Below are 72,089 nucleotides of genomic sequence, written 5' to 3'. Positions count from 1 at the left end.
TGCAATTGTGTCACTGAGATTAAACACAATGCCTAATGTGTTTAATTCACTCAATGTTGGCTCTGATACCAACCTGTCACACCCCGATTTCCACGTGTATCACCGGTGGGCCCGATGGGGGATTACCGTGACGATGTTGGCAACAATATAGTCAAACCACACAATTATATATATGCACAGCGGAAGCTTTAAAGATAAATATATACTTCAACCTCTGGTTGTAATATCAAATGTATTACAGAAGTCGAATATATCCACAGCGGATCAAAATAATAAAATATTGTTCATTCAGATACGGCATCGAGTTTGCGAGACTATTCATGATGCTTAGGAAGCTAATACCAGCCAATTTCGTATAGTACCTGCACTTAATCTTTTTGGGGAAAATACGTCAGTTTACACTGGTAAATACATTCAACTGACACATTTGAAAATGGTTATTAAAATTTGATTTGAATGCACAAGGCACAAATTCTTTTATAACTTGGGAAAATTATTAAAATCTTGTGAACGTATTACATGTTCTTTTATGCGTTCAGTAGCCCGGATCGTGCCGGGTTAAAGATTATTAGACACACCACATTGCGTAAAACCGTAGTATAGAAACCAACGGCTACGTCTTTTAATTAAATGTCGACATTATATACCGGGTGTACGCCTACACCGGGATGTCGATGGTCATGGTCATTTCGTAAAGTGATGCCAAGGATATCCGGGACAACGGTCATTAACCCCCCAAAGGCTTTTAAGAAACCAAAACTGTTTAAATGAGCCGATCACATTATTCAATTAACCACCTCAGCGATGGAAAATATGATGCTCAATCAAGCGGTATTATTATACCGTAACCCAAGCCCGTATAGGGGAAATAAGTTAAAAGTATTTACCTTTGCAAGTATTATTCCTTAATTTGATTAAATCACCGATAGCTTTTACTGGGCTCCTAATCTGGAACGAAGGCTTTAATTAACCTCTTAGAATCATAACGGGTCTTTATATTGGCCGTAGCCTAGACCGGTTGGTTCCGGAATATAAATATGGTTTAATCGCGCGAAAAGGCGAAAACCGAGAATGGAATGTGATTCTGCCCCAAACAAGTTCAGAGACTTGTTTTATATGGGTTCAAGGTTCACACTCTGGATTTTGGGGTCAAAATAATATAGTTTGACCCGTATCGGCTAATTTATGAAAACTAGTTTCACAAGCCGAACCGTGCGCGCAATAGGCGAAACGGTTAACCATGAGAGTCTTACGCTTATTTCCTAAGTCAATATGCCTTAAAGAGGTTGTGGTATCAGTAGGATACCTTCCGTGATGCCCGTAACGAGTTTGAGTCAATATTACGCCCCGTAGGGGCTTTTCGGTCATTTTAAAGACTTTTAAAGAGCTTTTCGAGTTCTACAGGAAATCTGAGTTTCCCGAACAGTTTATAAAGTCTAAAATACTTTATTTATTATTTAAAATCAGTAGCAACTGGAATCGGGTCAAAAGACCTTGTAGAACTCAAGTTTTGGCCGAAAAGGGCATATTCGGTATTTACCGAACCGTAGCCATAACCGCAGGTTATGAGCAAGGTAAAAATTATTAAAAATCCTTTAAATTCCAAAAATATTATTTTATAACAGTGGGTAAAAGTTTTGGTGACGAAATCTTGGTTTAGATGGGCGTTATGATAATTGCGCCGTTTATTACAAAAGTTTACTTTAATCGCGCTATTTAGCATAACTCTCATTCTAAACCTCGGATTGGCGTGAAACTTTAAGGACATGCTTATAATTTAGTAAGCAAGGTTATGGTCCGTTCACGTGTCCGAAATACTCGTTTTATTTTTAAAAGGCCGTTACGGTCAACTTTTAGGCGATTAACGGAAATGCGTAAAAGACTCGGACAAATCATGAACCGGTCACAGAGGCTTATACCACCATGTAACCTGGTCCTAAGAGAGTCCTAAGGCATATCTATACCTCACTAAAACGGGTCAGAACTGAAGTCAAAGCAAAAGTCAAACTTTTGCGACATTCGGCTCCGAACCGGGTTAATATAGCAAATGGTCGATTCAAACGAGCGTAAACAAGTTTATATACTTAATATCATGTTTTATGAGTGCCAAAACAGGTTTCATAGCATATACATTACAGATTATGTATAAAACGGCAAAATAGCTTTCTGTTGACTTTTTAAGTGCACGTTTGACTCGACATTTGACATAGTTAGAGTGGTGATCAGAGGGAACCCTTTTAGGGGTTTATTACCCACATAAATACCAACTCATAACTACTTTTGATCCGACAATTCACTGGACCATTTGTGAATTATCGCTATAACAACCGTTAGTTACGACGGTTGGGTTTATAAGCTAAATCTATGGAAATACAAGACCAAAATGGATTTGAACGACTTACAGAAGTTGGGTCTTGATTAGGGAACAGAGAGGAATGCTTGAGAGCTTTAGAATGATCAGTAGTTGAGTGTTTGAGTTGTGACGAAGTTATGAGCATAACATGTCTATTTATAGTACAACAAGGCACCCAAGATCATCACACAACACCCTACACTGATCATGGATGATGGGCAGGTGTCCCATAGAGCTATGGGTCGAGTATAGGGTGCCCATGCCTCATTTATTGATGTTTGATCGTTCACAAGCTCAAAAGGCAAGAAAATCCAAGTTTTCTGCATCTGGGCGTCCAATGCGGCCCGCATGGAGGATCCATGCATGTTTTAATGCGGGCCGCCTGATATGTAAACATCAGGCGTGTAAAAGAGGTGGCTCGCGGCCCGCCTCCACTTAACCCAAAACACAACGCGGGTCGCGAGAGGCTTGATTTTCAGGTTTTTAAAATCTTTTATAATCATTACGCAATCCTGGTAATTAATAACGAAATCTTTCGTAATTATTAACCTGACCTTTCGGGTTTGAAGGGGTAACTTTGCGGTTTGGCCCTCGGTTAATTACAATTAAGGGCCTTGTGTTATTTACCCGCATTATTAAGTCCCCGGTTAGTTTATTAATTATTCAGAAAGCCTTAACTTTCATTGTTGACGCTTTTAACCCTTCTCATACGAATTCGATCATAACTTTCTCGTTTTAAAACGGAACTTCGCGGAATTTATACAGTATATTCTAGTGAGCTTATAATACTGTTACAAAGCCTCGGGAGCGTTAAAGGGTCACTCAGAGGTATAATTAAACATGTTGACACAGTTAACCCCTGTAGCTTGTAATCTCTCACTTTCTTCCGCGTTTCGCTTCCGTACGATCCATGATTCATTCGTTTTGAAGGTACAAACACCATTTAGGGTTACCATACAGTATATTTACCCTTGCTTGACATCTATAACCCTCGAATTTACATACATTCAAGGTTTGTCAAAATTAGTCCTTTATTTAATATCAATGCCACGTGTAATCAAATGACACGTGTTAACACATCATTGGACACAAAAATTCGAGGTGTTACAATGACCAAGGAAATGCACCTTACTACCTCTGGTACTTATTTTAATGAAATGAAAATAGAAATTAATAAAGCTTAACAAAATGTAATTATTAATACATTTCATACACAAATATTAGAAGTTTATTGTATCAATACATTGACGATAATTTGTCGTGAAAAAAGCTAGCGCTATTCAAAGAGGAAATCATCAAAATCATAGCCTTCTGTAATATCATCAACCTCATAGTCATTTGTCCTACATCCAGTTGAAAACATCCCTGACGATGTCGTGCCCTCATGATCTAATCTAGATTACAACACAAACATAGACGAAGGGGTATGGTCCCAAAAAGCCGCGCATACCTATCAGGTCGCACGCGAGACCATACTCCTAATACATCAAATCTGACAAACCTACAGACCCCGCGCCGACTAAATAGGTAAAACCTAAGACGCGCACGAGGCCCAAGCAAGGTTAAAGGTCAGATCCTACACTTAGCGTCCTAGATGAAAACCCTCACTCCCTAGACCTTGCGCCGGCTGTACGGATATGCTCCAGAGGCCGCGCGAAGATAGAGGCGCAGGTTGATTCCAGATAGCACGAAAGGTACGAGTGGCAGAGGAATGAGCCAATCAGCGTCCAACAGGATGTATCCTATCGTGCTCCACGATCAACAATCGTGCAGGAGACAAGAAGGTACACAAGGATGCCTACGTGGCACCTCAGAGGGCAGCGACACCTGCCCCATGATCTCCACTCACCTGCTGATGTCAGGGAGACAACAAGGACGACAACCCGGACACGTGGCTCCACTCAAGGTGCGCCAGCTCCGATAACCTTCTAGAAACACTAACGGTTGTCATAGAAGAGACAAAAATGATATTCCTTGTTGTCGACTCCAGGCCAAGGCCCATCAGCCCATCTCCTTCTACACTACTCCGGCTATAAATATGGACCTTCATGTACAGGTTAATATGTTCTCTGTCCTCTCACCATTAACACAAACTTATTTCCTCAAAACAAATACTTATTCTCACGCCGGAGAGTGGTTAAGAGGGAAACCCTCATATTCCCCTCTTAACGAGCTTAACGTGGTGTTGATTGTTTTGCAGGAAGATCAATGTGATCGATGTCGTAAGGTCGGTCAAAAATAAAGTAAAGTGTCCTATTCACCTTTTACTAGTAAAGGGCAAGTAGGGTGTCGAATCCACGGGGAATCAGTGGAAAGTATGAAAGTTCGTTGCTTTAATTACCATCTACGTCTAAACTAATTGCTTTTTGCAGTTTTTAGAATGATTGTGAAAACAAAATAAATTAGATTTGTAAACAATTGTGAGAAGAGGGACCAATCTCCGGGTTTTCAGGTTGTGTAGAAACACGGGTAACCTAATTACTACCAATTGGAAATCACATAGACATGATTTGCTAACTACTTGTTTTGATAAATAATTAACAGATAATATATTTGATTGCAATGATCCACGATCGAAACCGAAAGATTGATGCAACTGAATAGTAACCTAGATAATTACCAATCCTAGATTTCATAAACATGAACAAGTTCAATGGTTAAAGGTTGAAGACAATGACAACTTAGAATTTAATCCCAATTGTTGATGACAAAACCAAATAACTGATGAACAAGTATGCAAATGATAATCCAACAATGTTTAATCAAAAACAAATAAACAATAAAGATAAACTAACCGAATGATTAGTCAAATCTCAATCCAAAAGTTTGTAAAACTAAGTCAACCCGGTTCCTAACACAAACCCTAGTCCCGGAGATGATCACGGGTGGTTTAGCCGCTCATGTTCTTGATTTGATCTTCAATCTTGATGAGGAATTGCATGATTGATGATTCGATTGAGGTTTGGAACTCCAAAATTCGTCCTTGGGAAGTGGAAAACGGCTAGGGTTAATGATAATTTCGTTTGGGGAATGTTTGTGCTTAAATATGGTGGAAAAACAAGAAATTCGCAAGTCAGGTCTGGGTTCAGCGCCCAGTGCGCTGAAATCAACACCCAGTGCGCCAAATGGTACTTTGCTTCTGTGGTGCGCTGAAATCAGCACCTAGTGGCGCCGATTGCTACCGAACTTCCCGTTTTTCATATTTTGGCCTTCCGACTTGTGTGTATGCTTCCAATACTCCATAATGCTTCCCGAAAACCTTCCGTCAAGCTCCAAAAGCCATCCGTTATGCTCCGAGTACATGTAAATCAAAATCAACTCAAAGTAACCCGTTTTCATACACATAATCATGTAAAACCTCATAATTAAACACTTTAAAACATGATTAAACACCCTCACATCACATCCCCACACTTACCTTTGATTGTCCTCAAGCAAACCAATACGGAACTACGCACCATAGTAACAACACATCTAAGCCGCTTAACCAGTTCAACAATTTAAGTCCCAAGTCATACCCGTCCCATAGACTAACACAATCGAGATTGACAGTCCGACAAGCAATTGGTGCAATTTCTAAAACTTAAGACTTGTTTACTCAGAACTAACATGCTTAGGATTACAACACATGCTACACGCCCCTCACAATAAACTCTCCTCTCGGTTTAAAAACTGAACTAGCGTGTAATGTGCTAGTATGTATAACACTCAAAACCAATCAGGAAATTCTGTAAATCATAAGCTTGTATGACAATCACACCTCCACTGTATCATATAACACGGCACATATCAAAAGGACTTTCGGTTTTGGGCTTTGGCTACAGGTAGGAGATTTTTTTGCTTATATTTATATTTTTATGTGGCGAACAAACAAACGACCAAACCGTGACAACTTTATTTGCAAACATCATGGGTTGGTTTCTACCCAAGAACATAAACAATAATAAGAAAACTTTCTTTTTTTTTCTCTTTTTTTTTCTTTCTTTTCTTTGTTTTCTCTTTTTTTTTTCTTTTTCAGTTGTTCATAATTTGTCGTTCACGGTCGGTATCAAACAATTCACATTAGGTGGACAAACGAAAAGGTAACTAGGCTCAACAGGGCTACTAAGGGTGATAACTAGGTAAACATAAAACGAACAAACAGGTGTACGGGATATCCTAATGCCTTTATCATTTACGTGCACATGTTAAACCACAGTCTCAGCATGCATCAAATCATACAAGTTCTAACACAGAATAACATGCGGCCTGCTCTCAAAAAATGAATTCAATATGTAAAGCATTCTATCATTCTACAGGCTCAAAATCTCACCAAGAAAGGGTAAAAGGGTTGCCGACATGTAGCATATGCAATCTAAAGCATGTTACCCCTAAATAGACATCTCTTTTCACTTCTTTTATCATTAAAACACCTGTCAGACCTACTCTCATGAAACTTAAAGGAACGACCATGACAAGGGACTATGTTAGTTTACTACCGGCAAGGAACCCATTAGTGATTGAAACGTTCGGTTTTCATATCCATTTAGTTCACTTAAAGCGATGAAATTTTTCAAAATTTTCAATTTTTTCAATTTTCATCATTTATAACCTCTCTCAAATTCTTGTCCCAAACCTTCCTTTCCCGGGTTTCCATATCCCCACACTTGGGCGACATTGTCCCCAATGTATCGTGCTTTTAAAACGAAACCCGGGAATACCAACTAACAAACCTCATGAGCGACCATTCCTAACACAAAGAACATAACACATTCCCTAACACATAAAATAGTTTAACACCACCAAGAACACGAATAAAAAAAAAAAAATAATAAGAGTGGAACAGACTCCCCTGGTTTAACGTGTAGAATCCTCATGCGTCATGTTCCACCACGACCGTATATCATTTCATTCGCGGCCGTGTCCAACAAGTACTCAGGTCAATATCTACAATTAGTGTTCAGATCATCCCCGTCCAAATGGAGATTGAGTATGGACAGTTTTGACTGAACTCTAATCCGTGCATTGCCCGCCACTGCAACTAGAACGTATAGGGATTTCACCAAACATCCCCACACTTGGACCCTTGCATCCTTAGAGATTAATAACCTGATAACCTGTAAAAGTACTCACACGAAAACAAGACAAATATACACTACTATACATCCTCGGGCTGCCTCCCGAGAGCGCTAAGTTTATAGGTCTTCAGCCAGACCGTACCTGATATACCCTTATGGTGGTCGAGTGGGATGTTTGCGTCCCATGGCCTCTACGTATGTACTCCGCCAATGCTCCGGTAAGTCGTCCACTGTCTTCCACATTGGACCGAATAACTTTAACCTCCGCTTTGCATTATCACATTCAGGCGGTTTCTTTTCCTTCTTCCTCTCTCGTGGCTTCCCTTTGTCCGTTTTAAACTCCTCATACGCCACACTTTCCTTTTTCTTTACTGCTTCGCTTCCTGCCACTTCAAACCTGTCAACCAATAAACACTCCTGTTTGGTTTGAATCTCCTTTGCAGGAGAGACATTTTCATCACCATTTTCAAATTTTGAGTGTTCACCTGAAATGGGAGGATTAGTCGCATCTGAAAACACATTTAACCGTAATTCACGGTCACCAAACTTCATACTTACCGTTCCATCAACACAATTGATAATCGCATGAGCAGTCGCTAAGAACGGTCTGCCCAGAATGACTGGAGGGTGCGTGTTCTTTGAACTTGTGGCACAATCAAGCACTAAGAAGTCAACTGGGTAGTAACACTCTTCTACCTTCACAATTACATCTTTTATAATCCCCCTCGGACACATGGGAGTCTGATCAGCCAACACCACGGTGGTGTTGACTTTTTGTAGCGGACCAAAATCATATTGGTCATACAGACTCCCTGGTAGAATACTAACACACGCTCCAAGATCCAACAACGCCCGTTCTATTTTAAATTCACCCACTTGCACGGAAATAATGGGTGCTCCTGGATCTTGGAGTTTTGGGGGAAGGGTACCCAACAAAACAGCATTCACATTTGCAGTCAAATCAAGTTTTTTAGGAAACTTGTGAAGCCGTTTTTGGGTACTTAACTCTTTCAGAAACTCAACTTGATCGGGACTCTCTTTAATCGCATCAAGTAAGGGTAGATTAATTTTAGCTTGTTTAAAGCTTTCCCACCTTTCATCCCTTGGTGGGTCCCGATCATGTTGAGAGTCCGATCTATTACCAACATCCTCCACCACCTCCTCAACTAATTGTGATGGTGGAGTAATTGTGACACTACCAAATTCAGAAGTTGGAAGAATACTTACCACGTTGATGTGCACATTTCTTACATTTTTCAAGCTAGATGACTGATGTGCTGGGTTGACTGTGGTAGTGCTTGGCAACTTACTTGGATCTCTTCTCAGCTGAGCTAGATCTTCTGCTAGCTGCCCCAACTGCTTCTGCATTGCTTCAGACGTTTTGTCCCGAACTTCATTCTCTTTCTGGACGTCCTTCATGAACTTCATAATAGCATCCAATTTGTCATCACTCGTTCCACCACTAGCACTTGAGGAGTTCCCTTGCTGAGTACCCGGATTATATGGGCCCTGATTTTGGTAATTACCTTGCGAGTAATTACCTTGACGACTCTGATACTGCTGGCCTCCTTGCATAGGTACCTGAAAATTAGGGTTCATTTGATTAGCAAAATTACCGTAATTAAAATTGGGGTGGTTTCGCAAACCTGGATGATATGTATTCGATTTCATATCATACTGCTTTCGTTCACCGAATACTTGGTTTACTTCTTCATTCGGACCCATCCTTGCGAGACACTCTCCAACCTGGTGTCCTAACTCACCACAATCTGTACATACGGCGAATGCATTAGCTGCCCTAACTTCAGCTCCCTTTCCCAACTTCATCTGAGCTCCTGTCGCTCTAATAGCAAATTCTGTTGTTTTAATTTCTCAACCCGTTCTTCAGCTTCATAATCAACTGATCTCGCTGATGCTGATCTTGCTCTCCTGCTAGACTGTGCCTGTCTCTTAGAAGTAGCACTCTGTCTCTCCAGATATGCCCAATCTGCAGCTTCTGTATTCGTGAGAAACGTCCCATTACTGATAGCTATGAGATCTCTTACATCATCAGGAAGTAGCCCATCGTAGAACGCTTTAATCAATTCCCATGTCTGAATGCTATGATGGGGGCATTTACTAAGCAACTCCTTAAACCTTGTGAACGCCTCATGGAACGCTTCCCCTGAATGTTGCTGGAATGCTCTGATTGCATCCCGAGCTTCACTGGTTCTATTCATGGTGTAGTATTCCTCCAAAAACACCAGCTGCATCTCTTGCCAAGTGTATATACTACCTGGAGGTAATGTCGCGAACCATTGTCGAGCTTTGTCTTTCAAGGTGAACTGAAACAACATCAACTTAACTTCATCCTTTGTAAACCCCGAAACCCCAATTGTTTGGCAAATTGAATCAAAACTTGCAATGTGCAAGTATGGTTCTTCGGTCCTTTTTCCATGAAACTCGGGCAAATGGCCTAAGTATTGAGGCCTTACCTCAAAAGGTCGGTTATTATTTCCCACTGGTGTAACTATAGCTGACGAGTTCGGTACAACAACTGGTCGACAGTGACCTTCAACGCCTTGAATGGGTGCCCCTTGAACGACTTGTGGGACACCATCCACAAACTGTATCTGATCGCCCCCAACCCGATTAATAGCTCTTTGATTCCCCGCATTGAATCGTGGGACTCCATGTTGAACTAGATTTTGTGGAATCGGGCGCGGGATGTGATTTCTTTGGTTGACTTGTTGTTGTACTGGGTGTCCTTGATTCACGTTGTACCCCTCATCGTATCTGTAATCCGCGTACCTCCCATCATACTGATTCTGATAATCATCTTCTTCCCAACCAGATTCCCAAGTATGCACACTGCCTTCTCTGTGTTGGAAACCCTCGTCATAACCGTGTTGATGCTGTGGTTGGTTGAGACGAATAATTTCCCCATGTCGGAGATTCAGATTTCCTGGTTGGTTTTGTGGGCCTGGGTTGAATTGTGGAAATGGTTGTGGTGGTGGTTGATTCTGGTTTTGGTTATTGGGCTGGTTTTGGTTTTGAGGGATTGGTGGATCTGGAATGGGCGGGATTGGTTCGTTTTGTGGAGCTTGGTTTTGTGGCTCTTGGTCAGCCATCTCGTTAGCTGCTTGTTCAAGGTCTTGAGCAACTGTTGACGTCTGAGCTTTAGCTTTCACTGCTGAACGTAGAAGAACGCGATTCTGTCGAGCAGTCTTTTCTATCTCTGAATCAAACAAAAGCGGTGATGATTTCTTGGAAAACCTGGTATGCATGCAACACGAGAATCATCTGCACACAGATAAACAAGAAACCGAGCGTAATACTGAACGAAACAAATAAAAGACAAACAAAAAGAAATATTTTTGGATTTTTGGGTTTTTTTTTCTAATTTTTTTTTTTCGAAAAACAACTAACTAAACTAAGCGCACCGATTCCCCGGCAACGGCGCCATTTTGATCGATGTCGTAAGGTCGGTCAAAAATAAAGTAAAGTGTCCTATTCACCTTTTACTAGTAAAGGGCAAGTAGGGTGTCGAATCCACGGGGAATCAGTGGAAAGTATGAAAGTTCGTTGCTTTAATTACCATCTACATCTAAACTAATTGCTTTTTGCAGTTTTTAGAATGATTGTGAAAACAAAATAAATTAGATTTGTAAACAATTGTGAGAAGAGGGACCAATCTCCGGGTTTTCAGGTTGTGTAGAAACACGGGTAACCTAATTACTACCAATTGGAAATCACATAGACATGATTTGCTAACTACTTGTTTTGATAAATAATTAACAGATAATATATTTGATTGCAATGATCCACGATCGAAACCGAAAGATTGATGCAACTGAATAGTAACCTAGATAATTACCAATCCTAGATTTCATAAACATGAACAAGTTCAATGGTTAAAGGTTGAAGACAATGACAACTTAGAATTTAATCCCAATTGTTGATGACAAAACCAAATAACTGATGAACAAGTATGCAAATGATAATCCAACAATGTTGAATCAAAAACAAATAAACAATAAAGATAAACTAACCGAATGATTAGTCAAATCTCAATCCAAAAGTTTGTAAAACTAAGTCAACCCGGTTCCTAACACAAACCCTAGTCCCGGAGATGATCACGGGTGGTTTAGCCGCTCATGTTCTTGATTTGATCTTCAATCTTGATGAGGAATTGCATGATTGATGATTCGATTGAGGTTTGGAACTCCAAAATTCGTCCTTGGGAAGTGGAAAACGGCTAGGGTTAATGATAATTTCGTTTGGGGAATGTTTGTGCTTAAATATGGTGGAAAAACAAGAAATTCGCAAGTTAGGTCTGGGTTCAGCGCCCAGTGCGCTGAAATCAACACCCAGTGCGCCAAATGGTACTTTGCTTCTGTGGTGCGCTGAAATCAGCACCTAGTGGCGCCGATTGCTACCGAACTTCCCGTTTTTCATATTTTGGCCTTCCAACTTGTGTGTATGCTTCCAATACTCCATAATGCTTCCCGAAAACCTTCCGTCAAGCTCCAAAAGCCATCCGTTATGCTCCGAGTACATGTAAATCAAAATCAACTCAAAGTAACCCGTTTTCATACACATAATCATGTAAAACCTCATAATTAAACACTTTAAAACATGATTAAACACCCTCACATCACAATGCTTTAGCTCAGGAGGATTAAGAAGATTAACCTCTGTGGTCGAAACATAAACCAAACTAATAAACCTAAAATTAATTCCGTATTTCTTCAATAGATGAAGGAACTTGTGAGAGTCCAACGATGCGATCACATGGAGTATGATAATTAGATGAAGAAACTTCTTCGTTTTCTAGATGACCTAAAGAAGGAAAATCCTCCTTAGGTGCATTTTTCATTGATTGGAAACAATTGTCAAATTTATTCAGTGGCGGAGCTTGAGCAAAAGTTCCAAGGGGACGGAAAGTCATGAGACCCAATTTATATATTGTGTAAATATTTAGGCAAAATAATTGGGGGGACGATCCTATATAATTTTAAAATTTTTGGACGAAAAATAGGAAATTTTACATTTCTAACCGAAACATTAGGGGGCCTATGGTTTAGAGCTTCCATAAGGATCGAACTAGTGCAAGTATGAAGTCCACTATAAGTTATCTTGTACTTTGATGGCTGATCGTCGGTCTTTTGAACTTGTTTGGTTGCTTGGCACCCTTGTTTAAGCTTGTGATCGCACCATAATAGCGCCTACTTCTTATCAATAAAAGTGAAACTTTATAGATTGAATCGAATTGTTACTAAAAAGACTTGGCTGGCCTTTCTAACTACACTTTTGATGCATGGAAACTTTTGACTTGAAACAGAACATATTTAACTAGTAGATGCCTTGCCCGCGTTGCAGGGCGATGGCCGAATAATTCTCAACCAATTAAAAAAAGACTACTATAATTTTGCTAGGAAAAAAAAACAAAAACGATGATAAGACCGTAATTTTGGGCTTAGGGCAAAACTATAATTTTTCAGGACTAATGAGCTAGTGTTAGGCAACTCCTTGACACGAAAAAAATTAAATCGAGTAAGCCAATTAAAACAACAAACCTTTATAGTTTTGGTAAAAAAAAAACTAAAACGATGGGAAAAACGTAATTTTTAACTGATGGCCAAATCATAATTTTAATTCGGGGATAAATTGTAAACTAAATGGACCAACGGGGGAGTGGCAGGAAGTTGCTGGCACGACTGTAATTTTACACTGGGGGCAAATTGTAATGTCACTAAGAAAACAAACAAAAACGATGGGGAAAATGTAAATTTAAGTTGAGGGTAAAATCGTAACTTGGCTGTGAGAAAAAAAAAAACTAATGGCAAAACTATAAATTTATACGGGGCAAAATCGTAATTTTGAACCGAGGGCAAAATTGGAATTTTTAGCTGGGAGCAAAAGCGTAAATTTATTTTTAAATGGGGGTAAAAACATAAGTTTGAACTGATGGGAAAATCGTATTTTTAAGGGAAAAAAACTAATGGCAAAACTGTAAATTGAAACAGGGCAAAATCGTAATTTTTAACCATGGGCAAAATTGAAATATTTAGCTGAGAGCATAAGCGTAAATTTATTTTTAAATGAGGGCAAAAACATAATTTTTAACTGGTAGCAAAATCGTAATTTTAAAGGGGGATAAAATCATAAATTTGTTGGGCCAATAGGGGAGTGGGTTAGGCTGCCTGGCACTATTGAAGTTGCCGCCCATTTAGCCCAATAAAGGGCCTGAACTATTGCCTGATCGGCGCCGACACTTGTGAATGTAGTAGTTGATAATAATAATACAATAAAATTTACAAAAATATTTAAGTCGGTTCCATAAATAATATCTTTGATGTTTCGAGTTGAAATTTTTTTTTGGCCGTATTTTCACCAAACATATCCATCATCAGATAAAATAGAAGTGAATTTTATAATTGTAGAAGTGTGTTTTCTGCATATGTCCAACCAAAGCAATTATTTAGCAACTTGATATATATACACATGCACACATACACACACATGATATATTGTCATTTACATATCTATCATATATGGTTGACATCTATGAAATGTGATGAAGATAAGATACGAAAACACAATCTTGTATGTAACTCAAGTAAGATTTAATAATATCAACCTCACATAGTAGCATCCATATTCCTTAAAAAATAGTATTGTATAAAGCATATCTTCTTTTGTAACACCACCTTTTTGTTTTTATAGTTAAGGATAGCATTATAGATTTATGCTAGCTAAAAAATAGCATTGTATATAGCGTACCTTCTTTTGTAACATTCTTTTTGGATCATGCTAATCACACACGCCAAAATAATTTTCACACCCCTAAGCGCTCCGCTTTGGCCAAAGCGCGGCGCTTAGGGCGACAAAAGGTGATACGAGGTTTCGAATGACTGACTGAGTGACAGACTGACAGACATAAAGTGTGACTAGGTTTCAGTGAGCCCGTGAACCCTAAGCGCCGCGCTATGGCCAAAGCGCGGCGCTTCGATCCCACATTCTGGCTTTAAATCACTGGCCAGACAACGGATTCATCACTCGAATTGTTTTCTGTCGATCTTCTTTGCTCTATTAGTTAAATTTTTTGAAAAAACGATGTCGTGGTTCAGTAACTATCTTTTCGGTGATTATTCTGACGAGTCGGTTGTTCCTGATTCTTACGAGGGGACCGCTATTTCTGACTCGTTTGAGAAACCGGTGTCGTCCAACTTGAGGGAGACAGAGGTTGTCTCTGGCATTCGTTATCGTGATAACACGGTGCAGCTGGATTTGAATACCCCTGTGGAGGACCCTTACGCACAACAAGGTTATTCGAATTTCGGTTACGGTGGCGACTATAGCTTTGTACAGCAGGAGTGTAATCCAAACGACAGTTACGGTTGTCATCAAAGTTATTCAAATTTCGGTTACGGTGGCGAGCAAAGCTTTGTACAGCAGGAGTGTTATCCAACCCAGAGTTACGGTTGTGAACAAAGCTTTGAACATCAAGTCTATTCGAATGTCGGTGACGATGGTGAGCCGGAGGATGTGTCTGTTGACGAGGAAGGTTGTTACCCGGTTACATTTTCGTTTGATACAACGCAGACCTTTTCGTCACGTAAAGAGATGGTGCGTTGGGTACAAGACACGGCAAAAGACAATGGTTACCTCATTGTGACAAAGAGGTCGAATAAAAGAGGAGAGAATTACAAGATTTGGTTTCAATGTACTTTTGGTGGGGAGCATAAGAGTGTAGCTACACAGAGGAAAACGGGTAGCAAGAAAATAGGATGCCCGTTCGAGATGATCGGGTTTTCGGAATCATCCGGAAGTGTTTGGAGGATCGAGGTGACGAGGCGAAGCATAATCACACTCCTATTGAAAACTTCGAGGGTCACGCGTATGCGAGAAGGCTTTCTTCGGAGGACAAAAAACTGGTTAAGGAGTTGGCAGAACAAGATATTCGCAACCAAAGTATTTGGCGAACGCTGACAAAAAACAATCCGGCTAGAAAGCTTATTCCGAAAGATATACACAACGCTGTTCAGAAGATCAACGCCGAAAAAAATGTAGGTAACTCTCCGATGCAAAAACTTGAAAACATTCTTATCGAAAAAAATTACACTTATTACATGCGCACGAATGAGATATCGAACGAAGTTGAAGACGTCTTCTTTGTTCACGAAAAATCATTCACTATGTGGTGTGCCTTCCCGCATGTGCTAATGATTGACGCCACATACAAAACGAACATGTACAACCTGCCATTTGTTCAGGTCATAGGCATGACGTTGACAAACAAATCGTTTACGGCTGCTTGTGCTGTAATTTCCGCCGAGAAGTCAGAGAACTACCTATGGGTGTTGCAGAGGATCAAGTCTATGCTGGCAGGATGTATGGAACCGCGCGTGATTTTAACAGACAGGGATTTTGCGCTAATGAACGCGTGTGAACAAGTTTTTCCAAAAGCGCATAAGTATCTTTGTCGGTTCCATATTCAACAAAATATTAATAAGAACAGCAAGAGGAAATTCTCTGACAAGGAGTGGAAAGAATTCGTACGTACATTTTGGACATTGTGCGAATCTACGACCGAGGAAATTTACATGTATAACTTGGAAAACTTTGAAGCACAGCTGAAAGAGGCTGACCGTGAACGTGAGTATTTCTTACATAATTATGTTCAAATTTTATATAATAACAAAAACTGACTATTTACGTTTTTTAATTTTAGAGGTTTATGATTATATGAAGAAATCCTGGTTGGATCCGTACCGTGAAAAGTTTGTATCTTGCTGGATTAACCAAACTATCAACTTTCGCCAGACTACGACCAACAGGGTTGAGAGCATGCATGCAACATTAAAAAGTCACTTTCCAAGTCATCGCAACACACTGGATAAACTTGTACTGTATGTTGATCATGTTGTTGCTAAACAATACGCCGAGATTAGAAGTACCTTTGAAACAAGCCTCCGAAAAGTCATGACGCACCACAAGAAGCAGCCCATGCTTGCATATATTCTCAGAAAGGTTTCAATATATGCGATTGAGCTTTTGAGTATCGAACTAAAGTGTAAGGAAGACGGGTTGAGAGCCTACGGTGCAAGCTGTGGTTGCCAACTTTTTACCAGCTGTGGTTTGCCATGTGCCTGTCGTTTGGAAAAGTTGGAAAATAAAGGTAATTATTATTTTTGAACTTTCTCGTTATGATTTTGCCACCTAATTTGTTTTCATCCACAGGTCAGCAAATCCGGATCACACACATAGACGTGTTTTGGAAGAAGCTTGACTTCAAGCCTGCAAGGAATAAAATAGAGGATATTGATGTAGACGCGGAATTTGAAAAATTGAAAAAACAGATCGATCCAACACCCCCTCAAGTGAAAAGGAGCTTCTTTGAAAAGTTTCAGCAAATCCTCAATCCAGGGGACAGTAACAAAAAACCTCCTGCTGTTCTGAAGAAAACTCGTGGTCGACCAACATTGAAAAGGCAGGAAGAAAGAAAGGCTGAAGCTGCTAGACAAAGCTCTTACAATCCGTCAGAAGAAACTTGGGTCGATGCCTCAGACGATCTTCCCCGTCACAGCTCGTACGTATCAGCCGAAGATTCTTGCAGAGGAAAGAATACCAAACCGCTCAACCTACACCCTGATTTCCCGAATATCAAGCTCGGTCCTAAGACGGATATAGCGATCCGCAACTACGCATCTCAGATTCCCAACGTGATCCATCCATACATCGTTAAAATAAAGGACGTGAAACCAGATGGTCATTGTGGATTTAGATCGGTGGCTGTTGGGTTAGGATTGAAACAAAATTCATATTTGAAGATCCGGGAACAGCTTTTAAAGGAGTTACGTATGCACGAATCGCTTTGGAGGCAGGTTTTCGATCCGGAAAATGTAGGACATTATGATGAGCTGGTTAAACGGATCGATTTCAAGGGGGTGGGACGAGCAGGTATCGAAAATTACATGACGATGCCTGAGACGGGGTTTCTTATTGCCCAACGATACGGTGTGATTGTTCACACCTTCGACATTCGTGGGAGCGATACAATTTTCCCTATGCTGGGCGGCCCAAACGAAGCTGATGAACCTCACCTGGTAGTTGCGGTTGTGTTTGTCGACAAGGGTCATTTCATACATGTAGAGCTTGGAGGTTCTTATCCAATGCCTCCCCTAAACCTACTATGGACAGCGAACAGAACAGAGCGCGCAGCAGCATGGCATACATTATACAGTGATCAGATCAACACGTACGAAATGCTTACGTATCGTGCCCCCGACCTTAATGCAACCCCATATGTTCACGATGTATCTTAAATGTGTTTAATAATAATCACGTTTGTGTTCGTGTATCCTAAATGTGTTTAATAATAACCACGTTTGTGTTTGTTCAATATACGCGTTACATCACGTTAAAAACCGAATGTCACCGACACGACCCAATCGGATTCAATACGCACTTGTACGACCCGAAATGACAACATACATCATAATACTGCAATTAATGAAAACTTAAGTCATGTTCATGTACGGTAGGCGGCTGTTACACATAACACTTCTCACAGGAGTACTTGTGATTTCAAACCTAAATGACACGAGATAACGGAATAAGACATCACACGTAACCGATTTGATCCGAAACTTGCCGTATAGTCCATATATATTAAAAAATGATGTATAAAAGAAAAAAACGGAAAATTTAGACTATTTATGGACCCGTTTGTTAATTAAGTACAATTTAAAAAAATTTAAAAAAACACCAAAACGCCCCGCTATGGCCATAACGCAGCGTTTTGGCCCCAAAGCGCCGCGCTATGGCCATAGCGGGGCGCTTTGGTCCCTCGTTATACCCTGAAGCGGGGCACCTTCCCCCTCACTTCACCCAAACAACCAAACACACACAAACGGTGCTATTACACACACTCGAGCCATTTTCGTTGATTTTCCGAGCTTTTCAGCGGCTAAAAGGTTAGATCTAAAGCCCTTAGTCTTCGTGTATCATTTAATTCGATTATATTGCATGTTTGTGTTGATTTGAGGTTAGATCTGCTGCTGTGTTCGCTGCTGTTCTTCAAAATGAAGAACCAAAGCGCCGCGCCGAGGCCATAGCGGGGCGCTTTGGTTCATGTTTATTATTTTTTTTTTGCTTTATTTAATAATCTATTTAATTATTATTATTAGTTTATTAATATTAATTATTATTTGTTTAATTATTATTAATATTATTATTAGTTTATTTATTATTATTTAATTATTATTAGTTTATTAATATTTGTTTAATAATTATTATTTGTTTAATAATTATTAATATTATTATTAGTTTATTTATTATTATTTAATTATTATTAGTTTATTAATATTTGTTTAATAATTATTATTTGTTTAATAATTATTATTAGTTTATTAATATTTGTTTAATAATTATTATTTGTTTAATAATTATTATTAGTTTATTTATTATTATTTAATTATTATTTGTTTAATTATTATTAGTTTATTAATATTTGTTTAATAATTATTATTTGTTTAATAATTATTATTTGTTTAATAATTATTATTTGTTTAATTATTAATATTTGTTTAATTGATCAACGTGCAGGGATGGATTTATCCGATGAGGAGATTGAGCATATTGATGAGGGAGTGGAGGGGGGCGAGGAGGAGCCGGAGTGTCCGTATCTTCAGTTTCCGGTGGGGTCACGGGCGAGAGGGAGATGCGCTAGGTTGCGCACTATACCGATTGGGGAGCACGTAGGTATAGACTGGGAGCTGCTAGCTACCGTGGGGGAGATCGAGCGGGCGCGAGAGATAGTTGGGCTAGATACTCCTTGGTCGCGCCTATTTCAGTTGGCGATGGAGGACTCGTACCCGGAGCTTACGTACGAGTTTTGCTCTACGTTTACATACGCGCCGCATCCGGCGGATTACGTGGAGGACCCTTTATTTCCGGTACACGAGGTTACATTCCGTCTGGCCGGTCAGCAGTTTGAGATGAGTGTGCGGGAGTTTGCTGTCCACACAGGTTTGTACACTGAGCCTGAGCTTGATACTGATTTGTATACGCAGGCTGTTACGATGATGGACAGGCAGACGCTTATTAGTTTCTGGAGGGCCATTTCCAGGGTTCCCTTTGGGAAATCCTGGCAAAAGGCCACCACCATTGTAGATCCCTTGTACCGATACCTGCACCAGGTGATTGCGTCGACTATCGTGCCGCGGGGTTCCAGCAAGGAGAAGGTCAACCTTAGTGACCTTTTCTTTCTTTACTGCCTACTACGCCGCCAGCCCTGCGATCTAGCAGCCAGCCTGGCAGAGTACTTTGCTACTGCATACCACCGGCAGCTCCGCGGGTTTCTTCACACTGGCTCGTTTATCACTGCCATTGCACGATCGCTAGGGATCGTGCCCGAGCTAGATCCGCTGCTGTCCGATCCGGTCCCGTCATCTAGGTTGGGCCGCGCGTCAGTATCCGCTATGCAGATCACCCGTACCTTTGATGTCGGTCTGCGGTTCAGGGGTGCTGACGGGCTGATTTTTCAGCCAGTGGAGTTGCCGGAGGTCATCCCGGTTGTTATCGAGGCGAGGCCTGGGATCTTAGCCCCTCCTGATGTTCAGCAGGCCGCTCGGCGGGCTCAGCGACGGGCTCTGGGCATCGATGAGCCTGAGGATCAGCCTGAGGGTCAGGCTCAGGCTCAGGCTCAGGCTCAGGCTCAGGCTCAGCCTCAGCCTCAGCCTCAGGCTCAGGATGATCCGGCGCAGGAGGACCGGGTCGAGGAGGTCCACGTACCACCAGTTGAGCCAGCTCCTGAGCCTCCACAGTACCCGCAGCACGTTTACGCTGACCTACCTCCGGTAGCGCGTGAGGTGGCTCGGGACTTCGACCGGCGCCTCAGACGTCAGGGCGCACTCATTGAGTGGATGGTCGAGACGCTCGTTGAGCTACGAGAGCTCGCTGCGTTGCCTCCACGTCCCCTCCCACCGTCCCCACCGCACGAGGATTAGTACATTTAGTTTGTTTGTTTAGTGTTTTGTTATGTATTATTATTGACTCAGTTGTACCTTTTTGTTGTGTATTGTATGTACAAACTGATATATATATATATATATTGCAGTTAATCTTCTATTTACATCACGTTGGTTCTGGATTGTTTACGTTTAATGCTTTCTGTATATTTTATTTAACGTGTTCGCTTTATTTAACGCTCGTTCAACTTATTATATACACCTTCTGTAAAAATAACGACGTAACGACGTAATTATAAAACAACGTTAATTTAATAAAATAACGACTTTTTAATTCAAAAAAGGCAACATTCAATCATTCAAAAACAAATTCCCATTCATAACGACAAATATCACATAAAAATTTTTTACTTCAAAAATATCTACCATACTAATTCAACCAAAAATCCCTACAAAACTAACCAAAATCAACCCAAATAATCCCCACCCCAAGCCCCAAGCCGTTTGTCTTTTTGCAAACCCAAAGCGCCCCGCTATGGCCAAAGCGGGGCGCTTTGGCTTAGTCAACAGACAAGGACTGACAGAAGTCAGTCCTTGTCTGTTGACCAAAGCCAAAGCGCCCCGCTTTGGCCATAGCGGGGCGCTTTGGGTGTGCAAAAAGACAAACGGCGTGTGCGAATAGACCTAGCCTTCTTTTTTTGTTTTTACAGGTATAACTATCTTGATGCTTTTTTTAGAAACTTCTGACCTCTGATCCTTCAAACTGCTTGGATATCTCACATCATTTGTCGGGTAATGAGGAGCCCCATCGAGATTAGAATAGCTCAACATCAAAAGGGTGTTCTCAAATAATATTTGACCTTTTGTTAGCTCTTCAATGGCTTTGAGCCTATTGCTTGGTAAACTTTCCAACCAAGAGGAAGACTCCATTACTATATTTTGTAATATGAGATCTAATCGCAAGACAACACACCTATCAAATAATATAGCAAGAGGATAGTGTATATTTTATCAATAAATTTAATATAATGTGTTTTTTAATCCAACTAATGGTGAAGAAAATCTAATAAAGTTGAAAAATGAGTTCCACGACCACACGCTAAACTAGTGTATTCCATATAAGTGAAGTTTTAGTGACGTTAAGCTGGTTTTCTTTAACACGGAAGCATATGAGTAAATGACAAAGGTAGCCATTTTATGGTTGTATAAATGCTAGTGTTGAGGGACAAAGTTGTCCATTTGACAAAAAATGAAGATCCAATAAAAGGTTGTTGTGATGTAATAATTAAAAAGTAAAATAAAAGATTTAATACACCTGTCACAAGAAAATTGAATTGTTTTATAAACAAAATGTTTATATGAGTAATGAAGTCTTTTGACTTTTTGTATAAACTATATGATAATTATGGGGTTTTCATGCTATACAGTGGATTTTTGGTGAGTATTAGTTCGGTTTTTTTTGAAAGTCATACGACACAAACACTCGATATAGCAATCAAAAGAAAAAGAAACAAAAAAGAATACATGGGCGAATACAAGTCTGTCTTTGACTAACCTTATACCGGTTATGAATAGTAGAAACCGGCAACGGTTTTACCGGTACCGATATCGAATCGGTTTGTCATGAAACACATAGAAACATTGAGAAAAGCATAAAAAATACCAATACACGGATCTAGAAAATCTTCGTAGCGGTAACGTTATATATAAAAAAAGGGTAACGAAATCGAAAAAACGTCAAATTTTTCGAAAATTTACACTACCGCCGGAGCGCCAAGCGGTAGCGAAGGCTACCCCTTCCCCTAAGGTAGGTCCGCCCCTGATCTATATTGCTCGTATGATGTCGACTTGATTCGTCACGGTAACGAAAAAATGTGTGTACAATGACCAAGTATTTTAGCTCTCTCCATTTCTCAATATATCTATTGTATACTTGTAGTCTCGATGGAGGCCTACCATTGCATTATGATGAATGATAATCATAAACGATTGTTAATAGTTTCTAGAGTAAACTGCAATTTTACCCTCTGAGGTTAGAGGTCATTGGCACCCTTACTCTCCCCCCCCTCCCCCCTCTAAGTAAATAATTGCAATTTTAACCCCCACTGTTAACTGTTATGTCACAATTCTACCCCCCCCCCCCCCCCCCCCGGTTTCAATTTTGTTGACCGGTCTGTTGACTTCGGGGTGAAAAGACTATTTTACCCTTTTGTTTTACCCCCCAACGTTTGCTGTTATGTCGCATGTTTACCCCCTGGAATCAAATATGTTGGCTGATCTGTTGACTTGGGGTAAATTACTAAAATACCCTTTCTTATAACCCTCTATAATTTGTGTTTAGAAACAAAATTACCCCCTGCAACTTCCAAAACCTTTCCCGCCACCATCCATATTCGATTCAACCACCCATATAAACCCCCTGGCATCAAATATGTTGGCTGAATTCTTACTTTTAACCAACCAAAGCATTAAGAATGAAAAGATTGAATTCATGATTGAATGCAAGGTTGTAACAATTTAATATGCAAGGTCTTACTTTCATTTCAATATTCGATTGCAATTTTGGAATGCAAATGCATCAGAACCTCTGCAAATGCAAATGCATCAGAACCATTGCTATATCAGAGCCATTACTTTCAGCCACAGCTTAAAACCATTGCTAAAAGCATTGATAAAGGCCTCAATTGCATCAGCCACAGCTGGCATGTAAAACCTTCTGTAATGCATTTGCATTTGCATTACACACAACAATAGTTTTGATTTAACAGTCAGCAACTTAAGAGCAACGACATTAAATCAGTAGCATTCTGTTCTATGATCAGCAGCAACTTAACAGCAGCAACATTAAATCAGTAGCATCCTGTTCTATGATCAGCAGCAACATTAACCCACAGCAGCAACTTAATAATGGTCAAATATAACCAACATTTTGTTCTATGATCAAACCAAACACCAGAACCTCTGTTCTGTTCTATGATCAAACCAAACACCATTATTACTACACATGTGTTCTATGATCAAACATAAGATCCTACACATAAACTCAAATTAACAGCAGAGTAATATAACCAATTTGATCAAACCAAACACCACTGTTCTATGATCAAACCAAACACCACTAATTTGATCAAACTTAACAGTCAAATATACCATCAACTTAACAGCAGAGTAATATAACCAATCAGTCAATGTGTTCTATGATCAAACATAAGATCCTACACATTAACCCAAAAGATTCTAGAAGATTAGAGTTTAAGTATCCTACACTACATATTAACCCAAAAGAACCTAGAAGATTAGAGTTTAAGTATCCTACACAACCATTTCCTGCTGAGGCGGAAACTGGAAATGCAGGAACAGGCGGCCTCGCATCTTGAGCACCAATGAGACCACAATCGATCGTAGTGAAACATGAATCCTCATGTCCACTGCAAATACACAAACATCCATTACTAGTTGTTTGATTTTGCCCCACAATCAAAATAGTTGTTTGATTATACCTGAAAACTGCGAGAAAAGGGAGGATCTCTGGACCACAGCTGGATCGATGGTGGCCGGTGGTGTGGTCGTCGGCCCTGGCTCAGCCGGTGGAGCTGGATGCATAATGGCATTCTGTTCAGTCATCCTGTGCTCGCGTGGTGAAGAAGAAGGAGTGGTGAAGAAGATGGAGTGGTGAAGAAGATGGAGTGGTGAAGAAGATGGAGTGGAGGTCGCCGGAGGGAAGGAGAATGGAGTGGAGGTCGCCGGTGAAGAAGCCGGAGGGAAGGAGTTCGCCCGAAGAGATGAAGAGGAAACTTAAGGGGTAAGGTTGTGATGTAAGGTTGAGTTTAGGGGTTATTTTAATATATAAGGTACAATTTTTGGTGAAATTACCTTTATACCCTTTGAACCTCCCATGTTAATGTTGACCGGTCAACAAAATTGAAGCTGGGGGGTAGAATTACGACATAACAGTTAACAGTGGGGGGTAAAATTGCAATTATTTCCTTAGGGGGGGTAAGGGTGCCAATGACCCCTAACCTCAGAGGGTAAAATTGCAGTTTACTCTAGTTTCTATAACTATTTTCTAATGAAAACATAAGTATTATAATGTCAATCTACTATATTGTAAAGAGAAAGGAGGGTACATAACCACGAATAAAATCACAAAACTACTAAAGTTTATAATTTGACTAACCAGCCCCTAAACTTTCGAAGTTAACCTTTACACTCTTACACTTTTTAAAAACTTTAAAAAACGTCATTTCCCCCACCCCCGAGTTCTAACTTTTCAAACTTACCCCACGTATTTTCATTATTTAGCTTAAAAGAAAAAAAAACTATTTTCTTACGTTATTTTTATGTATGTGTTGGTATAAATTCACGTTTCGACGTAATTTTTTTAAGAAACGAGTCAGGTAAAATATAATGCGTTTTCATGGTTATTATTATGTACGTTTTTGGTTGTTCTACGTTTTGATATTTTAATGTACATGTCGGTATAAATTCACGTTTCGACGTATTTTTTTTCTAGATGCGAGTCAAGTCAAATACAATGTGTTTTCGTGATTATTATTATTTTGTACGTTTTCAGTTGGTCTACGTTTTGATATTTTAATGTATGTGTCGGTAGAAATTCACGTTTCAACGTAAACGATATAAATTCACGTTTTGATATAATTTTCTTCGGGAAAAAGTCTACTCAAATGTAATATTTTCATGCTAATTTTTGCGTACATTTTCGGGTGGTCTACGTTTTGACGTAAACTATGTTCGGAAACGAGTCGGGTCAAATATAATACATTTTCATTCGGTTGTTTAAATTCGAGTTATTGTACGTCTTGACTCCTCTTGATACAAAGGTAAGGGTGGTGTAGTGGTTAGGTGGAATACTCTGTAAGATTAAATATATTTATTTTATATTTAATCTGGTAGCCATTATAATCATTTACATTATATGGATCAAAATATATAACAATCCTATTAAACAATTAGTTGGTAATTGTTGATGGGCCCAATTACCCTTATTAACTAATTAGGGTTTCCTCCTGGGTGCTTATATAAGGAGAATTATATGGAGGTTAAGGGGTTAGACAGTTACACAATCAGACACCCTATTAGCCATAACATCATAATGTTCGACCTCCCTCTCCTACGGCCGATACCCTTTTCGGTTTTCTTAGCCACCATCATTAGATTGCACCCTAAGGAGGAACCAGACCAAAACTGACAACTATGTCAAACACTATTGCTGCATCTATATCTGGATTCTTTGCTGGCCTGTACTGATGCAATCAAAGGTATGTTTTCATGTTTTCCATTATGTTTAGAACAGAACTGAACCAACATGTGGTATCAGAGCATATGTTGATTAGTCAGTTCTTTTTTCGTATCCATAATTCTGGGATTGAAACTTGGAAAACGGATTTTTGTAACTTTAAAACGGTGACAGCCGGTTTCGAGTCATGAAGATCGACTCAAGATCTCTGTTTTCGGGAAAAAGGATTAATTATATGTTCACTCGATTTCAACTGGGTTATGTTTTGACCGAAATCTGTTTAGAAAAACTATTAAAATTCAGGTTTCGGGTTCCAGAATTTATGTTTTATGTTTTTTAGGGTTCATCATGTTCTTAGGAAAATTTGAAAATTCTATTATGTTTTGGAATGTTTTAAGATTAATGAGTGTTTTTTCCATGTTTGATCCAATTTTATCTTTTAAGTTTATTCGAAAACTGTTATTAGATAAACAGTTATAATTTTCGAAATATGCTGATAAAATTAGATCATCTTAAAACAGTAAATAATATCTCATAATCCCTTAGAATTCGAATTTTCAGTTATGTTTTCACATTAACAGCTGTTAACAGGAAGCTTCGAGATCATCAGATTACGACTCGAGACCATCAGTCTCGACTCGAGACCATAAGGTCTCGACTCGAAATCATCAGGTCCTTAAACCTTCACAACTCGAGACCAACAGATCTCGACTCGAGACCATAAGGTCTCGACTCGAAATCATAAGGGCTCAAAAGTCTATAACTCGAGACATAAGGTCTCGACTCGAGACATAAGGTCTCGACTCGAGACCATAACGTCATTACTCGAGACCATAAGGTTGCGACTCGAGACCGTGGTTGCGACTCGATACCTCATCATGACTCGAGATCTCATAAGATATAGTAGTCGAGACCATGGTTCCGACTCGAGACAACAAGGTTGCGACTCGAGACCTCATAACTGACTTGAGATCTCATAACTCAGTCGAAACCTGACTCGAAACCTCATTATTTTAGGCTGTTTAATGTGAACTAAGATTTAGCGCTAACGGGTGATTTGCTATTAAATGATTGGTTTTTGTAATTACTTAGTTAATTAATGAGGATTAAATAATGTTTTACAAAACCAAAATGGCTTAACTTGAATGAGTTTTTTTGATATATCATTTCTGGCCAAAGCTGACTTGATACATCTACTTATCGTTCAAGTATTACGAAAGCCATGTTAAGTGTGCATCATAAACATGAATGTCTTAATATCTGGCCAAAGCTGATTTAATTCCTTCATAGATGGCATACTTAACAAGTGCATAACTAAAGTGATTGTCTCAATTTCTGGCCAAAGCTGATTTGTTACAACCACTTTGCACATATGCTTAAATGATTACACTTCTGGCCAAAGCTGTTTTGTCTTCGTTTAAGTAGAACTTTAAGTAGTCTATTATTTTGATGTTAGTAATAGACGTATCACAACCTCTTCACATAATGATCCTTATATTAATGATCCTCAATTAATTTTTTTGTGATCATTTTGTCTGCCTTATTCTTAGTACCCATAATTTTTACTCATTATAATTTTCTTCTATAAATCTATATCTCATCCACTCTAATTCCTAAGCCTAAAATGTTTTGCTTTATTTAAAGTTTCTATAAGAATTAACTCTTAAATTAAATCCTTGATTATCTCTTAAGACACGATGATCCTATTGCTCTCTTCTGATAAAGCACTACAGAAGAAAAGTAGAGCATGATGAATAGGACAAATCAAACATGATGTCTCTTATGATGATCAAGAACTCTGTAACATAAGTGCTGTCACTAAAAGGTTATTCCAGATTAGGTCTTTCCTAAGACTAATCTATAATTGTGGAATAATCACTAGAACTCCTAAGATGCATGCCTTCATTTAAAATTATATATTATAAAGCTAAGTGGTAGATGTGAATACATAACAATGTACAATACCATGACCCATAAAGTTAAGGGCTTACACATGGAAATAAGTATATTTTTCCAGTACATTACATACTAAGATTTTCACTTGTACAATTTGATGCCTTATAAATCAACTATAACACTCAAAAATACCAAAGTATAACGAGTGTGTTGATAAGCAACATATGTACATAGAAATAAATGTTTGAAACTGGAAAATAAGATGTTATTCACCTTACAACCACTAAAACCTTAAGAGAGGATTGTTCTAAGGTCCATAGACAAATTACAAGTGCTAATCCCAACGTTAAGTTTCTTCAAGGGAAAATCTCACTGCATAATTATGTCATTAGACTAGGCATAAGCAACGAGACTATCCATTATTGTAAAGAACAGTTGGATAAATTAATTAGATAGTAACTTACTAATGATATTTAAGTCTGATAATTTTTAATATTCCTATTAACACATGATTAGTTGACTCTAGTTTTAAACGTTTCCTTACCAGAAGTCAACAAATAACTAACATGAGAGTTAGTGACAAAATTAATTGTTAAGGCTATAAGAACCATAATAAGCAGTTTTCTAACAACGCCTTTTGATACCTTATATATTCTGAAGATTAATCAGAATATAGTATCATGATTAAGCAATGTTATGAAGGTTGTGAGGTTTACATAGTCAACATAAAGTCACACTTATCTTAAACTCTCCTCTTATTTGTTCTAAATATCTGGATAGAAACATTACTAAGATGAAACTAGATGATACCTTACTTTTTCACACCTTTTATCATCATGCTAATGAGAATTTGACAACAGGTAAATGAGACTTATAAATTTCATCCATTAGAACCAAAATTCATGAGAAATCATGACATAGTTAATGAGGATGATTTTTTCATCTAATCTCATTTTAAGTTATTTTAAATCATGACGTTAAAGCCCTAAAATATGACTTGGCTTAAGGAATAAGCATGGGTCCATCATAAGTCATTCATTGACATTCGTGGAACTTATTCCAAATGGAATATTCAGACATAACTCATTTATCATTTAAAAGACTATCCAACTTGTATCTAAATTTTGTCGCATATGGCACACGGTATTAGAAGAAATCTATTCATATATATACTTAATAAGATTTCTATTAGATATGTCCCTAAAGTTTCTTATGATATCTGGAAATTAAAGAAATCAAATAAAGTCTAACATATATGTGATAGGTTCCCACATCACGTAGCTCATTGAAACTTCTCTTGTAGCATTCTAGAGATATTAAAGATCAGTGGGAGCATTAAGTGTCTTAATAATAACTTGCAATAGTTGCAAGAGGTGGGGGAGTGAAAATTTTAAATTTACACCTCTTGTACAAGACATCGCTCCATCACGACACTGTTCTATCAAACCTTATCTCCTTAAATCTAATGCTACTCTTACAAAAGTTTAATTGTTGCCTAATTGTGGGCGCACTTAGATTTCTTACCTAAACTAACATAATCCTCAACAAGAGAAACTACAACGACTAACGTCATTAACCTGTTTCTCTATTAGAATTTGTTGGTCGTTAAATATTGACCCTAAGCATGCTGAGTTCCTAAAGATTTCTAAGCTCGGTGGGAGCAGTCAAAGTCCTTATCATGACTTGCAAGGAATACAAGAGGCGGGGGGAAGAGTTTCTTTAAATTTCACTCCGAATTTAACTCCGATTACACCTCTTGTATACCATACTGCACCAAGCCTTACAAACTTAGAATAAAAATGATAGCAACCTAACCAAGAGCTAATCCATAAAACTGAAACTTCTAATGAACCCAATAATCAACTCAGGAGGTCATCTAGGTTTAAAAGCCTACTAACTTTGATGATTACATAACCTCCCTAATTGAAGTTGAAATGGATTTTGGAAAAGTTTACTGATCCTATCTCTTCAAATTAAGCCATTAGTGTCAATCAATCCTCTGAATGAAATAAAATTGTTTTCTAGTAAAAATGATTTTATGTGTTCGTGTAACGTTTGGGATTTGATTGAATTACCTAAGAGTGTTCATAACTAAATCAAATCCTAATATAAGCGTTAAGACACAAAGAGGCATGATTGGTTGTCAAAGGTTGTACTCAGGAAGAGATAAATTATTAAAGAATCTTTATTACATATCTAACAAAAGATTTCTTTGAGGATCATCACTGTTCTAGTAGCTTATAATAGTTTTAAGCTACATTAGATGAACATTAAAACGATTTTCCCTAATAAATGGCTGACACATTTACATGTTCATTAGATAACAACCTAAAGTTTCAAACTGAAGGTTAAAGAACACTTTATTTGTAAGCCAATAATATCCATGTATGGGTTAATGCAAACATCATAATGTGATGAAAAGCTAACGTAATTATTTTCATCAAGAATCAAGTGGATTAATGTACCTACCTCAAGATGAGTGGGAGCAACTAAGATAAACTTGTCTATATAGATGATATTCTTTTGACAAGTATATGTTACATAAGTCAAAGCATTGTTAACACAAACTTTGATATAATAGATCTCAGAGATGTCTCTTATGTAATAGATATCATAACGTACCGAGATAGACCCAATGGGACAATAGTTTCGTTCTATAAGTTTAACATTAAATGGGTCCTTACATATGTAACAAACAATACTGCTCTTCTTTAAGAGGATAATAGGATAAATGAGATTATTTTCTTTACGCTTCATTAATTGGAAGCCTTATGTAAGTTTAAGTCTATACTCGTTTAGATATTACTCACATTGCAACACACTAGACATGTCTAGATTAATGTGTAGCATCTAATGGAGTATTACAATATCTTTAAAAGAAACGAGAGACTACAATTTAAAGAAGAAGTGAGAATTAAAACCGGTTTATTACTTTAACTTTGTGATATTCAAAGATTACGAAATGTAATTTCGGGTATATCTTTATGTCAGCAGACAAAACTATCTCATGGAGGAGTCATAATGCACTGATATCAACAACCTAAGTTATAACGACATAATATAGTCACTAAATGTTGTTGGAAATTTATCAGTGGACTCATAAGTTTATTAACTCCATATAATGTTTTGAAGAATTTGTGTGATAAAGTCAGCTACCATGACTCCTTGAACAGTAACAGTTCAAGAGGTGCTGCATTAAATTTCGATACGCAATTAATTATTCGTTTATGAACGAATTGAGGAAACTAAGTTTTGTATCGAATACATTCATGATATGCTTAAGGATCCTATAACTGAAGGGCTATTACCCATAAGTCTTATTAGGAGAGCTCATAGACGGGTATTAATTAATGGCCATGCGCAATTGCATATCGTACTATGAATGACTAAGTATTAGTTAATTTTTCTCATCAGTTTGATTTTGTATGTCTCTAAGAATATGTCAAGCTAGCATAATGGCATATAGACAAATATAGTTACAAATCAAACAAAGGGCTTATGGGTATTTTGATCATAACGATTAGGTTTTAAATTAAGGCTATAGTATGATTAATGGGGGTCCTGAGTCGCATAATGATTCAACGGCTGTATTTTTCTGCTATAGTACTTGTTTAAGGCTAAAATGAGTGTTAACTCCTGATCAGGCTTATCTAACACTCATAGTAAATGATTACTCGGCTAAGTGGGAGAATGTAAGATTAAATATATTTATTTTATATTTAATCTGGTAGCCATTATAATCATTTACATTATATGGATCAAAATATATAACAATCCTATTAAACAATTAGTTGGTAATTGTTGATGGACCCAATTACCCTTATTAACTAATTAGGGTTTCCTCCTGGGTGCTTATATAAGGAGAATTATATGGAGGTTAAGGGGTTAGACAGTTACACAATCAGACACCCTATTAGCCATAACATCATAATGTTCGACCTCCCTCTCCTACGGCCGATACCCTTTTCGGTTTTCTTAGCCACCATCATTAGATTGCACCCTAAGGAGGAACCAGACCAAAACTGACAACTATGTCAAACACTATTGCTGCATCTACATCTGGATTCTCTGCTGGCCTGTACTGATGCAATCAAAGGTATGTTTTCATGTTTTCCATTATGTTTAGAACAGAACTGAACCAACATACTCACTAAATGAACCAACTTGGGTTCGATTTCGCTTCATTTGTAATCACAATGCTTTAGATTGGATACGTCAAAACACACATTATCATATGGTTAACACATCATATAATGTGTCGTCAGCTATAAATAACTAAGGTGTTGCCGTCGTAACGCTTGGCAATGGAAGAACCTGGTTTTTATATAAATTATAATATTATATAATGTTACTCTATCACTATGATTTTTTTATCACTTCTTGTAGTGTAATTTATCAATGTCGGGTCTATATGACAACTTGAAAAACTACAAGGGGGTTGGAAAACTGTAAATGCATATAAGACTCTATGACTCCAGAACAGCCCATACTCTTCCAGCAACGTAAGGGGCACAAAACACATAAACTACAAGTGTAATTTGAGCCATATGTCATGCCCCGCTAAAATTCAGCCCAAAATTCAGCATTCTATAACCTTCCGGGGCCATCTACACGCTTCAAGAGCCGCCCGGAAGACTCCGGAACAGCCCGTACTCTTCCAGCAACGTAAGGGGCACAAAACACATAAACTTCCAGCAAAGAAGACTCTAGAACCCGCTAGAAATGGCTGGACAAAACAGCCATAAAAATCTGCCATGGAAGGATCTAGATTTCAACAAATATCATGATATTTAGTAGGAAATATCTTAGATATTTAAGCTTGATATTTTGTAAGGAGTGTTCTAGATATAGAACACTCTAGATGGTGATCAATGTAGTATAAATAGGGATCATGGGGGCTCATTTCAAGCATCCCCAAACACTTGTAAACATCTAGCACACTTGTAATCTCCCTTTGTTAATATGTCACACCCCGATTTCCACGTGTATCACCGGTGGGCCCGGTGGGGGATTACCGTGACGTAGTTGGCAACAATATAGTCAAACCACAATATTTAAATGCACAGCGGAAGCAATAAAGATAAATATAATTCAACCATTTACTGTAATATCAAATGTATCACAAGTAGTTGAATAGTATCCACAGGATGGATCAAAATAAAATAAAATGTCGTTCAACAGATAAGACATCAAGCTTGCGAGACTTCTTAATGATGCTATGGAGCTAATGCCAGCCAATTACGTGTAGTACCTGCACTTAATCTTTTTGGGAAAATACGTCAGTTTACACTGGTAAATACGATCAACTGACTCATTTTGTAAATGATTGAAAATTGGTTTAGATGCACGAGGCATAAACATGTTTGTTTAACTTGGGAAAATTATTTAATATTATAATCTTGTGAACGAATTACATGTTCCTTCTTTGCGTTCAGTAGCCCGGATCGTGCCGGGTTAAAGATCAATAGACACACCACATTTGCGTAAAACCGAGGTGGGTAAACCATCGGCTACGTCTGTGACACTCTAGGTTTTTTCGAACAAACATCTTGTAATATCATTGTGTATATATATGTTATTAAATGGAAACGTGACTTTTTGCATGATATGTGTTGTATGTATGTATTATATATGTATTTATGCGTATATACTAGTGAGTCGAGACCATGACTCGAGACCACTCGGTCTCGAGTGGGCCGCTCGGTCTCGAGTGGGCCGTAACCGGTTTGGGCCGAAACCCCCTAAGCCTATTTTGAAACCTTGTATAAAATCCCAAACTTTCCCCACTTCCTTCATTTTACACAAACACACAAACACTCCTTTCTCTCTCACTAGAAAACCCTCAACAACACCACTTTCTCTCCCAAAATTCTCGGTTCAAGCTTGGAATCAAACCGACAACAACAAGGAATCTCGGTCAAGCTCATCATCCTTCGGACACTTTACTTTCTCGGTTTCTTCCTTGTTTCGGTGCCTTCTTCATAACCGGTTAGTGTTATTGTATGTGTAAAGGATTTATGTGTGTTGAATGGACTAGAAAGTGCTTGGTTAGAAGTGTTATGCATGATTTTTAGGATGATTTGTGAAGTTTGACAATATGTGTAAACCCTTATGTATGAATGCTTGATAACATGGTTAAAAATGAGTAACAAATGGTATTTTAAGAGTATTCATGACCAACCAAACTATGCTTCATTGTTCTTGCAAAATAATGTTGTTAAATATAAGATTTCAGTTCAAAAATGTATGATTATGTTAAGATGAAAACCCTAAATTGATGAACTTGTGATGAACTTGTTGAAGATGACTTGAAGGTTTAAAAAGGGCAATGTTTGATCCATGTTTACTAATGGTCAGATTAGGAAAATTGTTAGTTGAAACCTTATTGGTTGTTTCCTGATTTGGGCCTGATGCCTTGTACCATTAGCCTGACTAAGTCTGAATCAACACGTGAACAAGAAAAGGACAGCATTGCGACTCGAGATCACACGGTTGCGACTCGCAACCACGGCGTGACAACTCGAGACCACACGGTTGCGACTCGCAACCACAGCGTGACAACTCGAGACCACAACGGTTGCGACTCGAAACCAGCCAGCACAAGCCGAGACCTCCTGGTTGCGGCTCGAGACCACCTGGTTGCGACTGGGCTGTCCACTTAGGTTATTGGGCCATAATGTGTTTAATATGGGCTACCTGTTAACTGGACTATGTGTTGCTGAAGTTCTGTTTGAATGTGTGAATGTTAGGGCCGGCCCAATAACCCACTGTATGTTGTATGCATGCTACGTGTTAGTTAAGTGTAGATTTTACGTGATTGCTTGTACACCAAACCTGACTTACTAGTGACCATGCTAGGACGTGGTGACCAACGTGTTTGACAAAGTAACCTAATCTGCCGAGCAACCCAAGGTGAGTTCACACACTAAAAGCATGCGTCCCGTGGAGGGACACGGACCAACTACCAACTTTGGGAAAACACTTTTGAACCATTACTTCCGGGGGAAAACAGAATGGGTAATTACTATCTCCGGGGGAGATACGTTTGGATATTATTTATGAATCACAACTAGCCATGCTAAACGAAACTCTATCACTTTAAGTCCCTGCTTACAGTACCGATTAATCGCCAGGGGCGAACGGGTTATTAGTTGATAGCGCTATTAGGTTTGACAACCTCACACCGTGACCGGGGGAGATCGGGCGTGAACTAGTAGACCTTGCATCATGGTCAATGACGATAGACATTGACTCGGGGCACAACAACTTTCCGTCAACAGTTTCGGTATCTACAGTTTAGTGAGCTTACAGATGGGGTAGCTCCCCACAACGTGATTATAAATGCTTTATCTAAACAACTTAAGTTTTGGTAAACTAAAACAGGACAACTAGTGAACTCACTCAGCATTATTGTTGACCCCTTACTGCATGCTTTGCAGGTAACCAGTGACTGAGGAGCTGCCGCTTGGGGATGTGTAGTGTTCGTCAAAACCCGTGTGTTGGGTTTACTTATCTTGAACTAAGAACTATCTTTAAAACTATTTGGATTATGCTTCCGCTGTTTTGTTTAAACTAATTATCGAACTTAAACTACGATGTTGCTAACTACTTTGGACAGCAATTATTTCTACTATTAATCAACGCTCAGTATAATTGGTGGCTGGATCCTGGTCGGTCACGCCTCCAAGCGGTGGTGTTCCGCATGTGGTTTTTGGGGGTGTGACAACGTCTTTTAATAGTATAGACATCATACCGGGTGTACGCCTACACCCGGGTGTCGAGGTCGTGCCCATTTCGTAAAATGATGCCAAGGATATCCGGGAAATGGTCATTAACCCCCCAAAGGCTTTTAAGTAACAAGACTGTTTAAATGAGCCGATCAAACTATTCAATTAACCACCTAAGCGATGGAATTATTTGATGCTCAATCAAGCGGTATTTTATATACCGTAACCCAAGCCCGTATAAGGGAAATTAAGTTAAAAGTATTTACCTTTGCAATGTATATTCCTTAATCAGTTAAATCACAGGTATCTTTTACTGGGGCTCCTTATTCTGGAACGAAGGTTTAAATTAACCTATTAGAATCCTAACGGGTCTTTATATTAGCCGTAGCCTGGACCGGTTAGTTTCGAAGGATAGATACGGTTTAATTGCGTGAAAGGCGAAAACCGAGAATGGAGTGTGATTCTGACCCAACAAGTTCGGAGACTTGTTTTATATGGGTTTAATATTCACACTCTGGGTTTTGGGGTCAAAATGATATGGTTTGACCCGTATCGGCTAATTTATGTAAACTAGTTACATAAGCCGAACCGTGCGCGCAATAGGCGCAACGGGTAACCGTAGGAGTCCTACACTGTTTTCCTAAGTCAGTATACTTTAAAGAGGTTGCGGTATCAGTAGGATACCTTTCATAATGCCCGTAACGAGTTTTAGTTCATTATACGCCCCGTAGGGGTTTTCCGGTCATTTTAAAGACTTCGAAAGGGGTTTCTGAGTTCTACAGGAAACTTGAATTTCCCGATCAGTTTAACAAGTCTAAAATATCTTATTTATTATTTAAAATCAGTAGCAACTGGAATCGGGTCAAAAGACCTTGTAGAACTCAAGTTTTGGCCGAAAAGGGCATATTCGGTATTTACCGAACCGTAGCCATAACCGCAGGTTATGAGCAGGTTAAAATTTATGAAAAATCTTTAAAAATCCCAAAATATTATTTTATTACAGTGGGTAAAAGTTTTGGTGACCAAATCTTGGTTTAGGTAGGCGTTATGCTAATTGCACCGTTTATTACTAAAGTTTACTTTAATTGCGCTTTTTAGCATAACTCCTATTCTAGACCTCGGATTGACGTGAAACTTTAAGGACATGCTTAGCATTTGGTAAGCATAGTCATGGTCCTTTCACGTATCCGAAATACTCGTTTTATTTTAAAAAGGGCGTTACGGTCAACTTTTTAAGTAATTAACGGAAACGCGTAAAAGACTCGGACAACATCGAACCGGTCACAGAGGCTTATGCCATCATGTAACCTGGTCCTAAGAGAGTCCTAAGGCATATCTATATTGCACTAAAACGGGTCAGAACTGAAGTCAAAGCAAAAGTCAAACTTTTGCGACATTCGGTTCCGAACCGGGTCTATATAGCAAATGGCCGAATCAAACGAGCGTAAACAAGTTTATATATTTATTATCATGTTTTATGAGTGTCTAAACAGGTTGCATATCGTTTATATTACAGATTATGCATAAATCGCAAAAATAGCTTTCTGTTGACTTTTTAAGTACACGTTTGACTCGACATTTGAACTAGTTAGAGTGGTGATCATGGGGAACCCTTTCAGAGGTTTATTACCCACATAAATACCAACACATAACCACTTTTGATTCGACAAGCGACTGAGCCATTAAGGATTTATCTTGAAGTCAAACCGTAGTTACGACGGTTTGATTTTTAGCTATTAAACTAGGAAAAACTTAACCACAAAGGATTTGAATGACTTACAGAAGCTTGACACGAAATAGGATGCTAAGAGAAAGCTTTGAGAGCTCCAAGTATGATCAGAAGAGTGTGTTTGAGGTGTGGTGAACATATGCACACAATGTGTCTATTTATAGTGTTCAAATGGCTCTTAGATCATTACACAATAGCCTACAAGTGATCATGGATGAATGGCATGTGTCTCTAGGTGTTATGGGTCGAGTAGGGGGCGCCCATGCCTCTGGGAAACCCATCCTTAATTGTTTTACCGCTTTAAACAGCCAACAGCCAACTTTCTGTCGCTGGGCATCGCTTACGGACCGTATGGCTTAGGCCTTGCGGTCCGTAAGCCTGTGGCGGATCTCAGTTAATCATTCACTCCCTTACGGTCCGTAAGGCATGACCTTTACGGTCCGTAAGGGGTTAAGAAACAATCTTTTTACAATGATTACTAAAATCTTTGGTAATTAATACCCTGACCTTTCGGGTTTGAAGGGGTAACTTTGCGATATGGCCCTCGGTTAATTATAATTAAGGACCTTGCGTTATTTACCCGTGTTATTAAGCCCCCGGATAGTTTACTTATTATCCGAAAAGCCTTAATTTATATAGTTGACGCTTTTAACCCCTCTCGTACGAATTTGGTCATAAGTTTCTCGTTTTATAACAGAACTTCGCGGAATTTATATATTATATTCTAGTGAGCGTATTTTACTGTTACAAGGCTTCGGGTATGTCAAAGGGTCACTCAGAGGTATAATTAAACATGTTGACACAGTTAACCCCTCGCAGCTTGTAATCTCTCACTTTCTTCCGCGTTTCGCTTCCGTACGATCCATGATTTGTTTGTTTGAAGGTACGAGCATCTTTTAGGGTTACTATACAGTATACTTACCCTTGTTTGACATTTATAACCCTCGAATTTACATACTTTCAAGGTTTGTCAATATTAGTCCTTTATTAAACATTAAATGCCACGTGTAGACTCAAGACACGTGTCAATACATTATTGGACTCAAAATTTCGAGGTGTTACATCCTCACCCCCTTAGAATAAATCTCGACCCGAGATTTACTCAAATAAATAGGGATATTTTTCCTTCATCGTGGATTCAACTTCCCACGTGAATTCAGGACCTCTTCGAGCATCCCATTTAACTTTAACTATAGGTACGTGTTTTCTTCGGAGCTTTTTCACCTGTCGGTCTTCAATCGACAAGGGCTTCTCCACAAACTTCAAGCTCTCATCTATATGCACATCTGTGTGTGGGATCATTAATGATTCATCAGCGAAGCACTTCTTTAGATTGCAGATGTGGAACACATTATGAATTCCATTGAGCTCTTCTGGTAAGTTCAATTTATAGGCAACCGACCCGACCCGTTCAATAACCTCAAAAGGTCCTATGTATCGCGGGCTCAGTTTACCCTTCTTACCGAAACGCATCACCCCCTTCCAGGGTGATACTTTTAGCAACACTTTTCACCTACCTCGAAGTGAAAATCCTTACGCTTCGGATCAGCGTAACTTTTCTGCCTATCACGGGCAGCTTTGAGATGTTCCCGGATCTGGACAATCTTGTCCGTTGTCTCGAAAACTATCTCTGGTCCCGATAATTGGACCTCTCCCACTTCCGCCCAACAAACAGGCGATCTACACTTCCTACCGTATAATGCCTCGAAGGGCGCAGCCTTTATGCTGGTATGGTAGCTATTGTTGTAGGAGAATTCGATTAGGGGTAAGTTCTTATCCCAACTACCACCTAAATCGATAGCACATGCGCGCAGCATGTCTTCTAATGTTTGAATGGTACGCTCACTCTGACCGTCCGTCTGTGGATGGTAAGCCGTACTGAAGTTCAAACGCGTGCCCAAAGATTGCTGTATTTGCCGAATCAAATACCATGGTCTAATAAACTCTTCCAGAAATGAGACGTGTAGCTAGTATCCCTGTCGGAGATAATAGACACATGTATGCTGTGTAAGGCTACAATTTTATCAACATAAAGTTGGGCTAACATATCGGAGCTATACGTCTCCTTGATGGGTAGGAAATGAGCTGATTTAGTCAGCCTATCGACTATAACCCATATTGTGTCGTTTTGTCACATCCCAACCAATGGCGGAAACATCGGGATGAGACGAAGTGTGAAGATTGCTAGAGACATCATAACGCTATTTGTGACAATATTTAATAAACCGATTTCATTTCATAATTCATTTGTCAACGTTACAAAGAAATCAAATAACGTCAAGTTCAAAGGAATTAGAATACAACATAATCAAAATTGATACAACGATTAAACCTAAACGTCTATATGTCTATCTAGGCATCAACGCTACTTCATTTCATAGCATCATCATCCTCAACCTGTAACATGTTTAAAATAAAGTTCAATGCAAAAGCAAAGGCGAGTATACAAGTTTAAGCATAAGTATAAGTATAAGTATAAAAGTTTAAAACGAATCCACATGGCAACTTAGTTTATACGAGATCAACCTATCGTGGCATGCAATATTTCTAGCCAACCTCTGTTTACACAAGTAAGTTTAATTAATTCAACATGACCCAATTTTAAGGGGGGCGGTGCGTTACTCCTATAGCGCTATACATGTCGAAGGGAGGCTCGTGAGAGCTAATGACTAAAACATATCACATAAGTATGGTCCACGTAAGCATCAAGTATCATAACATAGTATTCATGTATAAGGATTGTTTTGTGCATTGCATAAAGAATAAGTTTAAGTGTAGTTTAATAGTAAAACATGTTACACCCCAAAAAGTGGTAAACATAAAAAAGGGGGTTGTGAGTATACTCACAAATTTGCATATGCTTTCCGATTATCCAATGTGACGAAGTTGATGGGGTTAGAAAGTTGAATGTGTAGGGTTAAAGTTCTAGTATGCTTAGAGTCGAGATTCGGTATTTAAAACAACATAAAAGTAAGATATGAGAATAGCATGTGAAAATAATCATCTTCAACACTTAACCCTTGTATGACACTTGGTAACCACAAGGGTTATGATAATGTTTTCATGAGTTGAACACCCATAAGAATCACAACAAGGTTTAGGTCTTAGGTGATGTTCTACTACTTTAACATATAAACACAAGTTCAACATCAAAGGTTCGAATGAGTGTATATATATACTTAGGTTAGGTACTACATATTATTTAGTCCAATAATTCAAGTAGGAGGTAGAAGATTAGGATCTTCATTTAGGCACCTCGTATTATCATAGATGTCATGTATGGGGTAGGAAGGACATGCTTCTATTTAGGAACCCCTTGAATGTTCACCACTTCACTTGGTGTAACAACAACCAAGGAGGGTCACGAACTAGTATTTGCACAATAACATAAACAACCTAACTATAGAGAAATCATCAAATCATGTGAGGATTGTATGTAGGACAACCCAAGTCGTTCCATAATCACTCATGTATCAAAGGCTATGTTTGACATGATTTGTGGGTTGAAACCCTAAACAAAACACCAAGTTTATGAGGTTTAATCCTCTGATTTTAAATGTCTCAACCTTGTTTTTAAGCTTAACCAACCATGGGATAAGTTGTAAGCATTAGGACATAGGTATGAGATGTGTTGAACACAAGTTACATAGGTTTAAACAAGTTTTTGATGAACATAAAAACAAACAGAAAGTTTATGGACGATTTCGGGGCATTTCCAGGTCTGATTTCTCCAAGGAGAAGTCTAGGAATCGAACCCCATGATTATCCAAGTAAGTAGGAAAAAGAATCAAGTGATTTCGTTAAGAAATGAGTGAGTTATGCTCATTTTCGTGAAGGGGTGTCAATCTGCTCGAACCCTTGCTTTCAGCTACGGTATGGAGGATGTTTTGAGAGTTTTTAGTGTTGCAAAAGTGGTAGGGAGGCTGGTTATAAGTGGTATTTATAGGGGGAAGGATTAGGGTTTCAATGGGTTGGGCTTTGGAAGTGTTTAGAAGGGGTTACACCTTGAAACTAGCCCACAAAGCCCAACTATATGGGGCTGAATTTTGCTGAATTGGGGCTGCCATATTTCTTTATTTTTTTATTCTTTTAAAACATTATAATGAGTAATTTTGTTAATTAAGTTGTGTAATAATATGCAACAATGTTTCCCCTAACTTGTAACAAGGTGAAATATGAAATAAAACATGATTTAACTAGGTAAAAAGTGTAATGTACAAGTATGTAACATGTTTGTAAGTGACAAGTATATGTCACATATTAGATGATTAACCGTTGTATAAATAAGCATATTATTAGGGGTTTTTAGTTTGAGGACAAGCATGGACATGCATCGTGAATAAGTATCGTATAAGTATGAATTACAAATAAGGATTCGATGTACAATGAATTCCAACGTATGAACATGTATGAATATGTAGATGGCGAATTTAAAGAAATACGAATTTTATTTATGATCCAAGTCTCGGATTTTACAACGAAAAGACGACTACAATAATACAAGATTTCCAAAAATAGCATTACAAGGCGAGCTTTCTAATTATGGAAAGTATGAAAAAGCAGGGCGTTACACGTTTCCTTTGCTCGTTTTTGGTAACTTGGTGATAAAGTCCATAGTTACACACTCCCATTTCCATTCAGGAAGTTCAGGCTGTTGTAGCAAGCCAGATGGCTTTTGATGCTCAGCCTTGACTTGGGCACAAGTCAAGCATTTGGCTACATAGGCGGCTACAGACTTTTTCAAGCCTATCCACCAATAATTTGCCTTTAAATCCTGATACATTTTGTCTGCTCCAGGATGGACAGAATATTTGGAACTATGGGCTTCCTGGAGGATGACATCCCGTAGTCCTCCATAAATAGGAACCCATATCCGCCCATTCAATCTCAAAAGTCCATCCTTGTGAAGAGTTAACTGCTCCTCAGTTACTCCTAACTTTTCCTTAGGATAATTAGCTTCCAACACAGCCTCTCGTTGTGCAGCTAATATCCTTTCAATCAAGTTATTCCTTACTTCCATCCTCCTCGCATTGATTCGGATGGGTTTTATCCTTTCTTTCTGGCTCAGGGCGTCAGCGACTACATTCGCCTTGCCGGGATGGTACCTGATTTCACAATCATAATCATTCAAGGTCTCCATCCAACGGCGTTGCCTCATGTTTAGCTCCTTCTGATTGAACAAATGTTGAAGGCTTTTGTGATCTGAATAGATCACAAACTTGATTCCATATAGATAATGCCTCCATAGTTTTAGTGCGAATACAACGGCACCCAGCTCCAAGTCATGGGTGGTGTAATTCTTTTCGTGCACCTTCAACTGTCTTGAAGCATAGGCAATCACCTTGCCTTTCTGCATGAGCACACACCCCATGCCAGTGTGTGACGCGTCGCAGTAGACTACGAACTCTTCAGTACCTTCCGGTAGCGTCAACACAGGAGCGTTGCTCAGCCTTTGTTTCAAAATATCAAAGGATTCTTGCTGCTTAGGGCCCCAAATAAACTTTTCCTTCTTCTTGGTCAGAGAAGTTAAGGGCGCAGCAATCCTTGAGAAATTCTCAATGAATCTCCGGTAGTATCCTGCCAATCCCAGGAAACTACGGATCTCTGTGGGCGTCTTTGGCTCTTGCCAATTCATGACCGCCTCTACCTTAGCGGGATCCACCTGGATACCACTTTCACTTACGACATGTCCAAGAAATTGGACTTCTCGTAGCCAGAATTCACATTTAGAGAATTTGGCATAGAGTTTCTCGCGATGCAGTAATTCGAGAATACATCGTAGGTGTTTCTCATGGTGTAAGACCCAGCTTATAAAACCAGATTTATATACATAAATACCTTGCATTTAATGTCAAAATATTGATTTAACAAAAAGTTTCACCATTTTAATCCAAACTAGACACCACAAACATGTACAATTCTTACATAATCAGTACCAAGACATTAACTACAATAGTTTACATGGTTTTTAAAACATAAGATCATGTGCGGAAGCGTTTGATAGAGTGTTCGGTTCAGTTGCTCCTGCCTGATCATCACCCATCTACTAGAAAACCTGAAAAACTGAGGATTTTAACCCTATGTTAGTATTATGGTCCTTGACCAATGAAATAAATGAAGAGGTGTGTTAAAACCACCTAGAGAAATCGAGGATTACGAAATTACAAGCAAGTAGGAAGAAACGGGAGGTTAAACGGGTAAACGGTTAAAAATTTCGCAAGTTTTAGCGTTTCGGACAACAAATATGATTCAGCAGCAATTTAACATTTTTAGGGGCCGTCGCCGACGCCCCTATGGCCGTCGCCGACGCCCCTTGCTTTTACCCGTTTTGCCCGACGCCTTATCTTCCTGCCTACGCGAAGCTGGCCGACGCACAGTGGTGCACGGTCGTGCACCTAATCGCACGGTCGTGCGTTTCCGAGCAAACCAGTGCACTGGCTGGTGCACTGCCAGTGCCCCCACGTCGTAGGGACTGCACGGTCGTGCCATTGGATGCATGACCGTGCATCAGCTGCCAGTTCAGGATTTCATGTTTTTCAGCTATACAACTTAAACATGCTTACCAAATTCGGATCCTTAACTCCTGTATGAAAAGTTTAATCTTCGCAACAAGTTTAACGCAACCAACATGCAACTCATACATTAATTTTAACCGTGCTTCATATTATGACATCTAACTTCATGCTAGATACCAAAACTTGTTTTGACCCGTTTGGGTACTAAATAAGGCACCTTACGGACGCCCAACTACCATGTTTATTACTTGTTTAAAAGTCTTGGCCGAGTTCATATCATAGGGGTAACTCTCGGGCATCGTGTTTGAATAATGAGATAAACATAATATCAAGTGTAATGTAATGAAACGGTAAATTTCATACCTTTAAAGCGCGCCTTTTCCCCGTGAATTCCCTCCGGCTTGTCCGCTTGATGATCCGGACTCTTTGCCTAATAAATTCAGTTTTTAACTTGTTTAGAATTCTTTTCACGACCATAATCACATCATTTATAAGACATGGTCAAATTCTGCGTTTTCATCAAATTTAGCATAAAAACCCTCACTTAGGCATTTCAACAAACACCTAACGGGTCAGATTTTCCTACCATCATTTCCAAGTTCATGACTTGCAATTAAACCTCAAATTTCACTTTAATTAGTAAACATTGCACACATCTTAGCATCAATATCACAGGAATTACTTCCTATAATGAAATTTAAACTAGAATTATCATTCAAATCCTAGTGTTCATCATCATCTTATAAAACCCATAACCTAGCTTCCATGGATTCATGGAATTTCCTGAATTTGGGCATAAATTCACATGTAGTTGTCTAGGTTTTACTCCTAGACACTATATCATCATTAATCTAACTAATTTACTATCATGCATCAACAAATTTCAAATTTGCTTAGATTCATGAGAATTTCAAGTAGTGAATTCTCACAAAATTTTACATACCTCTTAATCCTCTTGCGATGAGGAACACAATTCTAAGCTTGGATTTCGTTTTGGTTATGATTTGAGCCTCCAATTGCAAGAAATTGTGACTTTAGGGTTTTGGAACAATGGGGGTCGCCCCTTCTCTTGTTTCTGTCGACCAGACACACCAATTTGGTGTGTTTGGTTTAGTTTTGTTACAATTAAAACTAAACTTTTGATTCTTGGCAAGATTAGTCCCTTAACTACCATTTCTTTTTAAATACTAGAGTTTTAACTAAGTGTAAGTTATTTTCAAGACTTGTAAACTTTAACTAGATTAAGGTTTCTACATGTTTATTTCTTGTTTATGAAATCCTTATATTCTTATATAAAGATTTATATTTTCGGGGTGTTACAAGTCCACCCCCCTTAAAAGGGTTTCGTCCCCGAAACCGAATTACGTACCAAATAATGTCGGGTGTAGACGTCGCATTTCCTCTTCGGATTCCCAAGTAATGTCTGACCCTTTTCTGTGCTCCCATTTGACCTTGACTTGAGTTATCATTTTGTTCCTCAAACTTTTCTCCTTACGATCTAAAATCGCAATTGGTTTTACTGCATAGTTGAGGCTGTTATCCACTTCGATATCATCGTAGTGGACATGAGCGGTCTCGTCGGCCAAACATTTTCGGAGATGTGATACGTGGAATGTGTTATGAATCCCACTCAACTCTTCGGGTAATTCGAGTCGATAAGCTACCTTACCAACTTGTTCAATGATTCTAAATGGCCCAATGAATCTCGGGCTTAACTTCCCCCTTTTTCTGAATCTGATAATACCCTTCCATGGGGAAACTTTCAGCATTACCATGTCGCCAACCTGAAATTCAATTGGCCTATTTCTTTTATCTGCGTATGCCTTTTGCCGGTCTTGAGCCGCTTTCAAGTGTGCCCGAACTATGTCGATTTTCGCATTTGTAGCTCGGATTACATCAGTTGGTGCTAGCCCTCGCGGGCCCACCTCTCCCCAACATACCGGAGTTCGACACTTTCTACCATATAATAGCTCATACGGGGCCATTTTAATGCTCGCGTGATAGCTATTATTATACGCGAATTCGACCAAGGGTAAATGGACATCCCAACTACCCCCAAAGTCAATAATGCAAGCCCGTAGCATATCACCCAATGTTTGTATTGTTCTTTCGCTCTGCCCATCCGTTTGTGGATGATAAGCAGTGCTAAGGAACAATTTAGTTCCCATCTGTTCTTGGAATTCATGCCAGAATTTCGAAGTAAACCGAGTATCTCTGTCTGATACAATGGATATCGGTACCCCATGTCTTGCTATGATTTCATTGGTGTATACCTCCGACATTTTCTCAGATGTATAAGTTTCACGAATCGGAATAAAGTGGGCGCTTTTAGTTAACCTATCCACGACCACCCAAATAGCATCAAAACCACGACTTGTTTTAGGTAGTTTAGTCAATAGGTCCATCGTGATTTGCTCCCATTTCCAAACTGGAATTTCTAACGGTTGGAGTTTACCATACGGCTTCTGGTGTTCCGCCTTGACTTGTAGGCATGTCAAGCATTTTTCCACGTATTTCACAGTGTCTCGCTTCATTCCGGGCCACCAATAGTTTTGCTTCAAGTCATGATACATTTTGGTCGCTCCCGGGTGAATGGAATAACGGGATTTATGAGCTTCATCAAGTAGAAGCTTCTTAACACCACATGTGTTAGGAACCCAGATTCTATTAAAACGAGTCTTTAGGCCGTGACTACCCACTTCAAGGTCTTTAACTTGACCAATAATCCTTTCCTTTTTCCAGTTTTCCGCCTTTACAGCTTCGTCTTGTGCTTCTCGAATTCGTTCTAGTAAACTTGAAGTCACAACCAGTTGCATTGATCGTACCCGTATCGGGGTATAATCTGTTTTGCGGCTCAGCGCATCGGCCACTACATTGGCCTTACCGGGGTGGTAATGTATTTCGCAATCGAAGTCCTTGACGGTTTCCAGCCACCGTCTTTGCCGCATGTTTAATTCCTTCTGGTCGAAGAAATATTTCAAACTTTTATGGTCGGTAAAGATGGTAAACTTTACTCCGTACAAGTAATGTCTCCATATCTTTAAGGCAAAAACTACCGCCGCTAATTCTAAGTCGTGAACCGGATATTTATTTTCATGAATCTTCAATTGCCTTGAGGCATAGGCGATGACCTTGCCTCGTTGCATTAATACACACCCGAGCCCCAATTGAGAAGCGTCCGAGTAAACCACCATGTCTTCAGTCCCTTCCGGTAAGGTCAGTACCGGAGCGTGGGTCAACTTTTCCTTGAGTGTTTGGAAAGCTTCCTCTTGCTTAATGCCCCACACGAACTTTTCCTCTTTACGAGTTAATTTGGTCAAGGGTAAGGCAATTTTGGAGAAATCCTGTATGAATCTCCGATAATATCCCGCAAGCCCTAAAAAGCTTCGGATTTCCGAGGGATTTCTTGGAGGGCTCCATTTTGTCACAGCTTCTATCTTTGACGGATCTACTAGTACTCCATCAGCACTAATAAAATGCCCAAGAAACTGTACTTCCCGTAACCAGAAGGCACACTTCGTGAATTTTGCATACAGCTTCTCTCGTCTGAGTGTGTCTAATATTTCCCGCAAATGACACACGTGTTTGGCTTCACTCCTTGAATATACCAAAATGTCGTCGATAAATACAATTACCGACTTATCTAGCATGGGTTTGCAAACCCGGTTCATGAGGTCCATGAAAGCCGCGGGCGCATTGGTCAATCCGAAAGGCATTACGAGGAATTCATAATGCCCGTACCTCGTACGGAAAGCCGTTTTGGGTACGTCCTCCTCCTTGACTTTCAATTGGTGATAACCGGATCGGAGATCAATTTTGGAAAACCAACTTGCTCCTTGCAGTTGGTCGAATAAATCGTCGATTCTTGGAAGTGGGTATCGATTCTTCACCGTGAGTTTGTTTAACTCCCGGTAATCGATACACATGCGCATACTGCCATCTTTCTTTTTCACGAATAAGACTGGTGCGCCCCACGGAGACACACTCGGTCGGATAAATCCCTTGTCAAGAAATTCCTGAATTTGAGACATCAATTCTTGTAACTCCGACGGTGCAAGTCGGTATGGCGCCTTGGCCACGGGTTTCGCGCCCGGAATCAACTCGATTCCGAACTCTACCTCCCGTTCTGGCGGTACCCCCGGTAGTTCTTCCGGAAACACGTCTTCATAATCTCGCACGACTGGTACATCCCCAATTTTGAGGAGTTCCTTTTCCGTTTCGCTCGCATATACCATAAAGGCCTTGCATCCATGTTTCATGAGTTTGCGAGCTTCTAGCATTGAGCATATCACCGGGTTACCTCCCTTTTCTCCATATATTGTAACTTGCTTTCCGCTAGGAGAAGTTAGTTTTATTTCCTTTCGGAAACAAACCACTTTTGCGTGGTAACGGGATAGCCAATCCATTCCCACTACCACTTGGAATTCTCCCATCGACATCGGGATCAAGTCTATTGCATATTCCTCGTCATCAATATTCATCGTGCAGTTTTTACATACATCACAGACAATAAAGCTTTTATTATTACCTATCTCTACCTCTAAAGGCATAGGCAATTTTGTTAGAACAAATGAGGGGTGTCGAATAAACCCATATGAAACAAAGGATTTATTCGCACCAGTATCAAATAACACACGTGCGGGAATTGAATTTATAGTGAATATACCTGAGACCACGTCAGGTTCGACCTTTGCTTCAGCAGCGGTCAATTGAAAGGATCTTGCTTTGGCTTTTGCGGCTTCACCTTTTGAATCTTGCCCTTCATTCTTTCCCGCCAATTCTGGGCACTCTGATCTTTTGTGACCCGTTCGGTAACAGTTATAACAAACGGTCACTTTTTCCGGGCATGATATAGCCATATGTCCCGTTTTTCGACATATAGGACATGGCTTATCCTTGAAGCGACATTCACCTTTGTGATTCTTGCCGCAGATTTTGCAACTTGGCGTACCGCTCTTTGCGTCTGATTTCTTTGTTGTTTCATTCGTTCTTGCTTTCTTGGTAGGGCTTGGATTTACGTCTTGTGCCCTTTGTTCACCCCGCTCAATACTCTTTTTCAGCTCGATCTCCCTTTCCCGAGCGGCATTGACAATCTCGGTAAGGGTCTCGTACTTTGAAGGGGTTATGAACTCCCTATATTCCGCGCTTAGCATGTTATGGTAGTAATAGACCTTTTGCTCTTCATTTGTTATCAAATCATCACAGAACTTCATCTTATCCATAAACATCCCCGTGATCTTGTCTATGGATTCACCTTTGTGTCTGAGTTGCATGAACTCTTCCTTGATCTTGTTTATAACCGCTTTGGGACTGTGGTGTTTAAGAAACGGCGTCTTAAACTCCTCCCACGTCATGGCCTTAGCCGCTTCGTTTCCAATCTCTTTCTTCTTGTTATCCCACCAATCCTTCGCTTGACCTCTTAATTGACCCGTACCATAAGCTACGTAGTCATTTTCATCACAATGTGTTCTCTCGAACACTCCCTCGATATCGCCTATCCATCGCTGACACACGATTGGATCAACTTCCCCATTATAGATAGGCGGTTTACAAGCTATGAATTCCTTGTATGAACAAGGTTTTCGTTCCCCGGATTTTTCCTTTGCTAGATTTGAATTATCTTCCAGCTTCTTGATTCTTTCTTCTACCACTGATAAAACCGTGTTTTGAATTTTATCAATGAAGTTTGACAAACTGTTTTCGATCGCCTTTCCAACTTCTTCGGCAATCATTTCCCTCATTTGCTCGGTGATTCTTGGCACCGCATCGTCATTACCTTTATCTGCCATCTCTGTTTCTGAAATGTTTACATAAGTTGTTAAACATTCCATTTATAACACATGTTTTACTTGTTTGATTCAATCAAGTTCACAACTTGATTTAATCACTCTTGCTTTGATTCGATCAAGTTCACAACTTGATTTAATCACTCTTGCTTTGATTCGATCAAGTTCACAACTTGACTCCATCATTCTTGTTTCATGCCTTTCTTGTGTTTGAGTGTGTTTACACACTCTTGGTTCTATTGTTCTTGTTTCATGCTTTTCTTGTATTTGAGTGTGTTTACACACTCTTTTCATGCATATTTGTTCATGATTTATTTCTATATTCTCTAATTTCTACTTAAACGGTTAACTCTTACCGGATGCTTGATCAAGCTTGAACTGAACACTTATTGGCAACCTTGAGCTCTGATTACCAACTTGTAAGACCCAGCTTATAAAACCAGATTTATATACATAAATACCTTGCATTTAATGTCAAAATATTGATTTAACAAAAAGTTTCACCATTTTAATCCAAACTAGACACCACAAACATGTACAATTCTTACATAATCAGTACCAAGACATTAACTACAATAGTTTACATGGTTTTTAAAACATAAGATCATGTGCGGAAGCGTTTGATAGAGTGTTCGGTTCAGTTGCTCCTGCCTGATCATCACCCATCTACTAGAAAACCTGAAAAACTGAGGATTTTAACCCTATGTTAGTATTATGGTCCTTGACCAATGAAATAAATGAAGAGGTGTGTTAAAACCACCTAGAGAAATCGAGGATTACGAAATTACAAGCAAGTAGGAAGAAACGGGAGGTTAAACGGGTAAACGGTTAAAAATTTCGCAAGTTTTAGCGTTTCGGACAACAAATATGATTCAGCAGCAATTTAACATTTTTAGGGGCCGTCGCCGACGCCCCTATGGCCGTCGCCGACGCCCCTTGCTTTTACCCGTTTTGCCCGACGCCTTATCTTCCTGCCTACGCGAAGCTGGCCGACGCACAGTGGTGCACGGTCGTGCACCTAATCGCACGGTCGTGCGTTTCCGAGCAAACCAGTGCACTGGCTGGTGCACTGCCAGTGCCCCCACGTCGTAGGGACTGCACGGTCGTGCCATTGGATGCATGACCGTGCATCAGCTGCCAGTTCAGGATTTCATGTTTTTCAGCTATACAACTTAAACATGCTTACCAAATTCGGATCCTTAACTCCTGTATGAAAAGTTTAATCTTCGCAACAAGTTTAACGCAACCAACGTGCAACTCATACATTAATTTTAACCGTGCTTCATATTATGACATCTAACTTCATGCTAGATACCAAAACTTGTTTTGACCCGTTTGGGTACTAAATAAGGCACCTTACGGACGCCCAACTACCATGTTTATTACTTGTTTAAAAGTCTTGGCCGAGTTCATATCATAGGGGTAACTCTCGGGCATCGTGTTTGAATAATGAGATAAACATAATATCAAGTGTAATGTAATGAAACGGTAAATTTCATACCTTTAAAGCGCGCCTTTTCCCCGTGAATTCCCTCCGGCTTGTCCGCTTGATGATCCGGACTCTTTGCCTAATAAATTCAGTTTTTAACTTGTTTAGAATTCTTTTCACGACCATAATCACATCATTTATAAGACATGGTCAAATTCTGCGTTTTCATCAAATTTAGCATAAAAACCCTCACTTAGGCATTTCAACAAACACCTAACGGGTCAGATTTTCCTACCATCATTTCCAAGTTCATGACTTGCAATTAAACCTCAAATTTCACTTTAATTAGTAAACATTGCACACATCTTAGCATCAATATCACAGGAATTACTTCCTATAATGAAATTTAAACTAGAATTATCATTCAAATCCTAGTGTTCATCATCATCTTATAAAACCCATAACCTAGCTTCCATGGATTCATGGAATTTCCTGAATTTGGGCATAAATTCACATGTAGTTGTCTAGGTTTTACTCCTAGACACTATATCATCATTAATCTAACTAATTTACTATCATGCATCAACAAATTTCAAATTTGCTTAGATTCATGAGAATTTCAAGTAGTGAATTCTCACAAAATTTTACATACCTCTTAATCCTCTTGCGATGAGGAACACAATTCTAAGCTTGGATTTCGTTTTGGTTATGATTTGAGCCTCCAATTGCAAGAAATTGTGACTTTAGGGTTTTGGAACAATGGGGGTCGCCCCTTCTCTTGTTTCTGTCGACCAGACACACCAATTTGGTGTGTTTGGTTTAGTTTTGTTACAATTAAAACTAAACTTTTGATTCTTGGCAAGATTAGTCCCTTAACTACCATTTCTTTTTAAATACTAGAGTTTTAACTAAGTGTAAGTTATTTTCAAGACTTGTAAACTTTAACTAGATTAAGGTTTCTACATGTTTATTTCTTGTTTATGAAATCCTTATATTCTTATATAAAGATTTATATTTTCGGGGTGTTACACATGGTCGGCTTTATTCCTTGAATAGATAAAGATGTCATCGATGAATACGATGACAAATTTGTCCAAGTACGGCTTACAGACGCGATTCATGAGATCCATGAACGCAGCCGGTGCATTTGTGAGCCCAAAAGGCATCACTAGGAACTCGTAGTGACCGTAACGAGTCCTAAATGCTGTTTTGTGTACGTCTTCATCTCTGACCTTCAACTGATGGTAGCCCGACCTCAAGTCGATCTTTTAGAAATAGCTAGCCCCTTGCAATTGATCAAACAAGTCGTCGATCCTTGGCAATGGGTACCTACTCTTTATCGTGACTTTATTGAGTTCACGATAATCGATGCACAGACGCATCGATCCGTCCTTTTTCTTCACAAACAGGACAGGTGCTCCCCAGGGAGACGAACTAGGCTTGATGAATCCTTTTTCTAACAGTTCATCCAGCTGGGTTCTCAATTCCTTCATTTCAGTCGGTGCTAGCCTGTGGGGTGCTCTAGCAATGGGAGCTGCTCCAGGAATGATATCTATCCTGAATTCCACCTGCCTATCTGGTGGCAACCCAGGTAGGTCTTCAGGGAAAACTTCTGGATACTCCGAAATGACAGGAATGTCTTCTATCCTTGCTTTGGATTCTTCAATAATCACTTGTGCCATGTAGATGACACAACCTCTTTTTAAGCACCTTGAAGCTTTGAGCATAGATACGTTCTCGGGCAACCCATACTGCGTATCCCCTCGAATGGTGAGCGACTCGCCAGTCGGGGTCTTTAGCACAATTTGTTTTCTATTGCAGACTATCTGGGCCTGGTTATGCGCTAACCAGTCCATGCCCAGAACGATGTCAAAACCAGCTAGATTAAAGGGAAGTAGAGATAGCGGAAAAGAATGGTCCTTAATGGATATAATACATCCATCTAATATAGTGGAGACGGTTTCTACAGTGCCGTCTGCTAGCTCTACCTCGTATTTTACATTTAGGGTTTTGACAGGCATATCCAATTGTTTGCAAAATTTTTGGTCTATGAAGGATTTATCAGCACCTGAATCGAACAGTACTCTTGCAAAAATATTATTCACGAGAAAAGTACCTGTTATTACGTTGTCGTCATGCAGGGCTTCCTTCACATCCATTTTGAAGACTCTGGCGTTATTCTTTTTGGTTTCCTCGGTCTTCTTGGCGAGCTTGGGGCAGTTGCTCCTGATGTGCCCCTTCTCACTACAGTTGTAGCAGGTTGCGTCCTTGATCTTCTTACAGTCCACAGTTTTGTGGTCTTTGGACTTGCACAGTCCACAAGCATACGTTTTTTACTGCGACTGTGAGTTCGACCCAAGCCTGCACTTCCCGAAGTGGAATTTCTGGCAGTTCTTGCATTTGGGCTTCTCTCCCGATTGTTGCCCATCTTTTCTCGACTCGCCCCCTCTCTTGCCATCACCGTTTCCACGGTGTTTCTTTCCTGACCTCCGCGAGGTATCATCCTCACGCTTCCTCTTTTCAGCCTCCTTGTTCCTCTGCGATCTCAGTCGGACCGCGTCCATCGTGAGGGACAAAGAGAGGTCAGTCACGGACCTGAAGGTCGTTGGCCGAGAGGCCTTCACACTAGCCTTTATCGCGGGTTCTAACCCCCCGATAAAACGAGCAATCCTCCTTGGTTCCGGGGTGACTAGATAAGGAACCAAGCGAGACATCGTATTGAAGCTCGTCAAGTAGGCCTGGCAGTCCAGATTTGTCATCACCAATGACACAAAATCGGACTCTATCTTCTCTACCTCATGCTGAGGGCAGTAATTCTCCCTGATGAGAGAAACGAATTCCTCCCACGTCATGCTGTAAAGCACAGTTTTTCCTGAGGCCTGAACCAGCGCCCTCCACCAAGCTAGGGCCTCGCCCTTAAATGACTGTGACACAAACTTCACAACATCCCTTTCAGCGCAGCCACTGATGTCCACCACTGTGTCCATCTCGTCCAACCATGTCATACATTCGACAGCACCCTTCTCCCCCGTAAAGTCTCGGGGTTTACAAGATACGAAGTACTTGTATGTGCAGCCCCTGGCCCTGGAAGCATCGGTACACTCCCTCTCGCGACGAACACTATTCTCGTTTGACGAGTGGTTGTCGTCGTCTTTCTTGGGCTTGGATGAATGGTTATCGTCGTCCTTCTTTGGTTTGGATAGTGGTTTACTGTGGGTTTTTGAGTGTGTCTTTGGCTTTGATGGTGGCTTGGAAACTGTTCTGCTTCGGGATTCTGTATATTGCCGATCCAGAGCTGTTTGCACAGCATTGTCGACAAGAGCCTTGAGTTGAGTGCCCGTTAAATTTATTTGGGCATTATCATACTCATCTTCATTTGTATGACTACTTCCTTCATTGGGATTTGCCATAGTAGCTTGTATCTGCTGCAGAAGATAACGAAAATTCTATTTAGGAGTTTATCATTGAATTGTCTTTTATGGCAATTCATTAACCATGGTATTGAAGACCATATCTGGTTAAGTTGTTACTCACTTTACATTTAGGATTTGAACATACTTATCCTAATCACAATTAACATTGCTAGTGGCATAAAAGCCTAGTCACGAGGACGTTATTATAATATTAGCCGAGATTTCAGAGAATCACGGTATGAAGGTTTGAACCATAGTTCTTTTACTCCTTCTGACAGGGAGTCATAGACCACCACTGTCTTTTGTCTTATTATGACAACAATTATGGCCCTTAGGCACTACATCACTAACGGATGTTTGATAATTCGGCCCTTAGGCACTACATCTCTAATGGATGTTTAACAAGTGATCATCTTTATTGATGATTTAACCCATGATTGATTATATCATTTATTTGGGCTTTGGAATCCTTTAAAGGATTCTTGCATAAGAATGACGTGTGTGACTTTAACGAATCACATCTGTCATGATTTGTTAACATGTTTACAGAGGTTAACAGGGAATCAGAATCTTTTCAATTAGGTCTTACCATCTTGGCCGGATCTTAAAAGACACCTGGCTAGGTTTCACTCTGAAGATTCTTTATTTAGGCAGATCAAATTAAAAGGAATGATTTTGATTTATTTCATATATAGTGATAACAAAATGAAAATCGTAATATAACATTCCATAATTTTAATACGATTACATACCGCCCTAAACGGGACTTTTAAATAGTACATACCTACATAGAGGTTTAAAACAAGAGACAAGTCTACGCAGGGACTAATATAAGATAAGTGTCCATGCAAGGACTAAAGGATAAGTCCACGTAGGGACTGAAATACGATAAATGTCCACGCAGGGACTTCTTTTAAAATAAACATTACATTAGTACGTACATAAGGACTAATGGTCACGTTTCTTCTTCTTGCCCTTTAGTAGGTTCGCTAAGCCCTTGAGGAATCCTCGGTGGCTCTTACGTTCTTCCTCGAAGTCTCTTTCCACACGGCTCAAACGGTGGAGTATTTCTTCTTGTTCTGGAGGAGAGAAACGTGGTTGTGGCGCCTGTTGCGGAACTGGAGGTCTGGGAGGTGCTGGATACCCATGAGCTGAGTAGTCCGGTGCTCCCATGTTCCCATGAGCTCCGTCGGGGTATCGTGCATTATACCTAGCCGACACCACATATGGGTCGCGCTCATAATTGTAGTTGTAATGCGCTTGTGATGACGGTTCGAACGGGTTGTAAGCCGTTGGACCCGTGTAAGCAGGTATGGGTTGGTCATACCCAAATGGTGGCGAATTTGGTGCAGCTGGTGCGGAGTTCGCCTCCTGTACAGGACTTGAAGGTCCTTCTTCTTGTAGCGGCGGGTAGTGGCTACTACTAGAGTGTCGAGGGGTGCTGAAGTGGAAATCCCCTCCTCCTCGTGTGGACATACGAGCATTTGTCCTCCTACGCCTTGGCGGATCAGGCATTACTGGTTGTACCGGTGGCGGAGGTGGTGGCGTAACTGCCACGAAGCGTGAATCCTCGGAAGGATCTTGCGAATGTCGCGGTTGTTGTGATGTCTGCTGAGGTGGTGTGTAGTACCACTCATGTCGGTCAAACAACGCCTGAAAGCTATCTGGTCCCTGATAGGGTGTGCCATGGAAGGATGACCCATCAGAGACTTCTATTGGGTGCGTGGGCGTACCACGAGCAGGTTCTGTCGGATCAGTATCCTCATCCATATGATCTTCGGAGAAATGATCTTGGGGCCCTAACGGAACAAAGCCTGAAGGTTCCTGGATGTAGTCAGCTGGATTAAACTGACCTCTGAAGTATGGAGTAGGGTCGTCAAAATTTCGGTGCGATACCGAACGTTGTAGAGGTATGAAGGAGGGTTGCGGGTTGTCGGGATCATTCTCGGAATTTGGCCCGAATGAGTGCCGGTATGATGGCGTCGAGCTGTGCGAGGTGGAATGCCTCGCAGGTTCATAAAGGTCTCTTCGCCTCTGCGGTTCTTCGCTCCTTGTGGTCGAAGGAGCTCGCGTATTTGATGGCCCGGCTTCGTGATCGTGATGAGTAACGATCTCTCCTCTGCCTCTTCTTCCCCTTCCTCTTCCTCGGAAAATCACTGGCGGCATATTTCCTGCTTTATAAAACTTTAAATACCAATAATAGAAGAAAAAGACAAAGTTGGAATAACAATTTGAATTTGTCCTATGTTCTTGTCTAGACTCAAGTATGTGCAATTGTGTCACTGAGATTAAACACATTAGGATAGTGTTTAGTTCACTCAATGTTGGTTGTGATACCAACCTGTCACACCCCGATTTCCACGTGTATCACCGGTGGGCCCGGTGGGGGATTACCGTGACGTAGTTGGCAACAATATAGTCAAACCACAATATTTAAATGCACAGCGGAAGCAATAAAGATAAATATAATTCAACCATTTACTGTAATATCAAATGTATCACAAGTAGTTGAATAGTATCCACAGGATGGATCAAAATAAAATAAAATGTCGTTCAACAGATAAGACATCAAGCTTGCGAGACTTCTTAATGATGCTATGGAGCTAATGCCAGCCAATTACGTGTAGTACCTGCACTTAATCTTTTTGGGAAAATACGTCAGTTTACACTGGTAAATACGATCAACTGACTCATTTTGTAAATGATTGAAAATTGGTTTAGATGCACGAGGCATAAACATGTTTGTTTAACTTGGGAAAATTATTTAATATTATAATCTTGTGAACGAATTACATGTTCCTTCTTTGCGTTCAGTAGCCCGGATCGTGCCGGGTTAAAGATCAATAGACACACCACATTTGCGTAAAACCGAGGTGGGTAAACCATCGGCTACGTCTTTTAATAGTATAGACATCATACCGGGTGTACGCCTACACCCGGGTGTCGAGGTCGTGGCCATTTCGTAAAATGATGCCAAGGATATCCGGGACATGGTCATTAACCCCCCAAAGGCTTTTAAGTAACAAGACTGTTTAAATGAGCCGATCAAACTATTCAATTAACCACCTAAGCGATGGAATTATTTGATGCTCAATCAAGCGGTATTTTATATACCGTAACCCAAGCCCGTATAAGGGAAATTAAGTTAAAAGTATTTACCTTTGCAATGTATATTCCTTAATCAGTTAAATCACAGGTATCTTTTACTGGGGCTCCTTATTCTGGAACGAAGGTTTAAATTAACCTATTAGAATCCTAACAGGTCTTTATATTAGCCGTAGCCTGGACCGGTTAGTTTCGAAGGATAGATACGGTTTAATCGCGTGAAAGGAGAAAACCGAGAATGGAGTGTGATTCTGACCCAACAAGTTCGGAGACTTGTTTTATATGGGTTTAATATTCACACTCTGGGTTTTGGGGTCAAAATGATATGGTTTGACCCGTATCGGCTAATTTATGTAAACTAGTTACATAAGCCGAACCGTGCGCGCAATAGGCGCAACGGGTAACCGTAGGAGTCCTACACTGTTTTCCTAAGTCAATATACTTTAAAGAGGTTGCGGTATCAGTAGGATACCTTCCATAATGCCCGTAACGAGTTTTAGTTCATTATACGCCCCGTAGGGGTTTTCCGGTCATTTTAAAGACTTTGAAAGGGGTTTCTGAGTTCTACAGGAAACTTGAGTTTCCCGATCAGTTTAACAAGTCTAAAATATCTTATTTATTATTTAAAATCAGTAGCAACTGGAATCGGGTCAAAAGACCTTGTAGAACTCAAGTTTTGGCCGAAAAGGGCATATTCGGTATTTACCGAACCGTAGCCATAACCGCAGGTTATGAGCAGGTTAAAATTTATTAAAAATCTTTAAAAATCCCAAAATATTATTTTATTACAGTGGGTAAAAGTTTTGGTGACCAAATCTTGGTTTAGGTAGTCGTTATGCTAATTGCACCGTTTATTACTAAAGTTTACTTTAATTGCGCTTTTTAGCATAACTCCTATTCTAGACCTCAGATTGACGTGAAACTTTAAGGACATCCTTAGCATTTGGTAAGCATAGTCATGGTCCTTTCACGTATCCGAAATACTCGTTTTATTTTAAAAAGGGCGTTACGGTCAACTTTTTAAGTAATTAACGGAAACGCGTAAAAGACTCGGACAACATCGAACCGGTCACAGAGGCTTATGCCATCATGTAACCTGGTCCTAAGAGAGTCCTAAGGCATATCTATATTGCACTAAAACGGGTCAGAACTGAAGTCAAAGCAAAAGTCAAACTTTTGCGACATTCGGTTCCGAACCGGGTCTATATAGCAAATGGCCGAATCAAACGAGCGTAAACAAGTTTATATATTTATTATCATGTTTTATGAGTGTCTAAACAGGTTGCATATCGTTTATATTACAGATTATGCATAAATCGCAAAAATAGCTTTCTGTTGACTTTTTAAGTACACGTTTGACTCGACATTTGAACTAGTTAGAGTGGTGATCATGGGGAACCCTTTCAGAGGTTTATTACCCACATAAATACCAACACATAACCACTTTTGATTCGACAAGCGACTGAGCCATTAAGGATTTATCTTGAAGTCAAACCGTAGTTACGACGGTTTGATTTTTAGCTATTAAACTAGGAAAAACTTAACCACAAAGGATTTGAATGACTTACAGAAGCTTGACACGAAATAGGATGCTAAGAGAAAGCTTTGAGAGCTCCAAGTATGATCAGAAGAGTGTGTTTGAGGTGTGGTGAACATATGCACACAATGTGTCTATTTATAGTGTTCAAATGGCTCTTAGATCATTACACAATAGCCTACAAGTGATCATGGATGAATGGCATGTGTCTCTAGGTGTTATGGGTCGAGTAGGGGGCGCCCATGCCTCTGGGAAACCCATCCTTAATTGTTTTACCGCTTTAAACAGCCAACAGCCAACTTTCTGTCGCTGGGCATCGCTTACGGACCGTATGGCTTAGGCCTTGCGGTCCGTAAGCCTGTGGCGGATCTCAGTTAATCATTCACTCCCTTACGGTCCGTAAGGCATGACCTTTACGGTCCGTAAGGGGTTAAGAAACAATCTTTTTAAATCTTTTTACAATGATTACTAAAATCTTTGGTAATTAATACCCTGACCTTTCGGGTTTGAAGGGGTAACTTTGCGATATGGCCCTCGGTTAATTACAATTAAGGACCTCGCGTTATTTACCCGTGTTATTAAGCCCCCGGATAGTTTACTTATTATCCGAAAAGCCTTAATTTATATAGTTGACGCTTTTAACCCCTCTCGTACGAATTTGGTCATAAGTTTCTCGTTTTAAAACAGAACTTCGCGGAATTTATATATTATATTCTAGTGAGCGTATTTTACTGTTACAAGGCTTCGGGTATGTCAAGGGGTCACTCAGAGGTATAATTAAACATGTTGACACAGTTAACCCCTCGCAGCTTGTAATCTCTCACTTTCTTCCGCGTTTCGCTTCCGTACGATCCATGATTTATTCGTTTGAAGGTACGAGCATCTTTTAGGGTTACTATACAGTATACTTACCCTTGTTTGACATTTATAACCCTCGAATTTACATACTTTCAAGGTTTGTCAATATTAGTCCTTTATTAAACATTAAATGCCACGTGTAGACTCAAGACACGTGTCAATACATTATTGGACTCAAAATTTCGAGTTTTTACATTTTAGGCGGTGGGTGGGAAACATGGATCTGATCTTTGATTTTGATTTGGTGTTTCCACATTTATATACTATTAATTTGAAACATTTGTGTGCATCTTTGGTTGTAAGTTGTGCTTAAATACTTGTACCTTAATCAAATAATAATGGTTTCATTACCTTACCAAATTCAATATGTTTTGTATGCATTTATGGTTGTAAATTGTGCTTAAGTGGTTGTACCCTAATCAAATAATGGTTTCATTATCTTACCATATTCAATCGGTTTGATCCATTCAAAGTTGTGTTGCTTTATTTGTAAATTATTATTATTTATAATAATCTAATTAATTTAGCCAAAATCTTGTATAAATATGATTTGCAACATATTGATGCAATGGTTGTTGTAATGTATGCATTATGGTTTGTATAATGGTAATGATATATATTATATATAGATTACGATGAACCTGTCAAACGGGAAAAAATAGATGTGGGTTCATCGTAACGCGCGAGTCCTAGATCAACTTAGTTATTTTATTCTATGTTTTACGTTTCGGTTTAATTTCTTTGCATTAACACCGCAACTTCAGTGTCGGTGGTCGCTGACAGTAGTGTGGCATTAGTGCTCGCCCCGCCGCAACGCGGGGGTGTTTAATACTAGTGTTGATTTGATTTGCTCACATTGATTTGTTTGTTGTTTTTTCTATTTTTTTAAATCAAAAGTGTTTTTTAAATAATTAATAAAGTTAAAAATTAATGATTTGGTAATGATGGGTAGTGGCTTTATGACTACACGCTCTGATAATATAACGCCCCATAAAGCCCCTGTATGACGTGGCGTGCCACTTGTCGCATAATGCCCCTAAAGGGGCTTTATGACTACACATGGCCTTAGCACATTCTTAAAGGATTTTTTTAATGGCTACTTTCAATAGAAAAATTAGCAAGGCGCTAAGAACGAACAACGAAAAAACACGAAACATTACAACGGGCATTTTACCCACTTGGCAATCTATTCTAAATTCAAAGGAAGCTTATAATTTTATGTCTTCAACCGCTTTGGCAACGTTCGAGACTCCCCGCGAAAAAACCCGCTCATTCCTCACCTTCCATATGATCCAACAAGCAGGTAGAATGACTCAATACATAATGTCACGTTTGATTTTGCACAAATTGAATGTCTTATGCACATTCCGGGACCGAAAACACAAAATTGGACGAAACTTTGCACCAAGCTGAGTGGCAAACACACACTCATTTAGTAGGTGGTCGCAAGATTCATCCCCGTCTTAGCAAAGAGAGCATTTCAGTTGGCTATCCAAGCAAAGATAATGACTTTTTTGGGAACCCATTTGTTCCGGTCAAGAGTTTGAGTTGGAGGCTTCAAACAAAAGGTCTTTGATGGCTGAAACCAAAAAAACCTCACCATTATTACCCAGCCATCTCCATTTATCATCTTGGTCTTGAGGTTGAAAATTGCCTAGCATACCAAGGCGGTCTTGAAGTTCAATGTTCTCTTCAAAGTCTTACTCCTAATGCTACTGGTTGATCAAGGTCTCGTTTGGCAACGAATAAACAATACAAGCTGAAAAGGGTGTATCAAAGAGCATGGTAAGGTGGTGTTGGTTGCCCTCACAAATTGTGTTGCGTACTCAACATTGGTGTAATATTTAAGTGTAGGTTTAGTGGGTGTGTGAATTTATTCTAAAAAAAACAAAGTAAACAAAATGCAATGGGGTATCATGAATGGCAGAAAATGCTACATAGGTATGACAGACGAAAGACCACATGGAGTACACGTCAGGCTAACATGTCCCGTCAAACAAGAGGGTTATAAATTTAAATCCTAAAAATATACACAAGCTTTTTTTCCGCAAAAATACAGAGTATAAGGATGTACGGTGCGACCATTGGCGGACCTATGTTAGTTGGAGCGATGACACTATTAAAAAAGTTATATGTATTTATCATACCTGGAAGTTAAGCACACCCTAAATTTTTTACGACGATTTCTATAAATGTAACACCCCAAAATTTTAAATGTTATAATATGATATATTTTAAGGATGATGCATTTAAAAAGAAAATGGTAAAATATAAATCATGTTAAGTGAAAGTAAAGTAATGTGTAAGTAATAAGTGGAACCAAGTTAGTGTGTGGTCACTAAATGAAATGTTTATGAAAGATAAGGGGGTAATCTTGTCAAAAGGAAAGAAATTTAACAAAAAACGAACAAAATGCAGATTTGGGGATTAGATTAGAGGGTGTTTGGTCGTGAGTTTGATAGAGGGGAAGGGTTCTTCCCTAAAGTTTCAATCCAACACAATCTGCCCCAAATTACAATGCATTAAGTTGTGATTTTTGTGCAAGAAGCTTTTTCTAAGCTCAATTTAGTGTTCTTAATCAAAGGTATGTTGAAATTTTGAGAAATTTGATGTATGATGAAATGGGTCTTTTGATAATCCGTGAATGCATGTAAAAATATTGATGGTAGGAGGTTACAATTAGTCCATAAGACTTGAATGAAGTATGAATTTCGGATTATATTGATGGTTTTCATGTAAACCCATTTATATATGAAACCCACATGAAATTTATGATGATCTTGAAGTAGTGATAGATGTAGTATGATATATGAACTTGAATTATGCTTATCGATGTTAAATAAATCTGAATATTTGAAGAATTTATGTGTTTATGATGTATTGCCATGATTTTAGAAAGACTTGGTAGGAATGTGCTTAATATGCTTGTACATTGTGCTAGTTAAGTAGTACGCACATAAGGTGTTCGATGAAATGCTTGAGCTGAATTGGTTATGTATGAACATGAGGAATTGAAGTATTGATGATCTAATAATGGTATGGAATATAAATGTGAGTAATGAACATTATGGCGAATGATGTAAATGTGCGTAAGTGATGTATAACGCGAAAGCTAAACGCGTATATGATGCACCTTATAGGGTCGAAGAAAGGCGGGGAATCAAGCCAAACAAGGGCAATAGGAGCGCACGACTCCGGTAAGTTCATATGAACTTCGCTTATGTAGAATGTAGATTTTATGTTAGTTCTTATGTAGATAATCGTTTAATGATTTATGCGGGAATTTATAGTAAAATGTCTTAATGTGAATTGATAGTAGAAAATGGAAAAGGTCTAATGATGACCCGCACGAATGGGTCAAAAGTATGAGAATGAAGTTGTTCTTAATGATGTATTGACCCGTAGTTAAACGGGTGAAATAAGATGAAATTGTCATGAAGTTAAGTTAACTAATCTTTGACTTTTATAAGTCAAATTAGTGAAGTATGAAAATTGATGATGTAAGAATAAGCATGATCCGTGAGAACGGGTCGGATGAAATATGATGATTGATGATGATGAAAATAAGATGGTGCAATATCCGTTAAACGGAAATGTCATGTAAGAAGTTCGAATGATGTGATGTAAAGATGTAATGACCCGGTAATGGGTCAAATAACGAAGAAAAGCAAGTTGTATTAGTGATATGTTTTAACTGAACTAACATGTAAGTTTATGTTATGGATGTAGGTAAATCTCATGCTTAAGGTTGGCGACTTGGAACGAACACACCACAAGGCCGAATGCGCTTCCGATATCAAGATTGTGTCAAACGGGTCAAAACTTGAATTTCAAAGTGTTTTTGAAGTTAAAATTTTATACTCATGTTATTTTGCTAGTAGGCTAATGGTAGATGTAAATTTGGTTGCATGAATATGAATTCGAACCGTAAGACGAATTTTCAAAGTTTTATACATGGTTCGATCTACTCGCAGGGGTATTTTTGTAAAAGTATATATCCTTGGCATGTAAATCATTAAAATGTATTGTTTTGATCCTTTGGCGGGTTTGGGCGTTACAAGTTGGTATCAGAGCCGAGGTTTGAGGGATTCGAGCACGGGATAGGGTGCTCGGACTCAAACCGAAAGCTCAAGAAGGGGTGTGTGTTCGCTCCAAGATGCGGTTAAGGTACGAATTTAGTATTACGATTTCTAAGTTTCATTTTATCGAGAAATGGTTAAGGGAAGGTATGTGGAGTTTTGGTATGGGGTAATGCCTGGAAATGGTAATTCTGGAAGCCCCGGGGAAAGTTCGGATGTTACGGGACTTGGGAACGGGTCGGAATGGGTAAAATCAAGTACAACAGCGTTTTGGCTGACGACTTAGCGTTGCCGACGCCCAATTGGCCCATCGACGACGCTCCATGGATGATTCAGAAAGACCCGACGCCCAAATACGCTGTCTACGCATCTTGTGGCCCGACGCCACTTTTGAGCATGCGTCGCCGACGCCAGGGAGGGCCGTCGCCGACGCCACTCCCTGGACTTAGTTTTCTGATTTATTTTGTTTGTCTTGTTTGATGTATTCCGAGCTTCCGAATGCCATAAAACGCGTCTAAAGGTCTTAATAAACTTCTAGGAAGTAGTATAAGATAGAAAGGGATCATTTGAACTAAGTTTGGTGCATGATTACGAATCAATGAAAAGTATGGTACATGAATGTAAAAGGGAACCTTAGGGAATTTTAAATTCCCATAATAGGAAAGCATTGCATATCTTAGCAACTAATGATACTACCACTGATGATGGTAAAGATGATGCCCCATAATGAATGGTATGCGGTGTGGTCCCGAAGTGGCCGTTAACACCGAGGATGACGAAAGGTATGCGGTGTGGTCACGAAGTGACCGTTAACACCGAGAATGATGAATGGTTTGCGGTGTGGTCACGAAGTGACCGTTAACACCGAGAATGACGAATGGTATGCGGTGTGGTCACTAAGTGTCCGTTAACACCGAGAATGACGAATGGTATGTATGCGGTGTGGTCACTAAGTGATTGTTAACACCGAGAATGACGAATGGTATGCGGTGCGGTCACGAAGTGGCCGTTAACACCGAGGATGATGAAATGTGTTGGTGCACTACATCTGTCGACTTCGTCTTGGATCGAGTCTTAGTCTTAGAGTGTTAGATCAGGGCACGTTTTATGAGAAAATATGAGATTGTATATGTGTTAGTAATAGGTTTCGCTCATAGGGACATATAGGTAGTTTCGCTTATATGATCAATGTAGTTCCGCTTATGTGTACCTTGGAGGTTTCGCTCATAAGGACATGTCCTTGGAGCGAAACCACCAACCCTATATAAAGGGTCAGTGGAGCGAAACCAGATATCAGTCCCTTGTAACTCTTACCGAAGTGCTGCCGGTTTGAGATTCGGATGTAATTGTTGTCAAATCAATACAGAAAGGTGTTTAAAGTGATTTGCTAGCTGTTCCTAAGTCAGATACTTATTTTCCGCATCTGTATTTGGTCAAAACTCCTCTGAACGACTCGTTCGGGTCGAAACACGATCCTACAAGTTTGACAATAGGGTTCCGCTCGTTTGAACATCAAATAAGTTTTACTTTTGAGAACACAAAGTTTCTCTTTTAAGGACTGTTGTGAGAAAATTGTTAAAATCTGAAAATGGACGAGGAATTTTATAACGCATTCGCTACTCCAGTTACCCCAATCACTATTGCTCAAACCACAATGCTTGAAAACGAAACGGGAACAATGCAAAAACCACCCAAGCTCTTGAACATTGAAGAATATAAGGGATGGGAAGGTCGTTTCGAGAACTGGGTACAAGCAAACTATCTTGATGCATGGGAGTGTGTGGAAACAAAGTATGTTAGACCGTTAAATGATGATGAAGAGGAAGTTGCGATAAAAGACATGAGTGCCGATGACAAGAAGAAATATAAAAATGAAAAAATGATGTTAAGTCTGCTACAACAAGCTGTGAAGGAAGATATTATGGTCTTGTTACAACACAACGGGAGTTCATATTCTATCTGGAAAGCATTACGTTCAAAGTTTGTTGGTAGTCAGGAGATGGTGAAGAACAAAAAATCGCTTTTGAAAAAGGAGTTTGATTTGTTTAGAGGATTGAAGAACGAGAGTACAAAACAGATCAGTGAGAGATATTGCAACTTGTTAGTGAACATGAAGAGGTTAAGCATCAACAAAGACAATGAAGAGTTAATTGAAAAACTTGCAGATGCTTTACCACATGAAACTTGGGGAACATATCTGATGATGCTCAGGAACAAAAAGGGTTTTAGCACGTTAACATTGAGCAAATTCATTGAAAAGTTGGAAGCCCAGGAAATGGAACAACGAAAAATTGTTCGAATGAAAGATTTCGATGGTGAACAGGATATTGGGTTGTATTACAAAGCAGGAGTGAATGAGAAATCTACAAATCTATCTCCGAAAATAGAAACTGCTTACAATGCCAAGAATACTTCTGGAAGTTCATCATCAGGATCAAACAGCAAAACCAGTTTCACATCATTTCCATCTTTTGATCCAAACTTTTCAACAACTAAAAATGGGAAGAAACTTCAGTGCAATATTGTATTAAATCTTGAAAATGATCAAGATTATTCTGAGGAAGTTGCTAAAAACCACATGTCTTTATTAGGAATGGTTTTAGAGTCTTACAGTTGTTTTGTTGCAGGTCGTATCGGAAATCCAATGCTAACAAAGGAAGATTACGACCAGATAGATGCTGAAGAGATGGAGCTAATGGACATAAAGTGGTGTTTGGCTAGCGTGTTACGGAGAGCTGAGAAATTTAAGCAGATCACGGGGAGAGATGATCTTCGTGAGGCTAATGTTTCTACTTTAGGTTTTGACAAATCTAAAGTCACTTGTTTTCGTTGCAGGGAGAAAGGACACTTCAAGAGAGAATGCACTAACCGCGAAGCAAGTGGAGCTCAGAATCCTTTCAACAACAATAATGATTACTATCGAAAAGCCATCTACCATCAAGTTGCTCAACAACCATCTCAACAGAATCAACATCAAGCATAAACGGCACATGGAAGACCTATAATTGAAGATTCTGGAAAGAGAGCTTGTGTGGGTAATCAAGATTGTTTGAAGAGAAAGGATGGTAGTGCATTGGTAATTGATCAAGATGATGAAAAGTTACCCGAGGGTTTTAGCTGGGAGAATTTCTCTTGGGATAACTACATTCCTGATCAAGATACAGCTTACACAGCTTTTGTTGCCAAAGTTGAAGATGAAAGTGATGATGATACTGAGTACTATGCTAAGCAGATGGCAAAACATTTGAAGATGTTAGAAGAAAGCGACAGTGAAGATGAGAAGGCAAAGAAGAAAAAGAAAAAGGTAAAAACACCGGTTAGCAGCGATGATGAGACAGTACCGGTAGTAAGAAGAAAAGTGAAAGAAACTCCAAAGTTCGAGATTAATGAAGAAGCCATTACAAAGAAGAGTCCAATCACTTGTGAAAATTGTGAAGTTGTAAAGAAACAGAACAGTTCATTGATCCATAACATGAACAGATTGAAAGAATCATATGATGTGTTAAATAGGGCAATGAATATGTACAACGACACTAGTGAAGAGCAGGCTACAGCAATGAAAACACTTCAGGGAGCTTTCATGGTCAAGCAAAAAGTTGTAAACAACTATATTGAGAAGTGTCCTGATCTCGAACAGAAACTTGAACTTCAGAGAATTGAAACTGAAAGAGTTAATCGTTTATTGAAAAGTTACTCATGTTCGTCTTATGTCTTTGACAGGATTTATCCGATGGCTGAAAGCTTGAAGGCATTTGAAGACAATGAAGTAACTGAAGAAAAGAAAGTTTCTGAAGAGAAGGTTGAAGAAAAGACTCAGTGAAAAAGACCAAAAAGAAGAAAGACACTGAAAAGGCACCATCTGGTAAGAAACAAGGTGTCAGTTACAACAAGTGTCCACCCCCTCTGGAAAATGGATATTTGGCTAGAAATCCAAATGATGAAAGAGTCAAAAAGGCAACAAACTTACAATGGGAGTCGTAGTCGTCAGTCAATCTACCAGAAAGTATTGATGTCGTTTATACATCATCTGACACTGATCAACAATCTCAATTGATGAAGATAGTGGCGGATCATGTGCTAGAAAACGATGAAACAGAAGAGTCAAAGTCGGAGTCCGCGTCAGAGTCAAAGTCTGAGTCAAGTACTCCGGGTCAAACAGGAAAACAGGGCAAAATAGTTTATGATAGAAAATTCCTATTATCAAAATCTAATTTGGATGATGAACCGTTTAAAGTTGCTTACACTTTGAATGATTCTGACAAATTATATTCTGATGAGGAATTTCCAATAAGAGGTGTCAAAACTGAACTGATAAACAAGGTTTTCAAACTCACAGAAATTAATATTTCTGAAATAAAAGACTTATGTCTTAATGCAAAACCTAAAAAATACACCTCAAGAGTACAACAAAGATTAAACAAGAAAAAGAGTTACGGTTCTGGTTCTGGTTTCCAAAAGAAATCAAACCATAACGGTAATTTTAAAAAGAAAGGTCTTGGTTTTACTCCAACAGAAAAACAGAAAAATGAAAAATACGTTCGTGATTTTAAATCCAAAATGACATTTGTTTCAGGAACGTCAGCAGATGAAGAAGAAAAGAAAGACTTCTGGAGGCAGTCAAACAATGAGTTCCTTGCAAAGAAGAAAGATGAAATGAAGAAGATGGTTGAGCAGAGAAAAGACACGAGAACCTGTTTTAAATGCAACACTGTTGGACATATTGCCAGAGAGTGTTCTAAGGCAATACAATCAAAGCAGGGAGTATCTCATAAATTCAAAGAGAAAGTGATTGAGTTTGAATCACCAATTGATAGAACAAAATTGTTTAAAAATTCTACATTTGAAATTGGTGAATGTTCAAACAAGTTTTATAAGAAGAGAGCAAAATCTGACAACCAGAAATGGATTGTTAAGAAAGTTGCTGAAAGCCCTAGCGATGATTCTGATAGGTCAAAATCAGAGGAGCTATCTTCTGGCGATGAATCTGACTCCACAAAGTCAGATGAGCCATAAATTGTTTCAAAATGTGAAGCTGTTTTAAAAGATGAAAAATCAGTTCCGATTGTGAATGATGAGGATTTTCCATCACTTTGGGCTGAAAATTATAAAAAGAAAATTGGTAAAGTTGAAATTTCTAATCAATTTTATAATGACAAACAGGAATTTGATGCTGAGAAGGTCTTTAACCCCAAGGTAAAACATATCTTTGGAAAGATGATTGACCGAAAAGTCAAAGGGGTTAAAGAATTTTATGAGAAGAAGAGGAAAGGTAAGAAACCGAGTGATGGTGACTCGGTGAAACCCAAGGCTGTTCAGGCTTGGGTGGATATTTTCTTTGACTAAAACCTGACTTGCCGGAGCTCCCAGGTTGGTAAGAGAGGAGCAGGTATCGACATCTTTCTTGAAAATTTGCTACGGTAATGTCAATCATACAAACAGTACATAGGTTTGTTTGTGTTTGTATACAAGTGGTTAGAAGATTTGATTGTGCATTGCTTGCATATGGTAAATCAAGGACATTAATTTGTACTTGGATTTTCCTACAAGATGTTGAGAGACAATATGATGAACCACATCCCCGAACTCGTTATTGATATACCTACAAGTGATAAAATCAACCAAACTTATTTTCCGGAAAAACCATTTTGATTAAAACAAACTTAAGTGTTTTGAGATCTGAATGGGAAAATAGTTTGGTGATAGGGGGAGTTCTGATTGTTTATACCGAAAGAATGGCGATTTGATGCGATTTGATATCGGTTGTCAAGTGTTGTACAGTTTGTTTTACATTTCATGTTTTCAAGTGGGTCTAGAGTCTCGTTAGTTTTCAATTTTTTTAATGTGTTTGCATTTTAGGGGGAGTAGAAAATTTCAGAAAATCCAAAAACATTAGAAAATTTGAAAAAGCCAAAAACATGATAAAATCAAAAATGAGTTTTGTTGTGAAAAGAGGAAATGATAGTACATCAGTAGACTGTCTCAACATGCTAAAGAACTGTATAGATAAAATGTGATAATCAATCTTACTGTGGATGTGTTAGTAGGTTTTTATACATTTAGTAGATTGTGACGAGATATAAACCTAAATTTCAAACTTGCTTATTCTGTGGGTTAACAAAACTGCTTGGATATATAGGTAACCCCTGAAATCTTGTTTGAAAGGTCCCTTATTCTGAGATACTAGGTCTTTATACTGTGTGATATCTAGGGTATTATCCCGGGACTTCTGCTGTATGGAAGTACTGACCTAGTCCCCGGATAATGCTTTCTGCATATTCTTGAAACACAGCATCGCCCTCAGTGTCACACCCCCAAAAATCCACACGCGGAGTACCACCGCTTGGAGCGTGACATGACCAGGATCAAGCCACCAATCATATTGAACATGTACATAAGTAGTAATCGTTATTCAACAATACGAAAGGTGTTTTCAAAACCAACATCATCAAGTGTAGCGGAAGCATAAATGTAAAAACCCAAACATAGGTATTAAGTGTGAAATGTCATAAACGTTTAATAAGCATCCACGATCCATGCCCACAACGACCTGCTCCTCCTTGTGCAAGCTCCATATGTACCTAAGGTCCTGCAAGGCATGCAGCAGAGAGTCAACAACTAGTTGAGCGAGTTCACAATGTACAGTTCAGTAACTGTAATAGTATGAGTAGTATTATGTTCGTTCGTTTAGTCATGTATCGTATTAGTTTCCATCGCGGGCCCTCTCGGCATGTATGCGAAGATTTGGGGAAATACTCCCAAATATCCTAGACTATGTATATTTGTATCGCGGCCACCCTGGCATTACTTGCGAAGTTTTAGTATCTATGGTTCGCGGCCTTCCCAAGGCATGTGTGCGAATGATTAGTCATAATATCGCGGCCAACCCTTGGCGTGTATGCGATGATCAGTTCAATCGGTATACTAGTCTAGCCGTATCTTATCATTTCTCTTCCTCACCCGAGGACCATATCATTAGGTTCTATTAATTAAGTATGTACGAATAAATCATCAAAATCCCATTCCCACCCTGGGAACCCCATGCCTTGGTTGTGTGAACTCACCTTGGTTTGCTCGGCAGGTATTTCACTTGTTAAATCACTTTAGTCAATCACGTCCTATTATAATTATCGTATCCAGTTAGGCGTATACCAAACAGTGTCGTATAGACTCGTATTCAATCATATAGCACATAATATAAGTAACACGTGTTTTAAAACAGATCATGATATTACCACTTAATTTTTACAAACGGTAACATAAGCTTCCTAATGCTAGTTGGGTGTGGTTGACCCAAAAGTTAATGCATACCCCACATAACATACATACATATATATATATATATCACTATGTATTAACATCACAGATCTGTCGTATATTGTTACTAGTACCAACCTACCCAAAAAAAAACCCAATCGCTTTGTCAAGACCCAAATTAACATAACACACAAATTAAAGGGAGTGCGCTTGGCTGAAGGCTCAAAGCCACGCAGCCCATTACCACGTAACAGGCCTTGTAGCCTCTAACTCCCTCGGCCCGGATAAATTCTCATGATCAATTTGTTAAGCTAGGGGTAGGGGTCCGATTTGCACATTAAACCCAAAACAAGATGCCTATCCTGTACAGCAATCAGTTCATTGCCATTTAAATTTCCTAACATCAATACAGTGGGTATTATCATATCAAATCATTGAAGTCCTTTAGTGATGCATGTTATATATCAATTCACACTCCTTTAGTGGGTATTATCATAATACAATGGGTATTATTATATTAACATCGATTCACACTTATCGATTAACAACATGCATGTTATATATGTATGTATGTGATAGTTCACTAGTTTACATGAACGATGAACTAGCCATACACGATCAAGGCCATACACTAATGAATACACAGTTACCATACAATCACACTAACCACAATGTCTAACCTGGATCCTAGAACAACATCAGATTGTTAACAACACATTCAATCACATGCTTAACCAGGTTGTACACTAAGCTTGCATAGTTGTACTTTCATAGTAAATCCAGTATCATTATTTCAACAATTAACAGAGATTTATTGTTTACTTCATTTATTTTCTCATATTTTTTTGAATGAATAATATACCAATATGAATCAAGCAACATGAGCGGAGAAACATCAAACAACAAATCCCCTGTTTCATTCAAAAATCTATTACATACAACATTCACATCCTCCACGAGACAAGAGCATTATCACGCATCAAGTGTCCACCAAATTCACACAGAAGCCTTATCGTAATATGCAGATTCAACAAATCCCATTGTCTTCGTAAATATCATTCAAGAACTATCCTATATCAACATCAAGAATACATATAAAGACACGGTTCTAACCTGGTGTTGATGCCGTAGCAGAGTA

At 39.2% G+C, this 72,089-nt stretch overlaps 3 long non-coding RNA genes across 3 annotated transcripts; 1 reads left to right on the top strand and 2 right to left on the bottom strand.

The window, feature by feature from the left end:
• Nucleotides 1-42,838: 42,838 nt before the first annotated feature.
• On the bottom strand, nt 42,839-44,599 carry LOC110909701. The gene is made up of 3 exons (XR_002575550.1): nt 44,434-44,599; nt 43,854-43,920; nt 42,839-43,038 (listed from the first exon to the last, which is right to left on the bottom strand). It is a non-coding gene; the product is annotated as an uncharacterized LOC110909701 (long non-coding RNA).
• A 5,163-nt stretch (nt 44,600-49,762) lies between these two features.
• LOC110909702 lies at nt 49,763-51,523 on the bottom strand. Its single transcript, XR_002575551.1, has 3 exons — nt 51,358-51,523; nt 50,778-50,844; nt 49,763-49,962 (listed from the first exon to the last, which is right to left on the bottom strand). It is a non-coding gene; the product is annotated as an uncharacterized LOC110909702 (long non-coding RNA).
• An 11,233-nt stretch (nt 51,524-62,756) lies between these two features.
• On the top strand, nt 62,757-63,654 carry LOC110909703. Its single transcript, XR_002575552.1, has 2 exons — nt 62,757-62,815; nt 63,348-63,654. It is a non-coding gene; the product is annotated as an uncharacterized LOC110909703 (long non-coding RNA).
• The last annotated feature ends 8,435 nt before the right edge of the window (nt 63,655-72,089 follow it).

This window comes from Helianthus annuus, chromosome 15 (genome assembly GCF_002127325.2).
Source record: "Helianthus annuus cultivar XRQ/B chromosome 15, HanXRQr2.0-SUNRISE, whole genome shotgun sequence".
Taxonomy (NCBI): domain Eukaryota; kingdom Viridiplantae; phylum Streptophyta; class Magnoliopsida; order Asterales; family Asteraceae; genus Helianthus; species Helianthus annuus.
The sequence above is the reverse complement of the archived record's forward strand: the minus strand, read 5'-3'. Positions and strand labels throughout refer to the sequence as shown.